The sequence below is a fragment of the Carettochelys insculpta genome, chromosome 2 (assembly GCF_033958435.1).
Source record: "Carettochelys insculpta isolate YL-2023 chromosome 2, ASM3395843v1, whole genome shotgun sequence".
NCBI lineage: Eukaryota > Metazoa > Chordata > Testudines > Carettochelyidae > Carettochelys > Carettochelys insculpta.
Genome location: NC_134138.1, coordinates 280,164,409 through 280,234,124, shown reverse-complemented (window position 1 = coordinate 280,234,124; position 69,716 = coordinate 280,164,409). Strand labels below are relative to the sequence as shown.

The 69,716-nt window shown below is 54.9% G+C and overlaps 3 protein-coding genes across 3 annotated transcripts; all 3 read left to right on the top strand.

The window, feature by feature from the left end:
* Positions 1 to 10,396: 10,396 nt before the first annotated feature.
* LOC142008357 (stonustoxin subunit alpha-like) lies at positions 10,397 to 27,924 on the top strand. Its single transcript, XM_074985537.1, has 7 exons — positions 10,397 to 10,439; positions 11,574 to 11,752; positions 17,055 to 17,191; positions 17,565 to 17,677; positions 18,827 to 18,891; positions 19,047 to 19,170; positions 26,258 to 27,924. Exons 1-7 carry the CDS (start codon positions 10,397 to 10,399, stop codon positions 27,922 to 27,924), a joined length of 2,328 nt encoding a protein of 775 aa, XP_074841638.1.
* A 582-nt stretch (positions 27,925 to 28,506) lies between these two features.
* LOC142008356 (uncharacterized) lies at positions 28,507 to 30,249 on the top strand. Its single transcript, XM_074985536.1, has one exon. It carries the CDS (start codon positions 28,507 to 28,509, stop codon positions 30,064 to 30,066), a length of 1,560 nt encoding a protein of 519 aa, XP_074841637.1. The 3' UTR covers positions 30,067 to 30,249.
* Positions 30,250 to 46,221: 15,972 nt separating this feature from the next.
* LOC142008355 (uncharacterized) lies at positions 46,222 to 58,498 on the top strand. Its single transcript, XM_074985535.1, has 4 exons — positions 46,222 to 46,587; positions 48,617 to 48,737; positions 56,236 to 56,349; positions 57,153 to 58,498. Exons 1-4 carry the CDS (start codon positions 46,222 to 46,224, stop codon positions 58,496 to 58,498), a joined length of 1,947 nt encoding a protein of 648 aa, XP_074841636.1.
* Positions 58,499 to 69,716: the final 11,218 nt, after the last annotated feature.

Genomic DNA, 69,716 nt, shown 5'->3' with positions numbered 1-69,716 from the left:
GCCTGGCTTTAGAGCATTGGCAGCACCAGAGCCCTCGCTGAACCAGACCAGCGCCGTGTAAACGGAGGGAGACCGGGCGCCAGGTGTCTCAAGCTCTGGGGAGGGAGAACGGGAGAAGCAGGGACCAGCTGTATGTGAACTGCTTCCCTGCCGCACAGAGCAGCACCTCATGGCTTCCGCAGGTGTCATGGGCCACGGCGAAAGGGCTTTCCCCCACATCTCCCCCTCACCCCTCCACCTTCCATTGCCGCTGGCCATTGCACCCCCAGCACCTCCTGGGGACCATCTTCACCTCCGTGTTGCATGGATGGCCCCCGCGACGCTGACACTCGATCCTGATGGACATTCCCCTTGAACACCCTTCCAGTCTTCCTGCGGCTCCTGTCCTGTGCAGCCAGCCGGTTCCAGGCCGGCTGGTTCCTGACACAGGGTTTTGCTGCTTGCTGCCAGGGGAGGTCACAACGCTGGCTGAGCCAAGGCATTCTTGGCACGGGGCTTATCCCTGTGACTTCTGAGAAACAGAAGGTGTTCTGCTCAGCACTCAGCATTCACTGCTGCTCCGTCATCCATACCCCTGGGAGGAAACAGGCAGAGAGGGTACCACTGACTGAGCCAGTGTAACGGTATAACCAGTGTGGTTTCTCCAGCCATTTAGAGATGCCTAGAGCTCGTCTGCCGCCAGACTAAAGAGCAGCAGCCAGTAACGGTGAAGCTACAAGTCACATACTCACTTTCCATCTACGTTTCAGCACAACAGTAGCATATCAGGCTGTTAAGAAGAAGATCCCATCCTAGTGCCTCCCACTGCTAAACAGAACTCAAGATGGGTAAAGAAAACTTAATTAACAGCATTTCCTCTGGCAGGCAACGACTTATCAACAGCTGAGGTGGAACCACCGTTCTCTGATGATTGTCTTCACTCTCCTACTGTTTTCTGAATATTCCCTGTCTGGTTTGTAATTGCTCCTGTCTGCTGGATAATTAATTTTGTTAGGTGCAAATCAGTGAAGGTGCTGGGTTATGATTGGTTAGGTAATTCTGTTACTGTAGGCTGTGATTGGTTAGTAAAATTGTACTAAACTAATTGGTCAAGGTATAGCTAAGCAGAACTCAAGTTTCACTACTTAAAAACTGGCGTCCAAGAAGAAGTGGGGAGGAGGAACAGAACATCAAGAGGGGGAGAAAGAAGAACAGAACATAGAATCATAGAACACTAGGACCGGAAGGGGCCTCGAGAGGCCATCGAGTCCAGTCCCCTGCCCTGACGGCAGGACCGACCACTATCTACACCATCCCTGATAGACATCTATCTAATCTGTTCTTAAATATCTCCAGCGAGGGAGATTCCACAACCTCCCTTGGCAACTTATTCCAGTACTTGACCACCCTGACAGTTAGGAACTTTTTCCTAATGTCCAACCTAAACTTCCCTTGCTGCAGCTTAAGTCCATTGCCTCTTGTTCTCTCCTCAGAGGCCAAGAAGAACAAGTTTTCTCCCTCCTCCTGATGACACCCTTTAAGATATCTGAAAACCGCTATCATGTCCCCCCTCAATCTTCTTTTTTCCAAACTAAACAAGCCCAATTCTTTCAGCCTTTCTTCATAAGTCATGTTCTCCAGACCTTTTATCATTCTAGTTGCTCTTCTCTGGACCTTCTCTAATTTCTCCACATCTTTCTTGAATTGGGGTGCCCAGAACTGGACACAATATTCCAGCTGAGGCCTAACCAGCGCAGAGTAGAGCGGTAGAATGATTTCTCGTGTCTTGTTCACCACACACCTGCTAATGCATCCCAGAATCATGTTTGCTTTTTTTGCAACAGCATCACACTGTTGACTCATATTTAACTTGTGATCTACTAGAACCTCTAGATCCCTTTCTGCTGTACTCCTTCCTAGACAGTCTTTTCCCATTCTGTATGTGTGAAACAGATTATTCCTTCCTAAGTGCAGCACCTTACATTTATCTTTATTAAACTTCATCCTGTTTACTTCAGACCATTTCTCCAACTTGTCTAGATCATTCTGAATTATGACCCTATCCTCCAAGGTAGTTGCAACCCCTCCCAGCTTGGTATCATCTGCAAACTTAATAAGTGTACTTTCTATGCCAATATCCAAATCATTAATGAAGATATTGAACAGAACTGGTCCCAAAACAGACCCCTGCGGAACCCCACTTGTTATGCTTTTCCAGCAGGATTGAGCACCATTAACAACTACTCTCTGGGTGCGATTAACCAGCCAGTTATGCACCCACCTTATTGCAGCCCCATTTAAGTTGGACTTGCCTAGTTTGTCGATAAGAATATTATGCGAGACCGTATCAAATGCTTTACTAAAGTCTAGGTATTCCACATCCACTGCTTCTCCCTTATCTACGAGTCTCGTTATCGTGTCAAAAGAAGCTATCAGGTTGGTTTGACATGATTTGTTTTTTACAAAACCATGCTGGCTGTTCCCTATCATTTTACTACCTTCCAAGTGCTTGCAGATGACTTCCTAAACTACCTGCTCCATTACCTGTCCTGGCACAGAAGTTAAGCTGACTGGCCTGTAATTTCCTGGGTTGTTCTTATTCCCCTTTTTGTAGATGGGCACTACATTTGCCCTCTTCCAGTCTTCTGGAATCTCTCCTGTCTCCCATGACTTTCCAAAAATGAGAGCTAACGGCTCAGCTACCTCTTCTATCAGCTCCTTGAGGATTCTAGGATGCATTTCATCAGGCCCTGGTGACTTGCAGACATCTAATTTTTCCAAATGGTTTTTAACTTGTTCTTTTTTTATTTCAAAAACTAACTCTACCCCTTTTCCACCAGCATTCACTATGTCAGGCATTCCTTCAGACTTCTCTGTGAAGACCGAAACAAAGAAGTCATTAAGCATCTCTGCCATTTCCAAGTTCCCCGTTACTGTTTCTCCCTCCTCACTGAGCAATGGCCCTACCCTGTCCTTGGTCTTCCTCTTGTTTCTAATATATTTGTAAAAGGCCTTCTTGTTACCCTTTATGCCTGTAGCTAGTTGGAGCTCATTTTGTGCCTTAGCCTTTCTAATTTTACTCCTGCATTCCTGTGTTATTTGCCTATGTTCATTCTTTGTAATTTGTCCTAGTTTCCATTTTTTATAGGATTCCTTTTTTAGTTTGAGATCATGCAGGATCTCCTTGTTAAGCCAAGGCGGTCTTTGCCCGTATTTACTATCTTTCCTACACAGGGGAATAGCTTGTTTTTGGGCCCTTAATAATGTCTCTTTGAAAAACTGCCAACTCTCCTCAGCCTTTTTTCCCCTCAGTTTTTCCTCCCATGAGATCTTACCTACCAGCTCTCTGAGTTTACCAAATCTGCCTTCCTGAAGTCCATCATCTCTATTTTGCTATTTTCCCTCCTACCAGTCCTTAGAATTGTGAATTCTATGATTTCATGATCACTTTCACCCAAGCAGCCTCCCACATTCAAATTCTCGACCAAGTCCTCCTTATTTGTTAAAATCAAATCCAGAACAGTTTCTCCCCTGGTGGCTTCTTCAACTTTTTGGAATAAAAAATTGTCTCCAATGCAGTCTAAGAACTTATTGGATAGTCTGTGCCCCACTGTATTAGTGTCCCAGCATATATCTGGATAGTTAAAGTCCCCCATCACCACCAAATCCTGGGCTCTGGATGATTTTGTTAGTTGTTTAAAAAAGCATCATCCACCTCTTCCACCTGGTTAGGTGGCCTGTAGTAGACTCCTAACAGGACATCACCCTTGTTTTTTACCCCTCTTAAACTAACCCACAGACTCTCAACACGTCCATCTCCTATGTCCATCTCCACCTCAGTCCAAGTGTGTACATTTTTTATATATAAGGCAACACCTCCCCCCTTTTTTCCCTGTCTATCTTTCCTAACCAGGCTGTAGCCTTCAATGCCAACATTCCAATCATGTGTATTATCCCACCAAGTTTCTGTGATGCCAACGATATCATAGTTGTATTTATTTATTAGCACTTCCAGTTCTTCCTGCTTATTACCCATACTTCTTGCATTGGTATATAGGCATCTTAGATATTGATTTGAACTTTCCCCCCAGTTTTTTCCTGGCCCTCTTTTTACTCTGACATTGTTGCCCATGCTCCCTCCTACTTCCGACCCATCTCCCAGGTTTCCATGTTCTCCACTTACCTGCGGGCTTTGCTCCCCTGTCCCCGGCAAACCTAGTTTAAAGCCCCCCTCACCAGGTTAGCAAGTCTGTGTCCGAATATGGTCTTTCCCCTCCTCGAAAGGTGAACGCCATCTCTGCCTAGCAGTCCTTCCTGAAATAGCACCCCGTGGTCGAGGAAACCAAAGCCTTCCCGGCGACACCATCCACGCAGCCAGGCATTCACCCCTAGGATGCACCTGTCTCTGCCTGGGCCCCTACCTGCAACAGGCAGGATTGAAGAGAATACCACCTGCGCCCCAAACCCCTTCACCCGTGCCCCCAGAGCCCTGTAGTCACTCTTGACCTGCTCAGCATTACACCTCACAGTATCATTAGTGCTCACATGGATGAGAAGCATGGGATAGTAGTCTGAGGGCCGGATAATCCTCGACAACGCCTGCGTAACGTGTCGGATACGGGCCCACGGCAGGCAGCACACCTCCCGAGAGGAAATGTCAGGGCGACAGATGGGTGCCTCTGTCCCCCTCAGAAGAGAGTCTCCAACCACCACTACTCTGCGTTTCCTTCTTGCAGGGGTGGCAGGAGACTTCCCAGCCTCGGGGGTACGAGGCTTCTCCTCTTCTGTACTGGGCGACTCATCTCCTGTATCGAGTGCAGCATAACGGTTTTCCAGTACCACGGTGGGAGGGTTCTGAGCAGGGGTGGGACACTGCCTGCTGCCAGAAGTAACCAGCTGCCAGTGTCCACCCTGGTCCACCTCCTCCAGTGGTTTATCAGCCGTCCTGTGCACTGGGACAGTTACCTCCGCAGTCTCCACCTGAATACTATCCAGGAACCGCTCATGGACTCGGATACTCCTCAACCTGGCCACCTCCTCCTGTAGCTCCCCCACCTGCCGCCTGAGAGCTTCCACCAGCAGGCACCTTCCACACTGAATATTCCCCTCAGCCTGGGTATCTGTAACTGCGACTTGCAAGGCACAGTCCTTGCAGAACCACACCAGGGTCTGGGTAGAGGCATCCATGGTCAGGCAGCCTGTCTGGCTACAGGCAGAGGTGGAGGAGACAGCAGTAGTGGTGGCACAGGTGTTGCAGGTCTTCCTGACCATCGTAGGCCTCCCTTCTGCCAAACTCCCTCTGTCAAACTCCCTCTTAAACTCTCCTGTCAGCAGCTCCCTGTCAGCTACAGGAAAAGAGAGGAACAGAACATCCAGGAGGAGGGAAGAAGGGACACCTAAAAGACTCACGTCCAAGAGCCCCCCAGGACCCTGAGATGCAGCAACCAGCATGCAGAGAGTGACTTTGTCTGTCCCAGCAGTGGAAGTCTGCCTGCCGGCCTTGTCAGGACTAGCGAGCATGATACCGAGCGCTTAGCCTGTGTCCTGCTTTCTGGTAATTATAAATAAATAGAGAATAGGAATATTACTGTGAAAGGCTTTTTCGGTGGCACAGATCCTGCAGCCCCGCAGGGAATTATGCCCTGAGCCCTAGGAATTGGGTAAGGGTGGGAGTTTAAATTTACAGGGTCGCGCCTTGAGCCCTACGGATTGGGTAAAGGTGTGTGTGTCCCTGAGTGTGAAGGGATGAGAAATTTGTGCGGGTAACAAATTTGGTGGAGAAATGCGGGCAGCCTAAGGTTGTTTGGACCGAATTGATCGAGCCTAACACAGCAATAGCAGAAGCAGAATAGTAGTGGCATTGTGACATACGGTAAAATGTTCACCCTGAAGGAACAGGAGCGGAAGGAAACCAAGTAAAGGGACCGGGGGGGTGGGTGTTAGCTGAAGAGCCCCCTCTCCTTGCTAAACGGGTAGCAGAACAGGGCCGATGCCTGGGGGCAAGATTCTTTCCGGGGAGGGATGCCCTTGATGCTGCTTGTAAGGGGTTTGACGCATTCTGTAATGGTATGAAACGGAAACCAAAGCAAAATGCTGTCAAAGCAGCAGCAGCCTGGGCATTGTGAAAAACTGTCACCCACCTCTCCAGCCCGGCAGCGCGCCAGGAAAGGTGACTGAAGGATTTTTATAAATTCGAGCTGACTATAGTGAAGGCCAGTCTGGCTCAATATAAGGCATCAGAGTGTGCCAGTGCAGCTTCAGCATTACCGAATGCAACATTTCTGCAAGCATAGACAGGAGAGTGGGAACCACTGAAGCTCACAGTGGGAAGCCTGAATAGGGAGCTATCCACACTGCAAAGGAAGTTGCAGGATGCACAGGCAGCTGTGAGAGCCGTGCTACAGGAAAGTCAGGATTGGGCCCAGACAGGCACTGACCATTCAGCTTGCAGACAGTGGATAGAGAAGCTAGAAAGTATGTTGGGAACCCAGAGGGGCATAATAGCAGCAGGGGAGGGAGGTGTGAGTGGACCCTGGGGGCACAGACCTGAGAGGAAACTAGGAATAAAAGAGCTGGATGGCTCCGGAACAGAGAGATCCTGAGTGCCCAGATCCCCCCGAGGCTTTTCCCGAGGGGCCCTATGCCCCGTACAAAGGGAACTGCGGGATTTGAAAGCAAAGGCACAAGAGCTCAATCCTGTGGCTCCAGTTCTCGCCAGGGTGGGACCAAGAGCAGAACCTGCCCCACAACAACAAAGGCAGTTCAGGCAAACCACTACGGAGGGCTCTGATTTTACCGCAGCTCAGGTACGAGCATCTGCTCAGCGACTGGGACCCCTGGAACAGAGCACACGTCTGGACTGGCGGGGGAAGGTGGTGTCACCGACTGGGACCCCTGGAACAGGGCACACGTCTGGACTGGCGGGGGAAGGTGGTGTCCCCGACTGGGACCCCTGGAACAGGGCACACGTCTGGACTGGGGGGGGGGAAGGTGGTGTCCCCGACTGGGACCCCTGGAACAGGACACACGTCTGGACTGGGTGGGGGAAGGTGGTGTCCCCGACTGGGACCCCTGGAACAGGACACACATCTGGACTGGGGGGGGGAAGGTGGTGTCCCCAACTGGGACCCCTGGAACAGGGCACACGTCTGGACTGGGGGGGGGAAGGTGGTGTCCCCGACTGGGACCCCTGGAACAGGACACACGTCTGGACTGGGGGGGAAGGTGGTGTCCCCAACTGGGACCCCTGGAACAGGGCACACGTCTGGACTGGGGGGTGGGGAAGTGTTGTCCCCGACTGGGACCCCTGGAACAGGACACACGTCTGGACTGGGGGGGAAGGTGGTGTCCCCGACTGGGACCCCTGGAACAGGACACACGTCTGGACTGGGGGGGGGGGAAGGTGGTGTCACCGAGTGGGACCCCTGGAACAGGGCACATGTCTGGACTGGGGGGTGGGGAAGTGTTGTCCCCGACTGGGACCCCTGGAACAGGGCACACGTCTGGACTGGGGGCGGGGAAGGTGTTGTCCCCGACTGGGACCCCTGGAACAGGGCACACGTCTGGACTGGGGGCGGGGAAGGTGGTGTCCCCGACTGGGACCCCTGGAACAGTACACACATCTGGACGGGGGGGGGAAGGTGTTGTCCCCGACTGGGACCCCTGGAACAGGACACACGTCTGGACTGGGGGCAGGGAAGGTGGTGTCCCCGACTGGGACCCCTGGAATAGGGCACACGTCTGGACTGGGGGGTGGGGAAGTGTTGTCCCCGACTGGGACCCCTGGAACAGGGCACACGTCTGGACTGGGGGGGGAAGGTGGTGTCCCCGACTGGGACCCCTGGAACAGGGCACACGGCTGGACTGGGGGGTGGGGAAGTGTTGTCCCCGACTGGGACCCCTGGAACAGGGCACACGTCTGGACTGGGGGGGGAGGTGGTGTCCCCGACTGGGACCCCTGGAACAGGACACACGTCTGGACTGGGGGGGGAAGGTGGTGTCCCCGACTGGGACCCCTGGAACAGGGCACACGTCTGGACTGGGGCGGGGGGGAAGGTGGTGTCCCCGACTGGGACCCCTGGAACAGGGCACACGTCTGGACTGGGGGCAGGGAAGGTGGTGTCCCCGACTGGGACCCCTGGAACAGGGCACACGTCTGGACTGGGGGGGGAAGGTGGTGTCCCCGACTGGGACCCCTGGAACAGGACACACGTCTGGACTGGGGGGTGGGGAAGTGTTGTCCGCGACTGGGTGGAGGGCAGCAGATTCTGAGGTTTAGGCCCAGGCCTGTACCAGTGCTTCGGACTGGGCAGTAACACACAGCGCTGGGGGGTGCTTAGGTGGCAATGGTGTTGCTGCTACTGGCTGGGCCTGGGTGAAGGAAGTAATGAAGGTTGTGACGTCAGCCAGACAGCTGGGGAAATTGTTCGACGTTAACAGACCAGGGCCCTGGTGGCGCCCCAGAGCTGTATGTTACTGAGAAGGAAACATTGGCCGCGGCTGCTGGGGTTGTGCCAGTGGTACCCGGAACTGCCCTGATTTCAATACACAGGCCTGTAAGGCTGCGTTGCTGGATGGCTTCAATTCATAAGAACATAAGAACATAAGAATGGCCATACTGGGTCAGACCAAAGGTCCATCCAGCCCAGCATCCCATCTGCCGACGGTGGCCAATGCCAGGTGCCCCAGAGAAGGGGAACAGAAGACAAGTGATTTATCTCCTGCCATCCATCTCCTGCCCTTGTTCTGAAGGCTAGGGCACCATACTTTATCCCTGGCTAATAGCCATTTATGGACCTAACCTGCAAAAATTTATCAAGCTCTTTTTTAAACCCTAAGGCTACGTCTACACGTGCACCCAACTTTCGAAATAGTTTATTTCGATGTTGCGACATCGAAATAGGCTATTTCGATGAATAACGTCTACACGTCCTCCAGGGCTGGCAACGTCGATGTTCAACTTCGACGTTGCTCAGCCCAACATCGAAATAGGCACAGCGAGGGAACGTCTACACGCCAAAGTAGCACACATCGAAATAAGGGAGCCAGGCACAGCTGCAGACAGGGTCACGGGGCGGACTCAACAGCAAGTCGCTCCCTTAAAGGGCCCCTCCCAGACACACTTTCATTAAACAGTGCAAGATACACAGAGCCAACAACTAGTTGCAGACCCTGTATATGCAGCACGGACCCCCAGCTGCAGCAGCAGCAGCCAGAAGCCCTGGGCTAAGGGCTGCTGCCCACGGTGACCACAGAGCCCCGCAAGGGCTGGAGAGAGAGTATCTCTCAACCCCCCAGCTGATGGCCGCCATGGAGGACCCCGCTATTTCGATGTTGCGGGACGCGGATCGTCTACACGTCCCTACTTCGATGTTGAACGTCGAAGTAGGGCGCTATTCCCATCCGCTCATGGGGTTAGCGACTTCGACGTCTCGCCGCCTAACGTCGATTTCAACTTCGAAATAGCGCCCAACACGTGTAGACGTGACGGGCGCTATTTCGAAGTTACTACCGCTACTTCGAAGTAGCGTGCACGTGTAGACGCAGCCTAATAGAGTCCTGGCCTTCACAGCCTCCTCGGGCAAGGAGTTCCACAGGTTGACTGTGCGCTGTGTGAAGAAAAATTTCCTTTTATTAGTTTTGAACCTACTACCCATCAATTTCATTTGGTGTCCCCTAGTTCTTGTATTATGGGAAAAGGTAAATAATTTTTCTATATTCACTTTCTCCACACCATTCATGATTTTATATACCTCTATCATATCGCCCCTCAATCGCCTCTTTTCCAAACTGAAAAGTCCCAGTCTCTCTAGCCTCTCCCCATATGGGACCCTTTCCAAGCCCCTAATCATCTTAGTCGCCCTTTTCTGAACCTTTTCTAATGCCAATATATCTTTTTTGAGGTGAGGAGACCACATCTGCACGCAGTACTCGAGATGTGGGCGTACCATAGTTTTATATAGGGGAAGTATGATATCTTTTGTCTTATTATCGATCCCTTTTTTAATAATTCCTAACATCCTATTTGCCTTACTAACTGCCGCTGCACACTGCGTGGATGAAAGTGATTTTAGGACCCACTGACCCCGGGTGGGGATACCCAGAGTTAAAGCAGGATATTTTCCGAGCAGCAGTAGTTTTTCGGGGCACACAGGGACAGGCAGGAAAAGGAAATAAGGACAGGAGAATGGAGCCTGTACAGGCAGTAACTTTTGCCAACAATGGGCCCCCAGACCTTCCAGGGGAGCCAGGAGATAAGGGGTCTGGTGCACAGGGGCCTGGTAGAGGGAGAGGACAGAGCAGTGCAGTGAGCAACAGAGGAGCGAGAGGAAGGAGTGGGTGTGGGATGCAGAACAGAGGCTGATGCCCTGAAGGCACAAGAGATGCTCTGAGAGCACAAGTCTGGAGGAAACTCATGATGGCTGGGGAGCCAAAGGAGAGGTGGGATGGGAAGCCCACAAGTGAGTTACTGCAGAGGGCTGCCCAGTTAGAGACGCAAAGTGAAACGACTGAGGCTCCTGTAACTCCCATAATAGACCCGGAGCCATCAGTGCGACTCCAATAGGGGTGCCCGCCTCCCCGGACTCCCCCTAAGGTAGTGGCTAAACTGCAGTATGACAAATGGGGGCTTCCCACTGTAGGGGCAGTAATGGGGAGAGGGGGAACAAACACGCCCCACTGTGCTAATGGACACTGGAGCATCAGTCTGTGTGCTGGGAGAGAAATGGCTCTCCAGGAATGCTGTAGAGACAGGAAATTCAGCACAGCTGGTATCACATACCGGGGACACAACTAAGCACACGTCCCAAGAGCGATCCTGACCCGTGTGGGGAATCAGGAGTCGTGGATCAAACCCTGTGCTCAGAAACAGGATCAAACTGCTCGTGAGAACAAGGCGGGGGGAACCCTGGGAACGCCTCACCTTAGTCAGGGGAGACTGACAGTGGATTTAGCCAGTGGGCTCCTGTGGGGAAGCAGTGAAAAGCCAGAAGAAACACCCCCCTCGCCCCCGCATTAATGCCATACACAGAAGTGCGGCTGTAAAGGGCCCAGAAGGCGGCAAACAGAGGAAAGGGACCCGGGTGGAGAAGCTTCCTGGTGTGTGGGCCAAGAATAAATTGGAATGTGGAAAAATTGCTGCTCAGGTTTTAATTCAGGGGCCTGACCCCGCCCCCCCTGCCCCCCCAGCATCAGTCCGAGTATCCCCAGGAGGCAGATGAAGGGCTAAAATCCACCACTGAAAGTGTGTTAGAGCAGGTGTTACTGTACGAGTGGCCAGCACTAATAATGCCCCAGTTTGGCCTGTACTGAAGGGGGATGGGAAAACCTGGCGACTGACAGTGGATTTCAGAGCACTGAATGCAGTAACCCCGGCCACTGCTCCCGGCGTGGCTAAGGACCCAGAGGTAGTTGCTGCAGTAGCAGCAGGAGCACAGTGGTTCTCAGTCACAGACTTAGCGAATGCCTTCTGCGCCCTTCCCTGGCACCCCGCAGCTTGGTACAAATTGGGGTTCACTTATGGGGCCAGCAGTTCTGTTTCACAAGAGTCCCGCAGGGTTTTCACAACCCCCCTGCAACGTGTCGCTCTCGTGTAGTGAAGCTGTGGGAAAAACCGACCCCTACAGACCAGAAGGTCATTTCTTGTGTTGGTGATATCCTGGTGCAAGGGGACAATGAGGAGGCAGGTGGGAGGGTAACGGAGAGTGTGTTACAGATCACCCCAGACTCTGGATTCCAGGTTAGCAGAGCCAAGGCACAGGTGGTGCAGCAGGAGGTAAAGTCTTTAGGGGTCGCACTGGGAAAAGAGGGACGAGCCCCAGATGCACAATGGTGGAACTGATTGGAAAGTTTCCTGCCCCCAGCGATGTGGCCTCCTTAAGAGCCCTGCTGGGGACCATGAACTTCTGGAGGGATTTTACTGAAATGTGCACTGACAAGAGTCGCCCGCTGTGTCTTCTCCTGAGGAAAGGGCGGCAATGGGAGTGGGGCCCTGATCAAGCCAAGGCCTTACTGACCCTGAGACAGGATCTGGCCCAGGCCCCAGCCCCAGCGTATCCAAAGCTGGGAGAGCCATTCATCCTGCGATTGGCCAGCACTGACCCAGTGCTGGGAGCAGCGCTGCTACAGAAGCAAAGCCCAGGGAAACGACAGGTTGTGGCCGATGGGTCCAGAACACTGAATTACACGGAACAGAACTTCACCCCTCTGTGCGAGAGAGAGCTTGGCCTTTGTGTGGGCCTGGCAGCATCGGGAGTGTATCATTGGTGGGTCCAGAATCACCATACAGCACACACATTCCCCACTGCAATGCAGCATCTCAGGAGCGGTCCAAGAAGGGCAGGTCTCTAACCCTAGGCTGGCATGATGGACTCTGGCTCTTGTAAACCGAGGGGTAACTGTAGAACAGGAAAAGGTCCTGTCCCCTGTGCCACATGGCCTTGTAGTGCCAGGTCAGGAACATGACTGTCCCCTGCCAGGGTACAAGCAGGGGGACCGGCCAGTGAAATCAGGAGTTACCTTACAGAAGGCTCAGGAGGAAAATGCCCAGGTCTGGTTTGTAAATGGGTCTAGTTTTTTCAGCACTGGGAAAGCTAAAACGAGATTTGGAGCAGTGAAGGTAAATACCAACCAGGAACTGAAGGGACCGGAGAGGCCACACTCAGCGCAAGCTGCAGAAGTGGTGGTGGTATTGAAAGGGTTACAGGACGAGGAGCAGAAAACCAGCCTGGCAATATTTACTGACGGCATCCTTGGCACGGAGCTTGTTCTTGTGATTTCTGAGAAACAGAAAGTGTTCTCAACATTCAATGTCCTCCCCCCCGACTCACACACCTGGGGCGGCCTCTGACCGAGGCTGGGTCTGCACTAGAGTTAGGCCAACGTGGTCACCGTGCGTCGACCCAGCTGTGCATGTGTTTGCACTTCAATTTGTGCCCCACCAAAGGAAGTGCTCATTACAGCCTCGCCCTCATGCTGGGTCCTACAGCCGTAGGGAGCCAGAGAGGTGGGGCAATGGGCAGGTAGACACTAAGGTACCTATGTCCATGGGCAGCGGCTGAACTACGGGCTTGGGAGCCATGGCTCCACTGCTGCCTGGCCTGGCCCTTCTGGCTGCCCCCACCACTTCTCCCTAGCTGGAACAAGAAACTCTGCCCCCGTCGCCAGCCCCAGGTTCCCTGGGCACCTCCAGCCCCAGAGCATGAGTGCCCCCAACCCTGGAGCACTGCGCCGACAGAATGCCCCATGGCCAAGCCCAGGAACACCAATATTCCACATGAAGATGGATTACAAGCCATCGGCAATATCCTCCCTGACGTTAACCTTTGGGTTAAGCTTAGAGGTGGAAGTGCCAGAGGTGATGTTGTAGTTGGTGTCTCTTACAGACCTCCAGATCAGGGAGAGGAGATAGATGAGGTTTTCTTCAGGCAGCTTAGTGAAGCTTCCAAATCACAGGCCCTGGTTCTCATGGGAGACTTTAATCATCCGGACATTTGTTGGGAGACCAATACAGCAGCACACAGACAATCCAGGAAGTTTCTGGAGAATGTTGGGGATAACTTCTTGGTACAAGTGCTGAAGGAGCTGACCAGGGGCCGTGCGCAACTTGACCTGCTGCTCACAAACAGGGAAGAACTAGTAGAAGAAATAGAAGTGGGGGGGAACCTGGGCTGCAGCGACCATGAGATCGTAGATTTCAGGATCTGTGTCCAGAATTTGTTTCCAACACCTACCTTGATAACACTTGTTCTGATCTGTCAACCTTGATAACAATTTTTGGACCTCTGTGCTTTAAATATCGAGTCTGTTCTGGTCTGGCTGTGGGATGCAGAAGTGGGTCTGTCCCACAAAAGCTCATCACCTAATAAATTATTTTGTTAGTCTTTAAAGGGCTACTGGGCTGCTCTTTTGTTTTGCTAGAATACAGACTAACCTGGCTATCCCTCTGTTATACTCCTGTGAAGAGAGAGACTCAAGACATCGAGAGTTGTTTTTATTAATGGTGATGAATTTGGGGCAGTGGATTAAGCCTGGTGCTTCAGGGCATAAACAGAATTCCTAGAGCCCAGGATGAGATGTATCGGCACCAGTGATGGGAGCAGGGAGGAGGAATTGTCCCACATCTGCCCCTTGCGAGGGAGGTTTGTGCACCTTCCTATGAACCGGGAGGGGCTGCCCACGGGCAGAGACAGGCTGCTGAGCAAGGTTGCTGGCAACAGGAGCTGAAAACGGTGGTACCTCAAACTGTCACATGTTCTCCGTAGCCAGTGCCAGACCCAGCGCATTGGTTGGATTTCAGTACATGGGGGAAGAGAGAACCTGTCAGGTGTCTCACACTTGGGGAAAGGGCCAATCATCTCCACTGCAGTGCTGGTGGGAGAGATGGACCAGCACTGCAGCTCCCCGGTTCGCTCACTGCTCCATTTCCGACACAGTGACAGGCTGAGAGCTGCCAGGTTCCCTAGTATTCGTGAAGCACCTCTGGGATTGTTTTCCAGATTAAAGTCACTTGCTAATCAGCTCAAAACTTCCCCCAACTCTACCTATTTCCTCACACAAATTACTTAGTCCAGTAACAAAACTGACATCATTGTTTTGTTCTTTGTCTTTCTGCCAGCACTGAGTTTTGGTTTCACTTTGAATCAGATACACAACAGCAGCAGCCCTATAAATTGGGACCAGTTTGGTCCGAGCCCCAGGAGCTGGCAGGAGAGGGCACAACAGCTGGAAGGAGCATCCGAGGCTGCAGGAGGAGCGTGCATTTTTCTCCAGGCACAGAGGTATTATCTGCTTGTTGCCCAAACTTGGCTTTAATGTCTGACTAGAAATGTACATAGTTGAAAATCTGTCTGTGGAAATGGTCCTGGGTTACAGTAAGAACAAGTACTTGACTAGCAGATTTCTCTCTCTCTCTCTCTCTCTCTCTCTGCCTGCATAAGAACCAGCTGATACCAATTGTCAGGAGAGCTGGAATCACCCCAAAGGTGGTTCTTTAGACCACTGATTGAACTGAGCTCATAATCTCATGGCCGCTGGAGAGCTCCTCCATGCATTTAGCATCGTTAGCATCACGCTGCAGAAGGTGCCCCTTCCAGAACGATACTGCAAACAGGAACTCGGCGTATTCCGAGTGCTCTGGCTGTAGGTCAGCCCCGGGTGTAGGTACAGGAGGGTCAGACAATCGGGTGCCCAGTGAAATTTGCAGGTGTGGTATTTTCCGTCGGTGGCTCTCTCCCGTTGCTGCAGGTGTGTTTGTGACCTGTAAAGGCTTCGCAGTACTCAGGGTGAAATGCTCATGGGCAGCGTAGGCGTTTGCAGAGTTTTACTCTCTGTCTCTCCCTAGAGCTTATTTAGAATCTCACTAGACTCCCTAGGCTGCAGCTGCCACATTGTGGGCGCCTGCAGGAAGGGGTAGGGGGAGAACAGGGCTGGGAGCAGACGAACAGGGGGTGCTCTGCCCGGGGGGACAGAGCTTCCTTACCTATTATCCCCCCTGCCACACCCACCCACCATCCATGACAACAACACAAACGACTAGCAAAGGACTCGGAGAGCTGCTACCTGCTGCAGGCTCCCGGGGGCTCGCCCTGCCGGCTGTTTGATGGGGGAGAGCTCATGACGTGTGTGGCAGATCGACAGGGAACCCCACCTTCGTGTGACACTCTGGCAGGTGAACAGACCCCAGGGCTCTGGAGTACATTGCAGAGTCTCAGGCCCCACAGCGGGGGCGGGAAAGGGGACAGTTGCCCCCAGGCTTGGTGTTTCAAAGGGGCCCTGAGCTCTGCAGTGGCTGTGGCAGGAGATCCTGGCCCCTTGAACGGCTGTGGCTGTGATGGAGGGGGTGCGCCCAGCACCACTGTCCAGGCAGTGCTGAAGGCTGAATGCCCTAGGCCCTGCCCTTCCCCCTCGCAAAGCCCCCCCGGGGGCCCATGGTGCCCCTCTGCACCACTGCAGAGTCTAACAGTCCCTCTCTCCCTGGAGCAAATCCCTGGGGCAGACCTGCTGCTCCCGTAAGCTCACAAGCATCGACCCCGGGGCCAGCGCTGCGACCGGGGAAGAGAAGCCGAGATGAGGCTGTTGGACCCGCACTAATATGCAGTGGGGGGGCCAGTCCCCAGGAGCAAGGGAGAGGGGGAGCACTAGAGGCCGGGTAGGCTAACGGGGGAGCTGGGAGGCTGGGGACAGGATTGCCTGGCTCAGACTGTGGGACTGAGCTAAGGAGAGAGCAGAGCCCGGCCAGCCAGCGAGAGCCAGAGCTGCAGCCTGCGGAGCAGATCCAGGCTGGGAGCAGGGCGGCAGGAACACAGCCCAGTCACACGCCCCAGGAAGGGCTTGTCGAAGTCTGGATTTGCCAGCACTGGGGCCCTGAGCAGAGCCTCCTTCAGCGCGCACCATCTGCTGAAGTGAGTCTGTGCTCACGGAAGCTCATGCTCAACTTTTCTGTTAGTCTATAAGGTGCCACAGGGCCCTTCGTTGCTGCTACAGATCGACTAACATGGCTGCCCCTCCGACACTCTGCAAGTCTTGCGGGGGCTGGTTCATAAAGGTTCTCAAAATCTGCTTCAGGGTCCCATTTAACTGCTCCCCCAGCCCATTGGTCTGCGGGTGGTCGGCTGTGGCCCAGGTGTGCCAGACCCCCCACTTGTCCCACAAGCGTTGGACCCCTGATCCGTAAGGGCCTCCCTGGGGAACCCCACCCTGCTGGAAATGGACAGCCACACATCTGCCACACTGCCAGCCTCAACAGAAGTCAGGGCCACTGCTTCTGGGTGGCGAGCTGCAAAAGTCTATCGCCACCAGGATGTGTTTCTCCCCAGGACGCGTTGCCCACAGTGATAACAGACCAGGTCTTGCTGGGTCCCTCAGGCTGGCTGGCCTGCCCTGGTGTTGGCCGGCTCCCTCAGGGATACAAGGGGTTTACCAGAGTACCCCTGCCAGGGAGCCCCAGGGTGACCTCTCTTCTGCACTGCTGTGCCCCGGTCCTTCTGGCTTTCTCCATCACCCCTGGAACGGCCGTCTGTAAACTCATCAGCCAGCTGCCCGGCGCTTTATGGGCCCATCGGCTTCTGGTCCACCAGCCACCGTCTCAGGTCGCTCAGGCAGAGCTCATACAGCTTCTCCAGCACCAGCAGACCAACCGCTTCCTCTCTAGCCCGGGCCCTGACCCATCTGCCCACTTGCAGGCGTACTGCGCCCGCTGCTGCTCCAGCTCCTGGTACGTCTCCTCAGGGGCTTTCTGTGCACTCTGGGACCTTGTCCAATACCCTTCAGGGCCCCCCTTGGGTAGCACAGCCCCTTGCAGAGCTCAGACTCCCCTGCTTGTAACCCGTCCATCTGGCTGTGCATCTCTCGTGCTTTGGGATCCAGGCAAGGATTGAGATGTGGTGGCCCGTCTGGGGGAGCGACCTCGTGCAGGACACAGGCCTTCTCAAAGGAGGTGAGGAAAGCACCTATGACGTCCCCCCCCTTGAACAGGACCAGGGTGTTCACCCCAAAGCGCCGAGCAGCCTGGGGCCTCCGCCCTCATCTCGACTCACCACTGCAGGGGCTTCTTTAGCCCGCAGTTCTGCCACCGCACGCTCGTGCAGCTGCGCTCGCTCCGCCTCCCCGCTGACGGCCGTTCTCCTTTTCTCGGTGCTCCTGCAATTCCCTCAGCCTGAGCTCAACTTCCAGAGCTTTAACTCCACAGGGGAGGTGCTCAGTGGGGAGGAGCTGCGACCGGCTGGGTGGATTCCAGCTGCTCCGGGGTTCATCTGGCTGCTCCCAGCCCCTTCCTGGGCCTCAGCTGGGCAGGGGCTGGAGTCTCCCCAGAGCCTGCCTGGTGGCTCCCCGTGGGGCCTGGCCCCGTTCTCCTCTAGCTGGGCAATGAGCTAGTGTTGGTGGGTTTGCCGCTGGCGAGCCAATCTCCCTGCACAACTGGACAATGTCCATTTTAAGGAGATGATGGTTCGCCATTGCGGCTGTTCATGGAGGTCTCCTCAGCGTGCCAGCCTCCTTGTAGGTCACACATCCCAGGGGCTAGTCTGTGCCCACCCCCCCACCTTCTGGGGCTGATTGCAACAGACTCCAGGAGTAACCCCTCACTTGGTGTGACAGCCCCTCTTGAGGACCACAGCCACATTCTCTTGGGTTCAGCTCTAGACCACATCTGGGAACCATGACTTACTGCCCTTCAGCATGCCTGGACCTCATTAGCCATCCTTCCTCCTGCACCCCAGTCACTTACTGCCAAATGCCCATCCACAGGGTGCAGTGCATCCCACTGCTGCCACCAGATATAATGGGGTTTGGGGGGTCCCCGAGCAATGCCCCCCGTCCGCAGCCAGGACTGACTCTCACTCAGCAGGGAGAACAGACGGGTTAGTAGGCAACGGGGACACCGGGTGGTGTGGACTTGTCAGCCCAGGAAGCAGTCGTCGTCAGTTCATTCCATACTGGGGGACTGGGATCCTGCCTCCTTTGTTCCTTTCCTCGTTCCATACTAACCCCACCCCCAACTGCCCAGGTCTAATTCAGAAACAGCCAGTCTCCACCCTCTCTTTTGTTGGGTTCCCCCAGAGCAAAGGCCTTACCTGGCTGCCTAGGTTACAAATAGCCAGGACTAGGCTGGGTTTCCACACCCTACATGAGCTACTCAGCAGCCAGAAAACAGCCTGTCGCACAGATGTGCACGGCTCACTTTATCACGCACCCTTCGCCCAGCTGTCCTTCCCAGACATGCTCCCCAGCAAGGGTTCCACGCCGCATGTCCCTGAGCCACTGCCCAGCGCTCAGCGCTCACGCAGGGCAGCAAGATCCCTGAGCGCCCACAGGCACACCAGTAACATCAGCAGTGTTGCCCTTTGGCCAGGCTTCCGCCAGGGCCGGTTACTGCTGGGAATCACCTTCGGCGCCCATGGTACGAAGCCCGACCAGGTGTCGGGAGTGACACGGACCCACGCTCACAAACTCACCCTGCCGATGTGATGAGCCAAACGCAGCTGGTTGCAGAGGTGCGACGCCTGCAGCCAGGGAGCAGCATTTGACTCGGCCCTGGAGGATGTCAGTGTAACGCGAGTTCTTTCTTGCAGACTGACGCAGAGGAAAGCATTTGCACGTTGGCCATGTCAGGTGACACCATTGAGATACCGGCTCTGGGCCGCCCCTTCCAGCTAGGGATGCTGTACGACTGCCGCAAGGACTCCCTTATCCCAGGTAAGCCCCAGCTGTGCCCCTGAGCTCAGCAGCGAGAGGCGGAAAGGGCCACGCTCCTACCCAAGAGGGCTAATGGCATACTAGGGTGCATTAGGGGGAGCATTTCAAGCAGAGTTAGAGAAGGGGTTGTTCCCCTCTATTCGGCACTGGTGAGGCCACATCTGGAATATTGTGTCCAGTTTTGGGCCCTCCAGTATAAAAAGGATGTGGATTTGCTGGAGCAGGTTCAGCGGAGGACAACAAAAATGATTAAGGGGCTGGAGCACAAGACCTATGAGGAGAGGCTGAGGGATTTGGGCTTGTTTAAATTACAGAAGAGAAGACTTAGAGGTGATTTAATAGCAGCCTTCAACTTCCTGAAGGGGAGCTCTAGAGAGGAGGGTGAGAAACTGTTCTCGGGGCGACTGATGGCAGAACAAGGGGCAATGGGTGGAAGTTACAGAGGGAGAGGTGTAGGTTGGATATTAGGAAAAACTCCTGCCCCAGGCAGGTGGTGAAGCACTGGAATGCGTTGCCTAGAGAGGTGGTGGCTTCTCCATCCCTGGAGGTTTCTAAGTCCCAGCAGGACAAGGTCCTGGCTGGGATGACTTACTGAGGGTTGATCCTGCTTTGGGCGGGAGGCTGGACTAGATGACCTCCTGAGGTCCCTTCCAGCCCCATGATTCTGTGATACCCTTTATCCCTGGGACTGAGGCAGCTGGCTGCAAGTGGCCTGGTTACGGGTGCTTTGGGAACTGCCTTACCCACTCCCCCAGTGTCAGAGTCTGCAGTAACGGCTGGGGCAGGAGGTTCGTGCATGGGCTGGGGACATGCCGCCATTCCTTCTGGGTCAGTGGTTCTTCCCTTCTTTGCTTCTGCGTGGTTCACGCCTCCCTCCCACCGCACACGTACCCACACTGGTCAGAGGTAATCCACACGCAGCTCTCAGTCCGTACCACAGACAGGCAGGCCCTGACTGGGACAGACGCAACCTGCAGTTGTGGCTTGATGTACAGATGGCCGTGACTTCATGTAATGCCTCACAAAACACGCCCCACCCCTTGCAGGTCAGGGCACGTGGAACCAGCAAGAGGTGGACTCAAATCTGGGACCGCTGGAGCGTAGGGCAGGATCTGCTAGAGCGCTGAGCTACAAGGCAGCTGGGGCTCAGCAATGGCTGTAGAGCAGAGTCCAGCTTCCTCTGTAAACAGTCTAAGTGCCACCCCATGAGCGAGACAGTGACCCACTTGCAGGCGGTGCAGGGGTTACGCCCTCGCCCTCGCCCAGGAAGGGGCGTCCTGCGCTTCAGAGAGCCAGCTGGAACGCCAGATAAGCCCTCCTTGTCACCGCCGGCAGACAGCCTCCAACCGGGGACCACTACAGCTTTCAGCTGAGAGCCAATGGCCACTCAGCTAAGGCTGCAGAGGACACACACACACGGTCCACGTGCCACGCCATGGGACAGTGACACATGCCCGGGGGGTGTGTGGGTTACACAAGGTGCCATCGAAATCAGTGCTCTTGACCATTTGGGTTGGTTTTTTGAATTTAACATTGACCCAGGATCTAGCCCGTCCATTCCCAGAGGCCCTGCCCCTCCCTCGGCCCCACCCCACTCACTCCCCTCTCCCTACATCCCTCGCTCCTCCCCATCACCCACTTGTACCAGGCCGGGGAGGGGGGCTGGGTGCAGACTCTGGGCTGGGGCAGGGGGGTTTGGCCCATGGGGGGTGGGGCTCCAGGCTCAACTGGGGCCGAGGGGTTTGGCCCATGGGGGGTGGGGCTCCAGACTCAGCTGGGGCAGGGGGGTTTGGCCCATGGGGGGTGGGGCTCCAGGCTCAGCTGGGGCCGAGGGGTTTGGCCCATGGGGGGTGGGGCTCCAGGTTCAGCTGGGGCAGGGGGGTTTGGCCCATGGGGGGTGGGGCTCCAGGTTCAGCTGGGGCAGGGGGGTTTGGCCCGGGGGGGGTGGGGCTCCAGGCTCAGCTGGGGCAGAGGGGTTTGGCCCGTGGGGCGGGGGGGCTCCAGACTCAGCTGGGGCAGGGGGGTTTGGCCCGGGGGGGTGGGGCTCCAGACTCAGCTGGGGCAGGGGGGTTTGGCCCGTGGGGCGGGGGGGCTCCAGACTCAGCTGGGGCAGGGGGGTTTGGCCCGTGGGGCGGGGGGGCTCCAGTCTCAGCTGGGGCAGGGGGGTTTGGCCCGTGGGGGGTGGGGCTCCAGGCTCAGCTGGGGCAGGGGGGTTTGGCCTGGGGGGGTTGGGGCTCCAGGCTCAGCTGGGGCAGAGAGAGGGGTGCAGGAAAGGGGAGCACAGGCTCTGGGAGGTGAGCGTAACTAGCCCAGCTAGTCTGTGTCTGGGAGAACGACGAGAAGCCCTGTGGCGCCTGATGGACTAACAGATGTGCTGGAGCGTGAGCTTCCGAGCTGCTGGTCCCCACGGGCGAGCCCCAGCCCATGGGAGCTGCAGGGACAGTGCTGAGGCTGGGGCAAGTGCCTGGAGCTGCCTCACCTCCTCCACCCCCGCAGGCTGGGCCATGGAGAGGCGCCAGCAGCCAGCTGCTGCTGGGGGAGGTGCAGGGCAGGGGCCAGGGCAGATGGGGCCCACCTGAGTGCCCCCCCTGCATGGGGGACTTTCAGTGCCAGAAATCACAATCAGCTGGCAGGGGCAGCAGGTCAATTGCGATTGACCGGCTGGTGCCCCCGACACAGAGTTAAATGCGCAGCCCTTTGCGACAGCGGGGGGCATTGGTGTTGCTCCTTGTTCATTGCTGTGGGTGAGCTGTGCCCGGTGGGGTTTGTCACGCCCCCACCTTGGGCACTGGGCACGTAGCAGTGAAACGTCCCTGTTCCTGGTTAAATGAACCTCCCCCTGCCCGGTAGGGAAGGTTTACTTTCTCCTGATCCTTCCTTGGAGGGGGGGCTGCCCCCCAATATCCTCACCCACCCACAGCTCCCGAGAGACTCCGAACACCCCTCGCTGCATTAGTGATCTAAGAACATCAGCCCGGCCACGCCGGGTCAGCGCATTGCTGCACCCAGCCGTGTCCTGTCTGCCCACAGTCGTCGGTGCCGGCGCCTCGCAGGGTGACCAGACAGGTCGGTTCCCGAGAGACGCATTCACTCCTGTCAGCCCCAGCTTCCGGCAGCCCGAGGGTCAGGGACACCCGGAGCCTGGGGCCGTGTCTAATCGCCGTGACGGGCCTGTCCTCTGGGAACTTTTAAACTCTCTTTGCCCCCAGTGATAACCTGGCTGGGTTACTCCAAGTGCCCCTCCCCCATCTATCCTCAGGCCACCCCAGCTCCAGCCCCACGACAGCCGCTCTGCGCATGAGGAGGCTCATTGTGGGAGATTACAGGTGTCTTGGGGGTGCAGCTGGAACGAACAAGAATCTGACTTGTTGCACAGACTCAGAGACGTTGGGGCCAGAAGGGACCATCAGCTCCATTGGTATCTCCCAGGCTGTCGCTCTTCCTCCCCTTCCCCAGCCCCGGAACTTGGGTTCACTAAACCCACCTGGGCTGGATGCTGGGGCCAGGCTGCCACTTCCTTCCTCGCTCTTCTCCAGTCCCCCCGTCCCCCGAGGAGCCACGACCGTGGCTGGACAAACACCCAGCGCCCCCCTCTCCCGGGAACGGCAGCCAGTCTGTGCGAGGCTCCCGCTGCACAGGGACCCGAGAGTCGGGCTGGAGACTTAGGGCCATTCCCTCACTACCAGGTTTCACCTGGTGCCCAGAACCAGCCCAGCCAGAGAACAAAGGCCTCTCTTAGGCGCACACAGCATGGGCTCTGCTGCGCATACCAGGTGTCACGAGAGGGGCTCCCCTTGGAACGTCCATGCAAATCTGGTTTCCCTTTCCCGGGAGGCAATTTCTGCTCAGGGTGTCCTGTCCAGCTGCCTGGCTAAGCTCACGTGAAGTGCTGTGGAGAGACCGTCGTGCCAGAGTCCTTTCCCTTACGTCAGCTTCATGCAGGAACCCTCCCAGCGACTCCAGCAGGCGCTGGGGGAGCAAGAGCAGAGCATGCTCAGGAGAGTAGCCAGGGTGAAGCTACTTTCCATTGCCGGGCGATTTTTTACCCTCCTAGCAGCCAGGACCCCACTTCTGCTCCTGCCCCTACTGTGTTGTGCTTAGGCCACACCATCCCAAGGGAGATCAGCAGGCTTAGCCATAGGCCTATAACAACCCGTACTCTGCCGCAAAAAGGGGCTGGGGCACGCTGCTCCCAGCCTGCGATGGCGATGGGCACCCAGGAGGCAAACCACAGTTCCGTACTCAGTGCAGGGCTTGAGCAGTGCGCCACGAATAAAACCTGGGGCCACGTATTCAGTGCACGAGGAAATATTGCTACCATAATCCCCATGAGAACCATTCCAGCTGTGCACTGAACGGGAGGTACGGTCAATCCCCGATTTTACAGACCCCAATTTAGCGGAATTCAGGAAGGTGGGACATCCCCCAGCCTCCCCGCGTGTTGTTCCCCAAGTCCGCTGCATCGGTGCCCGTAAAATACTAAATCCCACCGCACCCCCCAAGAAAAGGTCAGGCGACTGACCAGACCCACCGCTTCCAGTCGCTGGACACTCACCATGGCTTGGCCCACTGTCGGAGGCGCCATGCGCTCCTCCCACCACAGGTGGGGTGCATACGTGGGCAGATGGCACTTGCCTCCCTGCCCCACCACTGCTGGGGAGGAGCACGTTGCGGACCTGGTGGCTCCAGTGGCTCCTCCAGTGTGAGCGGTTCAGTGGCATTTCTTTTGGGGGAGGCGGGGCTGGGGCTGGGGCTGGGGCAGCTTGGCGGGGGGGGGCCCATAAACCCTCATAATTAACAGATTTTCAGGTTTGACGGACACCCCTCCCCACATTAACAGGTGTGTTGTGAACAAGACACGAGAAGTCGTTCTCCCGCTCTACTCTGCGCTGGTTAGGCCTCAGCTGGAGTATTGTGTCCAGTTCTGGGCACCGCAGTTCAAAAAAGATGTGGAGAAACTAGAGAGGGTCCAGAAGAGAGCGGCAAGAATGATTAAAGGCCTAGAGAATGTGACCTATGAAGAAAGGCTGAAAGAATTGGGCTTGTTTAGTTTGGAAAAGAGAAGATTGAGGGGAGACATGATAGCGGTTTTCAGGTATCTAAAAGGGAGTCATAAGGAGGAAGGAGAGAACTTGTTCTTCTTGGCCTCTGAGGATAGAACAAGAGGCAATGGACTGAAATTGCAGCAGGGGAGGTTTAGGTCGGACATTAGGAAAAAGTTCCTAACTGTCAGGGTGATCAAACACTGGAACGAATTGCCAAGGGAGGTGGTAGAATCTCCATCACTGGAGCTATTTAAGAAGAGGTTAGATAGGTGGCTTTCAGGGATGGTCTAGAAAGTGCTTGGTGCTGCCATGAGGGCAGGGGGCTGGACTCAATGGCCTCTCGAGGTCCCTTCCAGTCCTAGTGTTCTATGATTAGGCTATTAAATTGAAGGTTTACTGTGGACCAGGTCATTAAAGTGCATGTCAGGGTGCATAAACACAGGGCAGCTGAATTAAGACTGCCTGGAAACCTCAGTTACGGCCTTGCCTGTGTCTGCTTGGCTCTGCCACCTTCGCTTTCTTCCACATCCAGCTTTCTTTTAAAAACCTGATGTGTGTAGATATTGCACTGGAGAAGCAGCTAGCGCCAGGCGTTACTTCCCTTGGGACCCCCGGGGTGAGAAGCACATGTGTAAGTGCTTGTTAGCCCCGTACCTGTACTCAGTGCTTTGGGGTTTTTAGCCTGGCTAGCCCCAGTACCAAAAGAAAGGGGAGGGGCCATGAGAAATCAGGACCCTGAGACTGACAATGCCCAACAACAATGGGAAGACGTCAATGCCCCAGGTCAGTCTGAATGAGAGGACAAGCAGGCTAACGAGGGAGCCAGGGGAGTCCTGTCCTCTAGAACTGGACTTGCCTGGGTCAGATTGAGTGGGGCAGAGCTAAAGAGACGGCATGTGCCTGCGCTGAGCTGGGCACCAGACAGAGCCAGAGGCACAGCCCAGAAGCAGAGCTTTGCTGGGTGGGAAGCTGCAGCCAGAGCCCCTGAGTCCAGCACAGAGGACAGATCCTGAGACAGAGCCAGAGATCCAGCCTGGAGCCACGGTGGGAGTCGGGTGGCAGCTCCAGAGCCAGAGAGGCCACGGTAGCAGCCCAGGAGCTGATGGCAGCACAGCAGAGTGGAGCTGGAGCAAGCTGGGTGCACGGAGCAGCTGGGGAGAGCAGAAGGTACCAGAGGCAGCGGCCAGGTGGTGGGGTTACACGGACTCTGCTGCACAGGACAGCAGAAGGGGAGCCCTGGAGGTCTGGGAGGAAGTGGGAGTGGGGACTCAGATCCTACCACTAGCCCATTTCCTGGGGTAGTGCAGACGCCAGGAAAGTTCCCCTCAGCAGCAGGCCCATTCCCCTGCTTACACACGTAGGTGTAACACTCTCGCCATCCGCGGCAGAGAGCAGCGCCACAGGCTAGCGTAGAAATGTCATTGTCATCCTCCTGTGGCAGGGTCGGGCTTCGTGTGTCCGTGTTCCGCTTGTACACGCCGCAGCCCATTTTCATCTCACGCACAGACACAAGAAGTGACACGTGTCACCGGTTCAGGATCATTTCGCTCTTATTCTAACTGGAGAGCGCGTCCTGTGTTACAGCAGAGGAAGGGTTGTTACTCCTGCTGCCGTTTACCCGTGTCTCCAAAGAGACTACAGCAGCAGACTCCAAAGGGAGATGTGTGAACTGGGGTTCATACTCAACACTTGGTCTCAATAGAGACAGCAATTACCTCACTCGTTACAAGGCCTGTTTCCCTTCCTTTGGTATTCGTAGTGATCTCAGGCAAGACACTTCGTATCTCTGCCCCTACCCCAACCCCTTCAGTTCCAGGTGTCTGATTTGTCAGTTTTTATTTCAATTTTTTTTTCAACCTCTGTGCTATATAACTGTCAGTCTTTACGGAAAATGCTGTTGATCTGAAGAAGTGGGTCTGCCCCATGGAAGCTCATTACCTAATAGATCATTTTGTTAGTCTTTGAAATGCTACAGGACTGCTTTTGTGTTTTGTTAGAATGCAGATTAACACGGCGACCTCTCTGTTACTGTTCTGCTCTAGGCATCACGTTATGGGATCTGGAGACACTTCGAAATCATGTAGACACAAAACCCCAGTCCAAGACCAAATTTCAGATTATTGCATCTGACACCATTGAAGACAAGACCTCTGCCCTCAGCGTCACAGCAGGGCTGAAGGCCAGTTTCCTGTCTGGTCTGGTTGAAGTGAGCGGCTCTGCAGAATATTTAAGTGATAACAAGACATCAAAACATCAATACCGTGTTTCTTTGCAGTACTCAACTACAACAGAGTTTAAGCAGCTCACTATGAGCCATTTAGGGCGCCACAATATCTCTTACCCTGATGTGTTCGACCAAGGCACGGCCACCCACGTGGTCACAGCCGTGCTGTACGGGGCTCAGGCTTTCTTTGTCTTTGATCAGGAAGTTTCTTCATCTCAGAACACACAAGAGATACAGGGAAAACTCCAGGTGGTAATTAAAAAGATACCTCAGGTCTCCATCGAAGGGGAAGGAGCTCTCAAAATGGATGAAAATGAAAAAGCACTAGCTAATCATCTCAGTTGTAGGTTTTATGGTGATTTTGCTCTTGAGAATAATCCAACCACTTACCAAGATGCCATGAAAATATATTGCAGCCTCCCAGCACTGCTGGGTGACAACGGGGAAAAGGCCGTCCCAGTGAGAGTCTGGCTGTACCCACTGGCCAAGCTGGATTCCCGAGCTGCTCGGCTGGTGCATGAGATCAGCACAAAATGGCTCATTGGTGTTCAGACCACCCTGGAGCAATTGACAGAACTCGACGTGCGTTGTAACGACATGGTAAAGAATCAGATAGCCACAATCTTCCCTGAAATCCAGAGGAAAATCCAGCAGTTCCAAGAGCTGTGTAAGCAGCATAAACAGACCTTCCAGCAACAGCTAGCAGAGCTCCTACCCTCTATCCGTGGAGGGGGAAGAAAGGAAGGGGCCCTGGTGGACATTCTGTCACATGAGAACCAGTCACCATCTGACACCCAGCGACTCAGTGAATTTCTGGACACAAAGGAGCGAGAGATGAATTATGTGAATTCCTACCTTGGTGCTCTGAGCAATGTCAAAGTGGTGTCCTCTGAGAGTGAACTAGATCAAATAATACTTGACCCTCAGCTTGACTTTGTCGTCTCCTTTACGTTCACCTCCCTGCATGAAGAGGAGCCGTATTTAGCTGAGTTAAAACAACGGCTTCAGACCCAGTCTGGAAAGGAAACTCATGATCCTGCCTCAGCCAGTCGTGTCCGTCAGAAACCAAACTCCAAAGTGTGGTTTGAGGAAAGAGAAATATGTAAAAAAGCTCGAATCTCTGCAAAGGCCCTTTCAAAGTTCGTCCGTGTCAACAAAGCTAACGAGAAGACCCGGTTCGTTGTGGCCTCTGTTCCAGACAAGGCCCATCCCGGTGCTTCCATTTACCTGTATGAGGATGGAGACCTGATCAGCACCAACTTCCAGCCCCCAGCGACGCCTCTGCCTCCCCTGTGTGAAGGAATCAGACATGACCATGTGCAGCTCACGCTGAGACCAGCCACCTATGGCAGAGGTGAGATATCCGGCTACCGGGCAGAGTACAGAATTGTCGGGCAGGAGAACTGGATGGCCGTGGATGTAAATAACACACAAGAGACGCTCGCAGTAACAGGGCTATGTCCAAACACCAAGTACCAGTTCTGATACGCTGCAGTGAGCAAACCAGGCCTGAGTGAGAGCAGCAACGTGAGTGATCCTCTGAGCACTCTGCCTACCAGCCCCCCTGGGAAGCCAGTAATAGATGCTGTAGAATCAACTGCCATTGCCCTGACTTGGGACAGGCCGAATATTACTGGAGATGGAGTTGTTATAAAGGAGTATAAGGTGGAATATAAAGAGCAGGCTGATCATAGAAGGTGTAAGGGGAAGGATGACTGGCTGGAACAAAGGACAGGGGAGAGAACTGAGGTCTGTACCATTAACAGGCTAAGGCCTGGGACACCCTACAGATTCCGGGTGTCGGCTGTGTGTGTGGATGGGGCTGTGAGTGCCCCAAGCGAGGAGACACTGATTTCAGCGCTACAGAGGAAGGAATTGAAGAAGCAGCAACACCATTCCCTTAAGAAAGGCCCTGTGACAAGAGACAAACAACCTCCAACACCACCAACTAAGTCACAGGCAACAGCACAACATTTTGTGAACCAAGGGGCTCTGATAACAGCAGGGCCCCCAGCAGTTTACACCCTTCCGGTAGGCAAAACACCATTGGGTCCTACTGCACTTTACATGAAGAACAGTCTGGGAGAAGAGAACCTAATGACCCCTAACAAAGTCATTATGGTGGTGGGAGCAACTGGGTCAGGGAAAACCACCCTCATCAATGGGATGATCAACTACATCCTGGGCGTGCAGTGGGAAGACGGATTCAGGTTCAAACTCATCCATGAAATTACAAACAGAAGCCAAGCCCAGAGTCAAACATCTGAAGTGACAGCCTATCAGATCAACTGGAAAGAAGGCTTCCAAGTCCCCTACTCCCTGACTATAATAGACACCCCGGGATTTGGTGACACCAGAGGAATAGATCATGACAAAGAAATAACAAGACAAATTCAAGAGTTTTTCACCACTCCAGGGGCCATTGATCAGATAGACGCCGTCTGTATCATTGTTCAGGCCTCACTAGCTCGCCTGACACATGCCCAGAGATACGTGTTCGACTCGGTGCTCTCCATTTTTGGCAAGGATATAAAAGACAATATGCAAATCCTGATCACCTTCGCTGATGGTCAGACCCCCCCTGTTCTACAGGCCATTCAAGAGTCTGATGTGCCGTGTTCCAAAGATGCTCAGGGCACACCCATTCATTTCAAATTCAATAATTCTGCACTGTTTGCCAGCAACGCTGGCGCTGACAAGGGCAGTTTTAATTTTGATGCCATGTTCTGGAGGATGGGAATTATGAGCATGGAGACATTTTTTAAGTCTCTGGGGAATTTAAAAACAAAGAGCTTAACACTGACAAAGGAAGTTCTCAGCGAGCGGAGGGCGCTGGAGGCAGCTGTGCAAGGCCTGCAGCCACAAATCAAAGCTGGTCTGGTGAAGTTAGAAGAACTGACGAAGACCGTGAATACTCTGGAGCAGCACAGGGGTGAGATGGAAGCTAATAAAGATTTTGAGTATGAGGTAGAAAAAACAGTGCCAGTGAAACAAGAGGCTCCTAAAGGCTATTTAACAAACTGCCAGCAATGTCATTTCACATGCCACTACCCCTGCGCTTATGCTGACGATAAGGACAAGTATCGGTGTTGTGCTATGGACGAGTCTGGAGTTTGCACTGTTTGCCCAGGGAAATGTCAGTGGAATGTTCACTTCAATCAGAAGTACCGGTGGGATTACATAGTGGTAAAAGAGAAACAGACCTATGCACAACTGAAGCAAAAGTACGAGAAGGCGTCTGGTGAGGTGATGACAACTGAGAAGTTATTTGAGCAGCTTTTTGAGGAATATGCTGAGGTGGAAGAGATTGTCCTAGAGCTTATTGAGAGATCATCTCGCAGCCTCCAGCGCCTGCAGGAAATTGCCTTGAAACCCAACCCGCTGTCCACTCCAGAACACGTTGATCTGCTGATCATGTCAGAAGAACAGGAAGCAAAACCTGGGTACCAGGAACGCATAAAATCACTGTATGAAGTGAGAGAAATGGCTGTGATAATAACCAAGATTGCCAACCGTGAGGAGTTGCTGCCGGCAGATGCTGAATTGTATGAGAAGCGTAGACCAAAGCGATCTGCATTGCGGCGATTGTGTGGTGCAGTAAGAGAGTGGTTCACAAAACCATGGTGAAAGTATTTAGGATTTATTAAACTTTACAGGCCTGGCTCTCCTTTGCCTTGCCCCTTGTGTTCTCACTTTACAGCGCTGCAAAGTGGGCACAACTTGTATGTCAGCTACAACCAGATCAGCCTGGTATCCACTCTGCATTGACTTTGCACGTATGTAAACAACACAAGGTGCAGGGTAAAGGGAGAATCAATGATTTTATCTTTAAGTCGCTACACAGAACAGGAACTTGAAAAACCTACAACCAACACCTTAAATCTGAAATTCAGATCAAATCCTGAAAGCAGATGCTTTTTTTTTTCGGCCAAGTCTTTTGTTAGTCTTTTAAAGTGCTACTTTACTGCTTTTTTTGTTTTGATAGTATATAGACTAGAACGGCTTTCTCTCTCTGTTACAAAATGTCTTTGTGACACTTTCCTTAAAATTTTAGAGACTAGTTCTAAAACCTTTGATAATTATGTACATATTAAATTAAAAAAAATTCTCATACTTGTTTTAAACACTGTTTGTCACTGATTTAAATAACTCTGTAAAAATAATATCGAAAAGCCCCTGTTATCACACAGATGAGGCAGTTGGACTAAATAATCCACCATCTATGTAGTTTACTTTTTGTAATCAGTAAAATTGTTACATGCAAACTAGCTGTAGAATAAGGGTGGTGATTGGTTATGCTGGGGGGAAGGATAGCTCAGTGGTTTGAGCATTGACCTGCTGAGCCCACGATTGTGAGTTCAATCCTTGAGAAGGCTATTTAAGGATTGGGGCAAATAGATGTCAGGGATGGTGTTTTGTCCTGCCAAGAGGACAGGGGCCTGGACTAGATGACCTCCCAAGGTCCCTTCCAGTTCTAGATGTGTGTGTGTAAGGACGCATGACCAAGTTCATCCTTAGCAGAGCTCCACCGAAGTCAGAAACAGATCCATGTGCAATGCTCCATGCACCCCGGCTGTGCTCCAGTGGGTCACGTTCTCTTTGAAAAGTGCAGAGGTTCCAGCACCTCCCACATAAGTCAGTGGGAAAAGCTGCCTCTGCCCACTTGACAGTAAGACCACTTGTTTTGAGACAATAGCCCAGGACCCGGGAGGCTTGGGTTGAATGCCTCATTCCTGCTGGAATGCAGGGCAACTGCCTTCTGGCACCTTTTTGCCAGGATTCCAGGGCTGAGGCTGCTGGCAGGACTTGAGTTCCAGCACCTTTTGCTTTAGGAAAACAAAAAAAAGCTCTGCTTAAGCTCAATCCCCAGCTCAACCACAGACCCACAGTGGGACTTTGGGGAACAGCCTTGGGCTCCAGTCCTCAGAGGTATTTATGCTCCTAACTTCCATTGATTTCATGCCACCCACTGATTTCAAGAGGAGTTGGAACCCCCATACATTTGTTGTGGGCCTGAGCCTTTCTGTGCCTCAGTTCTCCACCTGCATAAAAGATATGAGCACTTCTGTGCCTCACACAGGTGCATTTATCCTGCCCGCGTGAAAGCCTGGATGCTTAAACACTCTCATGCTTAACTGTAGGCACCCACTTTTTTTCCAGAGCTTGACCAATCTCCATAACACACTTAGGGGCCCCACTTCTGATTCTGACAGAGGTTCTTCTGTCCCCTAGAGTCCAATCTTCCCTCTCGGTAGAGAAACAGGTTTTTATTTTCAAAAACTCAATGCTAAGACAGAGGTTTCTAAGCAGAGGAAAAAGATTGTGAACTGTCTTTGATGTAGCAAACCAGAAATATAGTTAGAGAGTTTTTGAGAAACCCAAAATATGCAAAGGTTATTACTATCCAAGGATCTGCGCCACCAAGGCCTTGCTGGTTTCTCACAATAGGTGCTCCCCCCGCTTTTTTTTTTAAAGCTACACATTTGCTCTAATTTGGCTTTTTCTTTGGGATTTCCCTGCAGTGTTGCTCCAAACCTTTCTTTATTTCCTTCTGGTTTCTCTTCTCTCTTTATCCCACGTCCTCTGGCATTTTCCAGGGTGTTCTTTTGCTTTCTCTTTCGCCTTATTCTCACTTGTTTTCAGGTCCTCAATTCCTCCTATCTACCTTCAACTTGGGCCTAGCCCTAAAAGGATTTTGAAAGTCAAGTTCTCTCTTTTTGCTCCTAGCTCTTCCTTTCCATCTACCCCTGCACAACCTTCTCCACTGCCTTTGCTTCTTCAGACCAAGTTTCTCCTCCCATTCACTCCCATACAGCTGTTTTGCCTCTTCCAGTCCCTGTCTCTTCCCTCCCCTCCTGGCTTGGCCAGCCTGAAATTCCTTTCATTGAGGCCTTTCTCATCTGAAGACTTGGACAACTCTGATGCTACTGAACTGCTGCTGTTGCTGGTTCCTGAGTGCCTCTCAGCAGTGCCATGGTAAGGGAAAGCCCCTTCTGCTGGGCTGCACAGAGGATGAGGGGATGAGTTGCTTCTTCCACCTGGTGGCACGAGAAAGGTGCTGCAGCGTTTATAAGCTGGCAGTGCTGGCTGAGAAGGTGAACAAATGTCCAGATCATCTGTGGAAAACATGGAGAGAAAGCTGGGTCCTTAGACACTTCAAACCAGGAAGGGCCTGGTAAGCGAGGGTGAGGCACCAGTCCTTCCTGTGCAGATTAGTGTTTTTAATGTTTGTCCCAAAATAATTCCTGGAGCAGATCTTTTAGGAAAACTTCCACCCTTGATTTAAAATGTGCCTGTGATGGAGAATTCACCACAAGCCTTGGTAAATTGTGCCAGGGGCTAATTACAGGCACCATGAAAAATTTACACTTCATTTCCCGCCTAAATTTGTCTAGCTTCAAATTCCAGCCATCAGATATGTTATCCCAACCTGTCTCAAGAGCATGTCGCCAAATATTGGTTTCCCACATAGTGTTAGTCAAGTCAACCCCTGATCTCCTCTGTGAGTGTTGTCGCAACCCTGCTGATCCCAAGATATCAGAGACAAGGTGGACAAGGTCATGTCATTTATTGGAGCAATTTCTGTCGGTGAGCGTGACCAGCTTTTGAGCTTATACTGAGCTCTTCCTTAGGTCTCTGAAAAGCTTGTTCTTCCCACTAAAGAAGTTTGTCCAACAAATGATATTACCTCATGTGATGTTATTAGATTTTAAAATGAATAGAGGAACCCAGATTGTAACCACAGTCCTACGTTTGCACCAAATCTTGTGCCAAGTGGGCCACGTGAGGTGTCTAAAGGAAGCTGGTGAGTCGCTGAATTTGTTTGTGCCCCTTATATGTTTGTATCATTTTTATCTGTGAAGTTAGAAGGATTTGCTCTGGAATTTAGGAGGTGGGGCAGCCTAGTGTGAAAGAATTCCTGGGCAGGCAAAGCAGAATGGATTCCAATCCACTTCTCAGGAATGTAGCTGGGATGTGATGTCTGATTTGTTGCCAATGGCAGAATGCCCCAAAAAGGGTGGACAGGGGGCCTGGTCCTGTGGTTCTTCACTGCGTCCATGATCCCAGGCAGGGCTTTCCCTCCACATGGGCAAGGCTATAACAGGGACTCTGGCAGTCACCACTGGGTCTCCAGTCTGCATTCTCCAGCTTGTCTGCAGTTTGCAGGAACGTCTCTGCTATGGACTGAGCCTGAATGGACTGGGGAGCCATCCGACAAAGGGTATATTTCCAGAGACCATGAAGATAGGAGCCTATTCCACCTGCTGCAGCCTGCATCAAGGAGCCAGTACCAGCCGAGGGAGCTGCTAGTGACAGGAGCAGCTCAACACGGTGGTGCGAGGACATGGCATGTAAGGGTCCTTTGCCGAAAACCCTCCCCTCCCCCAGCCAGGCTGTGTTCCTGTCACCTGTTCTCCCGTCTCAGCACCACAGGCCTTCGCCATCGTACCTCCTCAGCCCTGCCAGAAAGAGGTGCAGTCAGGGGTCCATTCTGGTTTGGAGCCTGTGTCCGTCCCACCCCACTGGCAGCGGGAGGAGCTCTTGTTGCGTCCGTGGCCTGGCGGAATAGCAGGGCCCTCTCCACACGGCGTATCCTGGGGGTGCAGTAGGGGCATCTGACCCTAAACTGGGGGAAGGAGAGAGACTCATCCCCCAGCTGGGGTCAGTCTCCCAGGACGGGCAGGTTTCACAGGAGTCCCACTGCCCAGCTGGGGGCACTCTCACATAGAAAGGGGCTGATTTCTTCGGGGGTCCCGCTGCCCAGTTTCCAGCAGTGGCAGTCTGCTAATGGGTCCCCTTTCTCAGCTGGCTTTCCTCACCTCTGGTGCAGAAGCAGGGGGTGGAGCTGGTAGCTCCACTCCCTGGGGTGCTGGCTGCTGGCCTTGGCTGGGGCACTGGTGTATGGACCCTGCTGAGCCCCAAGAACCCCCTTCTGGGGTAGATGTGCTGAGTTCTCATGGAAGGCCGAGGAGAGGGGGTTCCATCAGCCTTCTGCTGTCAGCTCCCAGTGTCCCCTGGTCCAGCAGCCTCCCTCCCCCAGCCCTGCCGAGGCCCCTGGCTGGAGATGCTGGGGGAGAGAGGAGCAAGAGCCCCCAGAGAGGCTGGAACAAAGGGATGTGGGCAAGGCCTCCAGTAAGACTGATCCCCCAGGCTCTCCAGCTTGGCAAGAAGGGACCCAAGGCCAGGCACACACCTGGCTAAAGGACAACCCCCTTGAGGGCCCAGGTTCACCACCTAACCAGGAGAAGAACTTGACCCAAGCATGTCTCCTGCCCTGCTCTGGCTCTGCCACTCCAAGGGGAACACCCCTACGCCACAGCCCCTGCAGCAGCAGATCCTGCAGCCCCTCACAGCCTCTCCCCTGCACCTGAAGTCAGGGAGCTGGGGTCAGAGGTCATTTCCCAGGGGTTGCATTCACGGAGAGCCCTATGGGCATACTAAGGACAGGTGGGGCGCTGGGTCAACACAGTCACAAAGCCCCTCCCCCCATCATATTAAAATATGAATGTACACTTACACACCAGAATAGCCAGCTGGTTTATACATCACAGCTGTAGTTGTAATAATTAAGCATGGTAGGAAGCGTTTCAAAGCTCAAAATAACATTGGACATCATTTACAAATGCAATTTCAGATGACCAAACACAAAACAAAAAAACCATCTCAAACCGTGCAGTAAAAGTCGGGCACGATAGACTTCTCTCATACAAGCTAAACACGCATTATTAAGGTGGAAATGCTGAGTGTGGTATCAGCTAAACTCCTAATTGAAAACCTTGCGAAATGTCTGAGTTACTAAAGCCGTTTCACACCACCCACATTAAAGCGCGATTCCTCCCTTTTGTTTCAGCAAAATCATGATGAATGGTATTCGAGTCTATACGGTGTAGCATTCCATGCCCAACTGACAAGAGAATTAGCATATTCAAATGATGTTGGTGCATCACTGACTATAATTTTTCTTAACCTTTGTTCTTAATCAGCCCAAACTTTGTAAAGGAACCTTCTCCAGTAGGGTTCGATGCCACGAGTCAAAGATATAAATGCAAAACTATGTCAGCATTTTGAAACGTACCTTCAAGATCATAAGAGTGATGCACGCTGTACATTTGCATGTCAAATCCCTGGCTCCGCCCTGGGCTGCAAGATGGCCTACCAGAGGCGCAGCCGCCCATGGGGAGGGAAAGGCAGCTTATGCCACCATGAAGATCAACAACATACATACAATATGATAATAGAAGCAGGTAAAGGTGTACCAGGCAAGATGTTCTTGAAAAATCTGTCAGTGCGAAACCCACCCCACGTGGCAGCCACAAATACAGCCCAGCTCGGTCTCACCACCTCAGACGTTTCAAGGAAGTTGGAACCAATGAGCTGTAAGTTAGCTGGTGCTGTTTTGAATATGAGAACATCATTAGTTAGGCATTAAAATATATTATTCATGCTTATTATTACTCATTAGGCCTAATAAAATTGCACTTGTGTTAATTTGAAAGGAAAAATGACAGGGCACGTTTCTTTTGTTCCATTAAAGTGAATTGTTTAAACAAAACTGAATTATGGAGCCTTGGGGCCTCTCACACCTGGGGGGCGTGAGCCAACTGCCCCTTTTGCCCATATGTTAATCCATCACTGGAGAGTGCTGGTGAACGGAGCAGGGCTCTACTGCACCATATGGCCCTGGCTCTGTCCTGGGGTGCTCTGGCCCTGACCCCAAAGCTGCCACGCTGTGGGGGAGGGAGGCAGGGCAGGGGCACTGGGCAGGGGCGTGTGCGGTGCAAATGAGCCCTCCCCATTCACTGGGGGGGAACATGGCGCGCACGGGGACCATCTGACTCAGGGGTCACAGAGCTTTCCACGGGGGGTGGGGCCCCCAGGACAACACGTGTATCCTGCAGTCACAGCTTGTCACTGTCTCCAGCTGGAGCAAATGTTCAGTGTCAGGCTGGTCCCCTCCTCCCTGAACCCCTGATCCACGCACAGCTCTGCAGGAAGGAGACAGACCTGGCCCCCTCCCCACTGGAATACCCTTGGGGGTAAGCAGTGAGGTGGCAAAGTTTGCAGATGACACCAAGTTGTTCAGGACAGTCAAAAGCAAAAGGGATTGTGAAGAACTACAAAAAGATCTCAGCAAACTGAGTGATTGGGCAGCAAAATGGCAAATGAAATTTAATGTGGGTAAGTGTAAGGTAATGCATGTTGGAAAAAATAACCCAAATTACACGTACTACATGATGGGGTCAAATTTAGCTACGACAGATCAGGAAAGGGATCTTGGAGTTATAGTGGATAGTTCTCTGAAGACATCCACGCAGTGTGCAGCGGCAGTTAGTAAGGCAAATAGGATGTTAGGAATTATTAAAAAAGGGATCGATAATAAGACAAAAGATATCATACTTCCCCTATATAAAACTATGGTACGCCCACATCTCGAGTACTGCGTGCAGATGTGGTCTCCTCACCTCAAAAAAGATATATTGGCATTAGAAAAGGTTCAGAAAAGGGCGACTAAGATGATTAGGGGCTTGGAAAGGGTCCCATATGGGGAGAGGCTAGAGAGACTGGGACTTTTCAGTTTGGAAAAGAGGCGATTGAGGGGCGATATGATAGAGGTATATAAAATCATGAATGGTGTCGAGAAAGTGAATATAGAAAAATTATTTACCTTTTCCCATAATACAAGAACTAGGGGACACCAAATGAAATTGATGGGTAGTAGGTTCAAAACTAATAAAAGGAAATTTTTCTTCACACAGCGCACAGTCAACCTGTGGAACTCCTTGCCCGAGGAGGCTGTGAAGGCCAGGACTCTATTAGGGTTTAAAAAAGAGCTTGATAAATTTTTGCAGGTCAGGTCCATAAATGGCTATTAGCCAGGGATAAAGTATGGTGCCCTAGCCTTCATAACAAGGGCAGGAGATGGATGGCAGGAGATAAATCACTTGTCTTCTGTTCTCCTCTCTGGGGCACCTGGCATTGGCCACCGTCGGCAGATGGGATGCTGGGCTTGATGGACCTTTGGTCTGACCCAGTATGGCCATTCTTATGTTCTTATGTTCTTATGTTCTTATGGGGGTGGGAAGCAATGGCTGGGAGGACGCCCCAGGCATCTCTGGGCCCGTGGGCGAGATGGGCTGACTCCCTGGGCAGTCTCCTGTTCGTCCGAAGGTGCCAGTGACTCTTCTCTGGGACCGTTTCTGGCTCTCACGGTGGGGGATGGTTGAGACGCTGTCCCCAGGCCGGCCTGGGGCCCGGTGCTTAGGGCCCAACCGCACCAGGCAGAGCCCTGGCGTGGAATCCAGCTCCCTCTCTGGGCCTGCAGGACGATGGGCCCAACGCTGCTTTGCACTGACTGCCCTGAGCGAGGACGGCCCAGGGGATCCCAGCTGGGAGGACAGATTAGAGAACGGATCTTCCCCTCTCTCCTTTCCAGGCCGTCCCAGTGCCAGGGTAAAACTGCCTCTGACCCTCCTCACCGGGCTCATCCCCACGATGTGCTGGAGTCTGTCTGCGTGTGTGTGTTTGGGGCGGAGGGGGCAGATTCTGCCAGCAGCATCCCCAGCCTGGCATCCAGGAGGTTTGCCATGAGTCTGGGCTGAGCCTACATGGGAAGGGAGAGCCACGGGTCAGGGGCTGCACCAGCTCCAGGACAGTCAGGTGTGTGAGACCCCAAACCCCACTGTGGCCTCTCTCATTCACATCGACTGTGGGATTTGTCCCCCGCCGTGTTGTGTTTCTCTGGACTAGATGGTTTAATGGGTTTCAGACTGGTGCTCAGCACCACGGAACAGCCCCCGTCCTCCCCAAAGTGCTGTAAGGCCATTGTCTCACCCAGACGCACCTCTGCCAGGAGTTACACAAATGTCTCTCTTCCCATTGTGCAGACTGGGTCCTGAGGTACAGAGATGGGAAATGACCCACCCCAGTCACACAGCAAGGGGGTGGCACACAGCAAACCCCCCCCCCTCAAAGGCAGGGCCAGAGCCCAGGAGCTGAGGTGATGGGAATTTTTTCTGGAAACAGTTTTATGGTGGAGAATCTCAAGAACACTACACAAGCTTGATTTCTGAAATCATAAATCAATTTGGATGAAAGTTCTTTTAAAAAATGTACATTTTACAAAACAAAAGCATCTCCTGATTGTCACACACAATTCAGTTGTATCACTGCACACAAAAAGTAGGCAAAACAAAAAAGCCGTCCTGTAGCACCTTAAAAACAAACAATATAATGTATTATATGTCATGGGACAGACCCGCTTCTCCAGATCTGGAAAATAAATGATTAACCGAGAAAAAGAATTTTAAAAAGATAGAAAAGAAATTAAAGAAAAAAGCTGACAAATCAGCTAAAGGAGAAGGAAGCTGGGGAAGGGGAATAAAGCGTCTATAAAGCTGCAAGTGTCTTTCTATTATAATAAAAAGAGACGACCAGTCTCCTGGAAAAAGTCTGCAGTCCAGATGTAGCCAACGTGTCTCCTCTTTACTTAACTTTATCGACACTTGCAAGTGGTCACTGTCGGAAAATCGGACCTGTTCCGCTGACACCCTGGTACACCTTGCGCCATGCGGCAACAGGGGTGTCCTGGCAGAGGGGCTTTTCCCGACATACAGCACCGTGTGGATGGGCCAGCTGTTGGGAAAGACTTTCATTTAGAAACTAGATCGGCTGCTTCAGTCCAGGCTAACGAGTGGCTCCTCTCAGTGATGAAAACATAATAAACCACCCACAGAACTGACTGGTTCAGCCATTCCACAGCAGAGCCCCATTTAACACACAGAACTGGGGCCAGGGCCAGGTCACCCCGTCACACATGGGGCTAATCTGGAGAATGGGCCAGTGCGAGGCTGCAGCGCCTTTGAGTGGGCACAGGAGAACTCGCCTGCTCGTGGCCCTGCGTGTGCCAGTTGGGGAGTGAACATCGGAAGTGCCCAATGGGAGGTTGGAAAACAAGGTTCTGCTGCAGCACCTCATTGTCTGTGATGACCCCACGTGACGGGAGACCTCCTTCGACACCCAGGTGCTGGTAACACTCCATCACAGCTCCCCCCACCCACCTGCCCCTGCCCACGGGGCAGTTAGGAGAGGGTTGTCGGTGTTGAGAAGCAGAACAATGTCCAAAGCAGACGATTGCTTCCAGCTCATTTGCTGACTCTTAAAAGAGAACAACAAAGCCCCGAGTCTCTTCCCGGTCACTGGCCCCCCAGCTCAGCCAATCCGCACTGAGAGTGCGAGGGGGTGGAGGCCGCGGGTTCCCCCAGATGACCCAGGGATGGCTCACGTCATCAGCAGGATCACGCTCAGGGCTCTTTTCTTGCCTTGTCTCTTTGTGAGGCCCCCCACCCACGAAGGGTAGAGAGCGGCCCCCTCCTTGCCAGGGCAGGGGGGAAGCAGGGAAAAGGGAAATTAAAAAAAGACAAATCCCAGTGTTCCCAGTGATTCTCAGGACATTGGCCTTGGGAAAAAATTCTCCCACCTCAAGCTAGTGTTTTCCATACCTTCAATTCAGCCAGCCCCAGGTGCATCAGGCTGCAAAGGCACCAGACTTCTGAGAGGCTCCTACCTTCTCTGCACAGACGTTCCTTCAAGTTCAATTAGTCGTGGGAAAGGGGAAGACTCCAGAGAGGTTCCTTTTTGCACTCGTACATAATCCTGACTTCTCTCCCAGTCCTCAAGCGCACAGCTCAAGAAGGAACCTCCCTGTGGCAAAGCCCTGGGGGGTCTCTGAGATGGCCCCTGTCTTGCAGCCTGTCCCACCTGGCCATTGGCCTGCCTCGCAACCTCCTTTAGCCAACCATCTGAGGTGTTGCAAATGGTCCTTGTGATAAGTATCAGAGAGGTAGCTCTGTTAGTCTGCAGCTTCGAGAACAACAAGAAGTCCTGCGGGGTCTTTGCCCACGAAAGCTCATGCTTCAAAATATCTGTTAGTCTATAAGGTGCCGCAGGACTTCTTGTTGTTCTCGGTCCCTGTGATGTCACTGTCACACCCTCTGTCCCCTGCAGGGCTAAATGTCCTGCCCCCAGCCACTTCCTTTGCGCGGTTGAGCTGCTCTGTAACCGTATAACCAATATGGTTTCTCTAGCTATTTTGAGAGGCCTAGAGCTTGTCTGCAGCCAAACAAAAGAGCAGCTGCCAGTAACGGTGAAGCTACAAGTCACACACTCACATTCCATCTATATTCCAGTACAATCGTGTCACATCAGGCTGTCAAGAAGAAGACCACATCCTAACGCCGCCCGCTGTTAAACGGCTCTCAAGCGATCAAAACAAAAAAGCAGTCCAGGAGCACTTTAAAGGACGACAAAATAATTTATTAGGCGATGAGCTTTCGTGGGACAGACCCACTTCTTCAGACCAGAGCCAGACCAGAACAGACTCAATATTTAAGGCACAGAGAACAAAAACAGTAATCAAGGTGGACAAATCAGAAAACAAATTATCAAGGTGAGCAAATCAGAGAGTAGAGGGGCAGAAGGCGGAGGAGAGCCAAGAATTAGATTGAGCCAAGTATGCAAACGAGCCCCTATAGTGACTCAGAAAATTCCAGTCTTGGTTCAAACCACATATTAATGTGTCGAAAATAAAAGAGAGTTCACAAAGACGGATTACAAGCGATCAGGAACACTATCCCTGATGTCACCACAGCCAGTCTGGTGTCTGACCTCTGTAACTTTGTTCTCACCCACAATTATTTCCGATTTGGGGACAATTTATACCTCCAGATTAGTGGAACTGCTATGGGCACCTGCATGGCCCCATAATGTGCTAATACATTTATGGCTGACCTGGAACAACGATTCCTCAGCTCTCGTCCCCTATTACCACTCCTCTACTTAAGATACATTGATGACATCTTTATGATCTGGACCCATGGTACAGAGGCTCTAGAAGAATTCCACAGAGACTTTAACAATCTGCACCCCACCATCAACTTATGCCTCAATTACTCCATGTGAGAGATGCATTTCCTGGACACAACAGTACCAACCAAGGATCGGCTGATCGGTACCAAACTGTACCGGAAACCCACTGATCGCTGTACTTACCTACACCCTTCTAGCTTCCATCCTGCACACATAACTAGATCCATTGTTTACAGTCAAGCCCTTAGGTACAATTGCATTTGCTCTGATCTTACTGACAGAGACCAAAAACTACAAGATCTTTACGAAATATTCATAAACCTGAATTACCCACCAGGAGAAGTAAAAAAACAAATCGACAGGGCCAGACGAACACCCAGAGACCAGCTACTCCAAGATAGGCCCAAAAAAGCCAAGAACATAACACCACTGGTCATCACCTTCAGCCCACAACTCAAACCACTGCAACAAGTTATTAAAGACCTACAACCTATCCTTAATCAGGATGCCACACTCCAGAAGGCCCTGAGTGACAGGACTGTTCTGTCCTACAGACAGACAACCTCCCAACCTTATAAGGATCCTCACCAACAGCCACAGTCTATACTGTAGGAACACCCATCCTGGGACTTTTCCTTGCAACAAAGCCTGCTGCCAGCTTTGTCTGCTTATCTTTTCTGGAGATACCATCACTGGACCTAACCAGGTTAACCAGGACTAACCAGGTTAGTCACAGAATCACAGGCACATTCTCTTGTTTCTCAGCTAACATCATATATGTCATCATGGGCCAACAATGCCCAGATGTTTTGTATATTTGACAGACTTCAAACTCTCTTAGACAAAGAGTTAATGGGCACAAAACAAACATCAAAAACACTCCAGATCCACAAACCTGTTAGTCAGCCTTTTAATGGAGTGGGCCATTCTGTTCATGACTTAAGAGTTTGTGTGTTAGTGAAGAGGAATTTTCACAACACTCTTGAAAGAGAGGCTGCTGAACTCTCTTTTATATTCAAACTCAGCACATTAACATGTGGTTTGAACCGAGGTGGGAATCTTCTGCGTCACTATGGGGGCTCGTTTGCATACTTGGCTCAATCTAATTCTTGACTCCCACCACCCCCTTTTCTGCCCCTCTATTCTCTGATTTGCTCACCTTGATATTTTTTTTCTGATTTGTCCACCTTGATTACTGTTTTTGTTCTCTGTGCCTTAAATATTGAGTCTGTTCTGGTCTGGCTCTGGTCTGGAGAAGTGGGTCTGTCCCACGAAAGCTCATCACCTAGTAAATTATTTTGTTAGTCTTTAAAGTGCTACTGGACTGCTTTTTTGTTTTGATAGTATATAGATTAGCACGGCTTTCTCTCTGTTACCATTCAATGTGTAAATAAAGTTTGCTCCTCTTTGCTTAGGTGTGTTAGATTTTCAGCAGAGGGAGGGGTGTTTTCCTCATTGTCATCATTTCATCACTTTCCTCAGCTGCATCTGCTGAAGCGGGTCTTTGCCCACGAAAGCTCATGCTCCAAAATATCTGTTAGTCTATAAGGTGCCACAAGACTTCTTGTTGTTGTTCTCGAAGCTACAGACTAACACGACGAGCTCTCTGATAATTTTCATCAATGTAATTTGTGACACAGCTCCGGCTCTGTTTGTATTCACTGCAGGGGCGCCTGAAATCTGGCTACCAACATTTGTAAGTTTGTGGGAATACAAAAAACCAGGACTGCACTGAAGTGGTCCAAAGGGAAGGGCTCAGAGGCAGCAAAAGGAACCCAGCTAAGCAGGGGCTCGATCCTCCAGCGCTCCTAGGGTGGAGAGCCGGTTATTTTGATGAGAGAGAAGGTGAGTCTCTTTTGGGGGGGCTGGTTTGACCAGCTCTCCTCCTCCCCACACTGTTCAAAGAACAGAGCTAAACAGGCACCACTAAGAGCCAATGTTTCTTTTACCTGGCCTGTGAGGAGCTGAAATCACTTGGGACTGACAGGCAGAAGTCACAGCCAAGTGGGGGTCGCAGATGGATGGTGCTGATGGCTGGGCCCTGTGCTGACAAGTCTGTTCTGTGCTGGGTCCCTGTCGCCCCAGAACCTGTCTGTTCCCCTGCTGCATGAGAGTCACCTCTGCCTGCAGGTGGGGCAGGGCCCAGTGACCCCCCCCCCCACACACACACCTTGGTGACACTCACCGTAAATGCCCCTCTGAACGCTGGGTCTGCCCTGACCAAGGGCAGCTGCCTGGCGAGGGGAGCAGAGGGCTGGGCACATGAAGGGGACGTTGGGGTTGCTGGATTTAGACCCCAAGGGGCAGAGGACGCTGCCCAGCCTGCCTGGGGTGGGACCATCACTCCTGGTTTGTGTTTATGAGCCTGTTGTGGGGTTCTGCCAATGAGTGTCACGTTAGTTCCCTGCCTTTCACTGAAACTGTCTTCTCCCCACTCCGACTCTGGGCTGGCGAGTGGCAAGCGTGGCCTCTCCGAGGTGCCCAGGGGTGGGGGGCGCTTTTCCCGGGTTACTGGTGGGGGGGAGCTGGAGCTGGTTCTGTGTCAGACAGATGAAGAGGAACCCCAAGATATGGAACCTGGCCCAGGGACGGGGGGTGCGTTTCCCTGGTTACTGGGTGGGACTGGAGCCAGTTCTGTGTTGGATGGATGCAGAGGAACCCCGAATATGGAACCCGGCCGAGGGGTGTGGGCTGTGTCTCCCAGGTTACGGGGGGAGGAGGAGGCGGAGCCGGTTCCGTGTTGGAGGGATGCAGAGGAACCCCGAGATATGGAACCCGGCCTGCAGTGGGGACTGTGTTTCCCAGGTTACCGGGTGGGGGCTGGAGCTGGTTCTGTGTCGGATGGATGGAGATGAACCGAGAGATGGAACCTGGCCATACCAGGAACGGGCCCGCACTGTGCTTCCTTTCCAAAGTTTCCTGGCACCCACAGCCCCCTGCAGCCCCCCTTCACCCCTAGGCCTTAACCCCCCACTTTGCTGAGGACTTGCGTCCGCACAGCCCCGGGTGGCTGCTCCCCAGAGGCTGGGCTGGCTGCAGATCCACGGCAAGGAGCGGGAGACTGGCTGCTTGACTTGGGTCGGCCTCGGGTCACGTCTGTCTCAGACTCCCCCAAACAGCCCTTGCTGGGAATGAGCTCGGACCTGGGCCCTGGACGGGGGCAGCTTTCCCTGAGCTGCACGTTGCCGGCTACCTGCAGTCATGGACGTGTCACTTCAGAGGGCCGTGACGCACAAAACCAGGCAGGACACATGGCTGCAGGGACGGGCCTGGGCAGGCAGCCTGCAGCTCAGCAACTGACAGCGAGGGGCACTTCTCCCCTGGGCAGCTGGGTGCTGGTGTGGAGAAGAGACGAGAAAGCTGGTGGGGGCTTGTGCCCCAGCAGCCCCGGAGACGCAGGCGGCCGGATACCCCAGCAGGCAGAAAGCCCCTTTCCTGCTCCAGGGCGAGGCCTTTGCTCCTGGGAATGGGCTTTGCTTTGTTTAATGACCAGTTAATTTATTCCCCACACACAGCACAGATTGGCTGATTTGTGCCAGCCCGGCCGGTCACCTGCTGCTGGACAGGGCTGGCTGACAGCCTCCCGGGGGCCAGACTCTGCACGGGGCTGGTAGGCCCCTCGGTGCTTCCAAAACCTCACTAGCTGCAGCCGTGGGTGCCTTAACATCCTTAACCCTGGCGCAGCTGGGCAGGGGTGTTCGTGTTTTATTTAGGCACCAGGGATCTATTTAGGATTCACACCCCAGGGCAATGAGGGGACCACCGACCTGCCAGGGACAGGAACCAAGAGTGGGAGAGGATCCTGTTGGAAGGGGGAGGCTCACACTCCCTGCGAGACGTGGGTATGAGACAGAGACCTTGGGCTGGCCGGTCACAGAGCCCAAGCAGGAGACATCCTGGGTGGTGAGGGTGGGAGGTGGCTGGGTGCTCGGGAGTTGGAGAACACAGTTAATAGACTCAGCTATCATATTGCCAAACCCATAGGCTCACACACCATGATTCGGGCACCCGCAACCCCGAGAGGGGCTTGAAAAGCCTCAGCTACTCAAGCCAGTACATCTGTGGTTCTGCCCACGTGCCTTAAGGCCCACCCCTCCTGGCTTTCCGCTGCGGCCAGCAGCGCTAGCCATTGCTAACAGAGGAAAGCTGAAGATTCAGGTAATCACGGGACTCCAGGAGCTGGGGCTTGTGGGACAAACACAACTAGTGCAGACTGGTGGTAAAATCACAAGAATGGGCCATGTGGTTCCGCGCTCATGTACCACCACAGCTGGCGAGGGGTGGGGCTGGCAGGCCATGGCGGGTGATGGGGACAACACAGGTCTGCTCTTGGTGGCCCCCTCTGGCCCCAGCACATCGAGCTGCCCTGGTGTGAACTCCAGCACCGCCTTGCGTAGGCCTGTGCCCTGCCACCAGGCCAGCTGGGTGTCTGCCCTGTAGAAGGCGCCTCCCGCAGCCAGTCTCGGAGCCGGCTCGGCCACGCTGCAAAGAGCCACGTGGGTGCCCCGCTTGGCCGCCGGGGGGATGGAGGGGTCAGGGCTCGAGTGGGGATTTCTGCGGTTAGCTCAGAGCAGCCGTGCACGCCCTGGCCTGCAGACCTGGGACCGAGACCCAGCCCGCGGGCAGCCTCACCGACAGGCACCCGCAGGGCTGGCGAACCGGCCACCGGAGCCGGTGGCCTCAGGCCCGTGCGTGAGCCGCCGCAGGGACTCGAGCTCGCCCTGGCGCTGCCGGGTCGGGCTGGCGTGAGGCGGGCGCACGCCTGGAGCAGGCAGCGCGGCCAGGATCGGGCCCCGCTCCCTGGGACGGGGGCTCCGACCAGCCCCAGCCGGTGGCCCCGAGCACCTGGCCCGGCTGCCCGCTGAGCCCTGCCCGTGGCCGGGCGGGTGGCGAGCTCAGCCCAGTGCCAGCGGCGCCATGCAGGGCTGCAGGGACACCCGCTGCTCGTCCGGCCACGCCTGGAGCCGGCCCCGGGCTCTGTGCCCTGCGGGCTCCGGGCTTGCGCGGCTCCTGCGCTGCGCGGCTTTTTTGCGCGGCTTTTGCGCGGCCCCGCCCCGCCCCCGCGCAGGGCCTCGGCCGAGTCCGCCGCCGCCACCCGGCGGGACTACAACTCCCACCATGCCCCGGGAGCCGCCCGCCGCTGCGCAGCATCTCGGGCTGCCGGCCGGGTGCTACACGCGGCCCCGATCCCCGCCGCGGCCGGGCGCTACACGCGGCCCCGATCCCCGCCCCGCCCCGGCCGGGCCAGAGGCCAGGGGGATGGCCGCAGAGGGCGCCGCTCAGGTAGGAGGCTGCGCCCGGCCAGCGGCGGTGCTGGGGGCGGCCGCAGGGCTCAGCGGGGCGGGGGGCTCAGCGCCCGGGGGGTCTGCCTCGCCTGTCCGGCACCGGGCACCGGGCTGTGCGGGCCCATGGGGTGCCGGGAGGCGCTGCCGGGTTGGGGCTGCGGGGTAGCCTGGGATGGGGGGGTCTTTGCCCCAGAGTGTGGGGGGGGATTGGCGGCTCTGCCCTGGGGCGCGGGTGTAGGGGGTGGGGGCGGCTCTGCCCTGGGGCGCGGGTGTTGGGGGTGGGGGTGGGGGCGGCTCTGCCCTGGGGCGCGGGTGTAGGGGGTGGGGGCGGCTGTGCCCTGGGGCGCGGTTGGTGGGGGTGGGGGTGGGGGTGGGGGCGGCTCTGCCCTGGGGCGCGGGTGTAGGGGGTGGGGGCGGCTGTGCCCTGGGGCGCGGGTGTTGGGGGTGGGGGCGGCTCTGCCCTGGGGCGTGGGTGTTGGGGGTGGGGGTGGGGGCGGCTGTGCCCTGGGGCGCGGGTGTAGGGGGTGGGGGCGGCTGTGCCCTGGGGCGCGGGTGTTGGGGGTGGGGGCGGCTCTGCCCTGGGGCGCGGGTGTAGGGGGTGGGGGCGGCTGTGCCCTGGGGCGCGGGTGTAGGGGGTGGGGGCGGCTGTGCCCTGGGGCGTGGGTGTTGGGGGTGGGGGCGGCTCTGCCCTGGGGCGTGGGTGTAGGGGGTGGGGGCGGCTCTGCCCTGGGGCGCGGGTGTTGGGGGTGGGGGTGCCTTCACTAACGTGCTTTGCTCCCCAGCAGAGGCCCTGGTGACAGGGCAGTGGGGGCGGCTGCACCCCAAGGAGCAGGCCTGGTGGGTGGGTGCGGGCGCCCCGGTTGCCCTCGCTGGCCCAGCTCAGTGGTGCATGTGGCTCTTCCTTCCCACCCTCGTTCTCGAACCTCCCTCCCGCCCCGCTGGGGCCACGGGGCCCACCCGTCCAGCTGTGCGGCGCCGAGTGAGCTGCATGGCCCGTCCCTGGCACCCCTCGCTGGCCCTTATGCGCCGGCAGTAACAGGTGCCCCTAGAACCGAAGGCCGGGACGGGGGCGGTACCAGGGTGGGCACAGGCGGCTCCGGGGGGTCCTCTGAAAGTGTGACTCACTCTCCCGCGGGACGGGGTCGCCTCGGCCATCGAGAAGGGCCTGGGACCCGTGAGTACAGCCAGCCGGGGCGGCGTGACTGAGCCCAGGGTCACGCAGGGCCAACCAGGGTGTCTCATAGCTCACTGCACAGCTGGGGCACCTCACCTGGGGTTTGCATCCTGCCCTCTGTGTGTGTGTGTGTGTGTGTATGTGTATGTGTATGTGTGTGAGAGAGAGAGAGAGAGAGAGAACCTCTGAGACTCTGGGCAGAGGAGCCACTCCATACGTGTGTGTGTGTGTGTGTGTGTGCATGCATGGGTTCATGCATGTGTGTATGTATGTGAGTGTGTGTGAGTGTGTCAGAGAAACCCCTTCCTGCTCTATCTTTGGGGCTGCACAGTTTGCAGGCGGCTCGCTCCCGTGGTCGTAGCACGATCCCTTCCCCTGCTTCCACTCTTCCGGCATCTCTCCTCCTCCGCTCAGCCTGCCCCTGTCTCCCTGCCCCTCTAACCTGACCTCACCCCAGTGCCCGTTGCGGGCGGGTCTGACGCTGGCCTGTGCCGGGCAGGAAGCAGAGGGCTAGTTACGCTGACTCTGCTGTCTTCCCCCTTCTCGCCCTGCGCCTCCGCGTGCAGGAGTACCAGTCGCTCTGAGTCTCCCCACCCGCCCCAGCCTCGGGGTGAGTTACTGCCCCCGGGCCTGGGCCTTACTGCAGATTCAGAGCCGAGATTTACCAGGTAACCCGCCAGCAGGCTGCTTCTCTGCCTTCCCCAGCAGCCCCTCCGCTGTCACCTCCTCATCGTCAGGGCTCCGGTAACGCCGGCACCTGCAGCTGGGCTGGGGCACTCTGGCTGAAGGGCTTTGCACACGCCTGGCTGCTGTGGCAGGCCCCGGCGCTGAGCCAGGTGGGGTGTCGTTGCAGGTGGCGTTCGAGGAGGTGGCGGTCTATTTCTCCCCAGCGGAGTGGGCGGCGTTAGAGGACTGGCAGCGGGAGCTGTACCGGGACGTGATGAGGGAGAACTACGAGCTGGTGGCCTCGCTGGGTGAGGATCCCTCTCACCCCCTCAGGGGCTGGGCTGGGTCATTCTTACCTTGACGGCTGCATAGGGAGTTGGGCCCCTAATGTCCAGTGCCTAAGCTGGCAGAAGCTGGCCCGTGTGCTGCCCTCTTAGTAAACCCTCCCCGAACACCGTGAGCGCGTGGTGCACTCTGTGGCCATGCGGCCAGTCCCAGGCGTTACAGTCGGACGCCGGGCGGGGGACTGGGGCAGGAGGCCAGTGGAGGGTGGATTCCTCTGTCTTTCTGCGTGAGTGAGGCCAGAGCCTGGTGGCTGGAGCAGAAGGGGTGTGTGGGGGCAGCAGCGCACAAGAGACGAGTGGGTTGGAGTGGGGGATACGTGTGTGTACGTGAGTGGCTCACAGAGGGTGGGGGGCTCCTGCTGGGGGTAACTGAGGGGACCAGGTGACACCTTTGGGCTGCAGACAAAGGGGAGGTGGAGCCTGAGGGGTTTGAATTGGAACTGGGAGTTGGAAGCAGTGAGTCTGGGCTGGGAGAGAGAGAGACAAAGGAGGGGGCCAGGCCCCGGCTCTGGGGCCCCTCAGGGCCTCCTCTCCCCAGCATGGCTGGGACTGGCTGTCTCTGCCGGCTGCACTGACTCCTCTGTACGATGCTGTGTCCTGTTGGCTAATAAACCCGCTGTTCTCCTGCTGAGTGAGAGTCACTCCTGCCTGCAGATGGGTGCAGAGCTTGGGGACCCCTGAACCCCATCACACTCTTGCCTGCGGCCGGGTGCAGAGCTTGGGGACCCCGAACCCCATCACAATGAGTCGGAGAGGGGGCCAGGTAGATGAAGGTGGCACTCAGGAGAGAGGAACAGGAAGCACACACAGCATCACTGAATCCCTGGGCTGGAAGGGACCTCAGGAGGTCATCCAGTCCAGCCCCCTGCCCAAAGCAGGATCAACCCCCACTAAGTCATCCCAGCCAGAACCTTGTCAAGCCGGGACTTACGAACCGCCAGGGATGGAGAATCCACCACCATGGAGTTTGTTTGTTTGGAGCGCTGAGCTGAGTGTGTGTTTGTTTGAAAGGCCGTGTGCTCAGGCAGGCAGGCAGGCAGTTGGAAGCTGATTAGGTTTGAATTGAAACAACCGTGTGCTGATTGGCTGAGCTGTAGGCAGAGGGAGGAGCTATCAGGGAGGCCGAGCACTTAAACCCTGCTAGTAAGCGACCAGGGAGCTTTGCGACCGGGTGCTCGCGACCAGGGTGCGTGCGAACAGGAGGGAGTTTGGAGAGGGGGAGCTTGGAGGGAGCCAGTGACTTCTGTTGCCCTTAAACTAAATCCTTTATAACAACCTCTATCTGAAACATTTAATTAACCCTCATATATAACTAGAGTAGGAAATGGAGGCAGAAGCCCAGCAGCAGAGTGGGGGGCTATCCTGTTTATTGTGTCGAGTGCAGCATGTATGACTACCTCCCCTGTGGGCGGGTGGCGTATGTGTGCGCTCGATGCAAGGAGCTCCTGGCCCTCAGAGACCGAGTGCGTGCTTTGGAGGCCAGGGTGGCTGAACTGGAGGAGCTAAGGAAGGCAGAGGTGTTTGTGGATGAGACTTTCCGGGACATAGTAGGGCTGTCCCACCTCCAATCTGACAGTCCTGATGCTGTTACGGAGGATGAAAGGCTCAGGGAAGGAGAGCAGTCAATGGGAGCAGAGGGAAACCATCCCATAGTTGGGACCCTCCTTCCAGAGGGGGGTGATGTATCCTCTCGTGCCGAGGATACTTCTCCGGGGGAGGGAGCGCCAGCTGTTAGGAAGAAGCAGGTTTTAGTAGTGGGGGATTCGATCATTAGAAATATAGATAGTTGGGTTTGTGATGACCGGGAGAACCGTATGGTGACTTGCCTGCCTGGTGCGAAGGTTGCGGATCTCTCGAGGCATCTAGACAGACTTATGGGCAGTGCTGGGGAGGAGCCGGTCATCGTGGTACATGTTGGTACCAATGACATAGGGAAGGGTAGAAGAGATGTTCTGGAGGCCAAATTTAGGTTACTAGGAAAGAGACTGAAATCCAGAACATCTTTGGTGGCATTCTCTGAAATGCTTCCAGTTCCACGCGCAGGGCCAGATAGACAGGCAGAACTTCAGAATCTCAATGCGTGGATGAGACGATGGTGTAGGGAAGAGGGGTTTAGATTTATTAGGAACTGGGGACACTTTTGGGGTAGGGGGAGCCTATACAGGAATGATGGGCTCCACCTAAATCAAGGTGGATCCAGACTGCTGGCATTAAACATTAAAAAGGTCATAGAGCAGTTTTTAAACTAAGAGGTGGGGGAAAGCCGATTGGTGCGGGGGAGCACCTGGATCGGACGGAGACTTCTCTTACACGAAGCTCCATAGATAGGGATTCCCTAGAAGTTAGTCAGATAGGGAACGTGGGAAATAATATATGGGCAAGATCAGATGTGAAACAATCGTGCATAAAAAAATCCAACGCGTCTGTGAAAGGCGGACATATAAATAGTGGTAGTTTTCTAACATGCTTTTACACTAATGCTAGGAGTCTGTCTAATAAGATGGGTGAACTGGAGTACCTCATATCAAAGGAGGAAGTTGACATAATAGGCATCTCAGAAACATGGTGGAATGAGGACAATCAGTGGGACACTATCATACCGGGATATAAATTATATCGGAAAGACAGAACAGGTCGTGCGGGTGGCGGAGTGGTACTATATGTGAAGGATAGTATAGAATCAAATGAAGCAAAAATCCTAAAGGAATTAAAATGTTCCATAGAATCATTATGGATAACAAATTCATTCCTCTAATATGAATATGGCATTAGGAATATATTACCGACCACCTAACCAGGACAGTGATAGTGATGCTGAAATGATAAGGGAGATTAGAGAGGCTATCAAAATAAAAAACACAGTAATAATAGGAGATTTCAATTATCCCCATATTGATTGGGTGCATGTCACCTCAGGACGGGATTCAGAGATTAAATTTCTTGATGCCTTAAATGACTGCTTCTTGGAGCAGCTAGTACAGGAACCCACAAGGGGAGAGTCGATTCTCGATCTAGTCTTGACTGGAACGCAGGATCTGGTCCAAGAGGTAACTGTTACTGGACCGCTTGGAAATAGTGACCACAATATAATAACTTTTAATATTCCTGTGTTGGGAAGAACACCGCAGCGGTCAAACACTCTGGCATTTAATTTCAAAAAGGGGAATTACACTAAAATGAGGAAGCTAGTTAAACAGAAACTAAAAGGTAGAGTAATTAAACTAAAATCCCTGGAAGCTGCATGGAAACTGTTTAAAGACACCATACTAGAGGCCCAACTAAAATGTATACCCCAAATAAAAAAACACAGTAAGAGACCTAACAAAGAACCACCATGGCTAAACAGCCATGTTAAAAAGGCAGTGAGAGAGAAAAGGGCAGCTTTTAAAAAGTGGAAGTCAAATCCTAGTGAGGAAAATAGAAAGGAACATAAACACTCCCAAATTAAGTGTCATAATGTAGTAAGAAAAGCCAAAAAAGAGTTTGAGGAACAGCTAGCCAAAAATTCAAAAAACGATAGTAAAATGTTTTTTTAAATACATTAGAAGCAGGAAGCCCGCTAAAAAAGCAGTGGGGCCCTTGGACGATAAAGATATAAAAGAACATAAGAACATAAGAATGGCCATACTGGGTCAGACCAAAGGTCCATCAAGCCCAGCATCCCATCTACCGACGGTGGCCAATGCCAGGTGCCCCAGAGAAGGAGAACAGAAGACAAGTGATTTATCTCCTGCCATCCATCTCCTGCCCTTGTTATGAAGGCTAGGGCACCATACTTTATCCCTGGCTAATAGCCATTTATGGACCTGACCTGCAAAAATTTATCAAGCTCTTTTTTAAACCCTAATAGAGTCCTGGCCTTCACAGCCTCCTCGGGCAAGGAGTTCCACAGGTTGACTGTGCGCTGTGTGAAGAAAAATTTCCTTTTATTAGTTTTGAACCTACTACCCATCAATTTCATTTGGTGTCCCCTAGTTCTTGTATTATGGGAAAAGGTAAATAATTTTTCTATATTCACTTTCTCCACACCATTCATGATTTTATATACCTCTATCATATCGCCCCTCAATCGCCTTTTTTCCAAACTGAAAAGTCCCAGTCTCTCTAGCCTCTCCCCATATGGGACCCTTTCCAAGCCCCTAATCATCTTAGTTGCCCTTTTCTGAACCTTTTCTAATGCCAATATATCTTTTTTGAGGTGAGGAGACCACATCTGCACGCAGTACTCGAGATGTGGGCGTACCATAGTTTTATATAGGGGAAGTATGATATCTTTTGTCTTATTATCGATCCCTTTTTTAATAATTCCTAACATCCTATTTGCCTTACTAACTGCCGCTGCACACTGCATGGATGTCTTCAGAGAACTATCCACTATAACTCCAAGATCCCTTTCCTGATCTGTCGTAGCTAAATTTGACCCCATCATGTAGTACGTGTAATTTGGGTTATTTTTTCCAACATGCATTACCTTACACTTACCCACATTAAATTTCATTTGCCATTTTGCTGCCCAATCACTCAGTTTGCTGAGATCTTTTTGTAGTTCTTCACAATCCCTTTTGCTTTTGACTGTCCTGAACAACTTGGTGTCATCTGCAAACTTTGCCACCTCACTGCTTACCTCATTTTCTAGATCATTGATGAACAAGTTGAACAGGATCGGTCCCAGGACTGACCCCTGGGGAACACCACTAGTTACCCTCCTCCATTGTGAAAATTTACCATTTATTCCCACCCTTTGTTTTCTGTCTTTTAACCAATTCCCGATCCATGAAAGGACCTTTCCTCCTATCCCATGACCACCTAATTTACATAAAAGCCTTTGGTGTGGGACCGTGTCAAAGGCTTTCTGGAAATCTAGGTATATTATGTCCACTGGGTGCCCCTTGTCCGCATGTTTATTAACCCCTTCAAAGAATTCTAATAGATTAGTTAGACACGACTTCCCTCTGCAGAAACCATGCTGACTTTTGCCCAACAATTCATGCTCTTCTATGTGCCTTGCAATTTTACTCTTTACTAGTGTTTCTACTAATTTGCCTGGTACTGATGTTAAACTTATCGGTCTATAATTGCCAGGATCTCTTCTAGAGCCTTTTTTAAATATTGGCGTTATATTGGCCATCTTCCAGTCATTTGGTACCAAAGTGGATTTAAAGGATAGGTTACAAACCACTGTTAATAACCCCGCAATTTCACATTTGAGTTCTTTCAGAACCCTTGGGTGAATGCCGTCTGGTCCTGGAGACTTGTTACTATTCAGCTTATCAATTAATTCCAAAACCTCCTCTAATGTCACTTCAGTCTGAGTGAGTTCCTCAGATTTGTCACCTAAAAAGGCTGGCTCAGATTTAGGAACCTCTGTAACATCCTCAGCCGTGAAGACTGAAGCAAAGAAATCATTTAATCGCTCCGCAATGGCACTGTCTTCCTTGATCGCTCCTTTAAAAAAGGCTCTAGAGGAGATCCTGGCAATTATAGACCGATAAGTTTAACATCAGTACCAGGTAAATTAGTAGAAACACTAGTAAAGAGTAAAATTGCAAGGCACATAGAAGAGCACGAATTGTTGGGCAAAAGTCAGCATGGTTTCTGCAGAGGGAAGTCGTGTCTGTCTAATCTATTAGAATTCTTTGAAGGGGTTAATAAACATGCGGACAAGGGGCACCCAGTGGACATAATATACCTAGATTTCCAGAAAGCCTTTGACACGGTCCCACACCAAAGGCTTTTATGTAAATTAGGTGGTCATGGGATAGGAGGAAAGGTCCTTTCATGGATCGGGAATTGGTTAAAAGACAGAAAACAAAGGGTGGGAATAAATGGTAAATTTTCACAATGGAGGAGGGTAACTAGTGGTGTTCCCCAGGGGTCAGTCCTGGGACCGATCCTGTTCAACTTGTTCATCAATGATCTAGAAAATGAGGTAAGCAGTGAGGTGGCAAAGTTTGCAGATGACACCAAGTTGTTCAGGACAGTCAAAAGCAAAAGGGATTGTGAAGAACTACAAAAAGATCTCAGCAAACTGAGTGATTGGGCAGCAAAATGGCAAATGAAATTTAATGTGGGTAAGTGTAAGGTAATGCATGTTGGAAAAAATAACCCAAATTACACGTACTACATGATGGGGTCAAATTTAGCTACGACAGATCAGGAAAGGGATCTTGGAGTTATAGTGGATAGTTCTCTGAAGACATCCATGCAGTGTGCAGCGGCAGTTAGTAAGGCAAATAGGATGTTAGGAATTATTAAAAAAGGGATCGATAATAAGACAAAAGATATCATACTTCCCCTATATAAAACTATGGTACGCCCACATCTCGAGTACTGCGTGCAGATGTGGTCTCCTCACCTCAAAAAAGATATATTGGCATTAGAAAAGGTTCAGAAAAGGGCAACTAAGATGATTAGGGGCTTGGAAAGGGTCCCATATGGGGAGAGGCTAGAGAGACTGGGACTTTTCAGTTTGGAAAAAAGGCGATTGAGGGGCGATATGAAAGAGGTATATAAAATCATGAATGGTGTGGAGAAAGTGAATATAGAAAAATTATTTACCTTTTCCCATAATACAAGAAGTAGGGGACACCAAATGAAATTGATGGGTAGTAGGTTCAAAACTAATAAAAGGAAATTTTTCTTCACACAGCGCACAGTCAACCTGTGGAACTCCTTGCCCGAGGAGGCTGTGAAGGCCAGGACTCTATTAGGGTTTAAAAAAGAGCTTGATAAATTTTTGCAGGTCAGGTCCATAAATGGCTATTAGCCAGGGATAAAGTATGGTGCCCTAGCCTTCAGTACAAGGGCAGGAGATGGATGGCAGGAGATAAATCACTTGATCATTGTCTTCTGTTCTCCTTCTCTGGGGCACCTGGCATTGGCCACCGTCGGCAGATGGGATGCTGGGCTGGATGGACCTTTGGTCTGACCCAGTATGGCCATTCTTATGTTCTCTCTAGGCAACACATTCCAGTGCTTCACCTCCCGCCTGGGGAAGGAGTTTTTTTCCTAATATCTAACCTACACCTCTCCCTCTGTAACTTCAGACCATTGCTCCTTGTTCTGCTGTCTGACACCACTGAGAACAGCCTCTCTCCAGCCTCTTTAGAGCTCCCCTTCAGGAAGTTGAAGGCTGCTGTGAAATCGCCCCTCTCTCTTCCCTTCTGCAAACTAAATAACCCCACATTCCTCAGCCTCTCCTCAGAGGTCATGTGCTCCAGCCCCTTAATCATTTTCATTTCCCTCTGGTGAACCCTCTCCAATGCGCCCACATCCTTTCAATGCTGGGGAGCCCAGAACTGGATGCAACACTCCAGATGTGGCCTCAGCAGTGCTGAGTAAATGGGGGATTTGCAGCAGCCAGAGCTGAGAGCGAGGGCAGTACTCTACCATGTGCATGGAGGAGCCCGTCGAGTCACGTCGAAGTAGGTGTGTGACTCTGTTGTTCTCCCTCCGGGAACAGGGCGGCCTGCTGCCATGCCGGAGATTATACATCAAATGGAGCAGGATGAAGAGCCGTGTGTTGGGGACCCGCCGCACCCCAGCGAGTGGCGAACCCCCCAGCCTGTCTGGCCAGGTGAGCGGGGGGATCCCAGAGGACGGGGGGACAAGCCAGAGAAGGGCTGGACTTCCAAAGGATGACCTCAAGTTTAGGGCCTTGGGCCTAGAGTTACATTCATTAAAGGGCTTCTACGGTGCCGGAGCCTGGGGCAGCCGGAAGGGCGTCCCTCCCTCACTCTGCCAGTGTGCAGCCAGAATCCCTCTGTGGCTTGGGCCCATGGTGACTTCCCACAGAGCTAATTAACTCTGGCCCGAGTCCCTCCCTCAGCCCTCACGGCATCAAGTGGGAGAAATGCAGGCACTCAGAACGCCCCTCCGGGGCTCCTGGGGCTGGCCAGGACCGAGGCTCAATAAAATAGAAACGTGCGAGGCAGGAATCCCCCGCGTACCACCTGACTGCCTCCGCGGGCAGAGCGGTACGGCCAGGACGTGCTCTCTTAGGCCAGAGCAGCTCTGGTGCCATCACAGGGCTGCCCCAATAGGGCTGAGCGCAGACACTGCATCCCACTGAGGCCCCTAGGGCAGGTCGCCGTCGTGGGAGCCAGGGCTGTTAGGCGAATGCCGATGGCCTCCGCGGGCTAGTTCTTGGCCAGCGGAGTCTCTGCCGTGGTGGGAACCTCTCTGTAACGTGTGGCAAGCCAGAGGGTCTCCCAGTCGCTGAGAGACAATCCAAACTGGCCAGCTGATTCATTGACAGGCTTTCAGCAGGACCCCCCGGATTCCCCCTGCCAGGGGGCTGGTTGAACAGGGGTGGAGGGGGGTCCCGTCCTCTATACATAAATGACGTCCAGAATCTCCCCTCTGTCTTCTGTCCAGCAGGTGATGGACTCGGGATTAAGAAGGAGAAGGAGGAGGAGGCCCAGGACCCAGAAACCCCAGAGCCGCCTGGTGGCTTCTCTGGAAAGCGGGAGGAAGAGAGCCGCCCGCCGCGGCGTGTAAGGAGGAGGAGCAGCCTGGCCCCAGGCAGGTCCCCCAGGAAGCCCCGAAGGCGCCGCGTGAAGAGCGCTCAGGATGGCCCCCCGCGGGCGTTGCCCCAGAAGGTCTTGCTGAAGCAGAACCCCCCGACCTGTCCCGAATGCGACAAGAGCTTCAGGAGTAACACGGCCCTGACCATCCACGAGAGGAGCCACACGGGGGAGCGGCCCTTCAAGTGCCCGACGTGTGGGAAGGGCTTCCCCTCCAAGGGGGACCTGAAGAGACACCAGAAAACCCACGTGGGCAAGGCAGACGCCGACCCCCAGAGAGCGGGGGGCCTCCCCCACAAGCTGCTGCTCCCCAGGCCCCAGCAAAGCCCTCGGGCGCCCAAGGGGCCACACTCCTGCGCTCAGTGCGGGAAGAGCTTCCGCCGGAGCAGAGACCTCCGGAAGCACCAGCGCAGCCACACGGCGGCGAGGCCCTTCCCCTGCCTGCAGTGCGGCAGCAGCTTCCGGCTCAAGCAGATCCTGGTGTCCCACCAGAAGGTGCACCAGGGGGTGAAGCCCTTCCAGTGCCCGGACTGTGGGAGGAGCTTCAGCCAGAAGCACCATCTCGTGAGCCACCAGCGCACCCACACCGGGGAGCGGCCCTTCCCCTGCCGCCAGTGCGGGCACAGCTTCACCCAGAAGCACCACCTGCTCAGCCACCAGCGCATCCACACGGGCGAGCGGCCCTTCGCCTGCGCCTGGTGCGGCAAGTGCTTCAAGGACAAGAAAACCCTCGTCATTCACGAGCGCATCCACACGGGCGAGCGGCCCTACCGGTGCAGCCAGTGCGGCAAGACCTGCAGCCAGAAGCAGCACCTGAAGAGCCACCAGCGGGTGCACCGGGGTGGGGGGCCGGGGGGCGAAGGGGAGCAGGGCCTGGGGGAAGGCCTGGCTCTCCCCAGCCAGGGGGGCTCCGTGGCAGAGAAGCTGTTCCAGTGTGCGGAGTGCGAGAAGAGGTTCCGGGACGAGCGCATCATGCGAGCTCACCAGAGAACCCACGCCGAGCAGGCGCAGGGGCAGCGCACTGGGGCGGGCGCCAGCCAGAGCCCACGGCCCCTGCTCCGGCCGGAGCCCTTCGCCAGCAGCCCGCAGCACAGGGCCCAGGTTAGAGCCCGGCAGGCAGCCCCGCCTGGAAAGAGACCGGCGTGCCCGCGGGGGGAGCGTGCGAAGAGGTTCACGCAGAACCAGAGGAGCCGCACGTGAGCGAGACCCGTTTCCCTGGGTGGAAGGTGGCCAGCGCGGCCTGCGCGCCAGGATCGGGCGAGGCGCGTGAGTGAAGCGCAGGGGGAGCTCGGACAGGCTCTCCTGGGAGACGCGTAGCTGCAGAGGCCGGCCCAGCAGCCCCCGTGGGACCGCCCCTCCAGCTGGGGCGTGCAGAAGTGATGTTCCTGACACCCGCTCCACTCCCCGGGCCCCTCCTTGTTGTGGGACCTGGCCTGGAAGCAGCTCACCTGTCTCCTCGCCAGAGTGGGAATTTCCTACAAGCCACTGGATCGGCCTCCTAGATGTGTAGTGTTTGGCTGCCAAGTGAATACACTCAAATAGCTTAACCAAAAGATGCGTAAGTGCCCGTTAGGTCCATTCGCTCTCTAGGGCTCAGAGCCCTGGGCTGCTCTGCGCTGTGTCTGTGACGGTTGCTGATGCTTGCGAACGAGACCCTCGGCCTGCACTTCAGGAGCCAGGAGCCTGCCTGCTGAGGAGGGTTGCTCGTTAAGCTGAGCAGGTGGTTCGGGTGATTGCTGCTGTCCCGGCGCTTTGCTTGGTGAGCGTGTGAGCGGCTGAGTGATGGGAGAACTCACAGTGCCTGGCCAGGCGCTGGGGGTGGCGTAGTGGCAAAGCTGCCTCTGTCTTTGTTAGTTTACCGAAGTGGTTGTTAGCAACATGCTGCTGTGGCTGATGTCTGCCCAGGTGTCTCCGGTATAAAATCCTGGCCGGTTTCGGTTCGCAGTCGTTAGCACTGAGATGCTCCTGCTCGGCGCAGGAAGCCCCCTGGCCTGCCGCAGGGCGCGGCTGGGTGAAACCAGGTGAATGCAGATGGGGGAGGGTTTCTCCAGTCAGAAAGAGGCAGACCAAAGCGTGGCAGCTGCTCTGTGAGGTGCATCACCTCCTTGGCAGCCCTGTGCATTCTCCCTTTGCCTGATGCTTGCTGTGATGGGGTTCAGGGGTCCCCCTGCACTGCACCCCGTCCGCTGGCAGTAGTGAGTCTCACTCAGCAGGTACAACAGAAGGTTTATTAGGCAACAGATGCCCAGTTTCTCACAGAAGCGACAGCACAGCAGCCAGAGACAGTCCTTCCAACCTGTTCTGGGGGGAAGACCCCGAGGGGTGCCTCTCTGGGGTGTAGCTTCCCCCTCCTCCCGCTGGCTGCCTTCCAGCTCTCCCTTTCCCTAGCCTCCAACTGCCACCCCCGATTCAAAACCCCCCTCAGCTCCTCCCTGCTCTTTGTTCAGGCAGAGGTGTTACCTGCCAGTTGTAGCCCCAGGGTCATCCTTAGCCACTGGGAGCTGCTGCTTGCCTCAGACATCCAGCCTGACTCACACATGCACCCCCCCCCCCACTCCATCACATCTCTCCCCACTTCCAGACCGAACTGAGCGGGGTCACTTAGCCAGTGACCTGGGGAAGTTCGGGGCCCTCCCTGCGTGACAGGGCATCGGCTATGGTGTTGTTGTTCCCCTTGACGTGGACCACCTCCATGTCGTAGTCCTGCAGGAGCAGACTCCACCGCAGGAGCTTGGCGTTGGCCCCTTTCATGTGATGCAGCCAGGTCAGGGGTGAGTGATCGGTGTACATGGTGAAACGCCGTCCAAACAGGTACGGCTGCAGCTTCCCCAGCGCCCACACCATGGCCAGACATTCCTTCTCTATGGCTGCGTAGTTCTGCTCCCGGGGCAGCAGCTTCTTACTCAGGTACACAGTGGGGTGTTTCTCCCCTTTGTCATTCACCTGCATTAGCACCGCCCCCAGCCCCACGTCTGAGGCATCGGTGAACACCAGGAAGGGCTTGTTGAAGTCTGGATTTGCCAGCACTGGGGCCCTGACCAGAGCCTCCTTCAGCACGCAGAGGGCCTCTTGGCACTGCTCGGTCCAGACCAGCTTGTCAGGCTTTCCCTTTTTACACAGCTCCGTGAGGGGGGCTGCGATGGAGCTAAAGTGGGGCACAAACCTCCGGTAGTACCCCGCCATCCCAATGAAGGCCTGGACCTGTTTCTTAGTCTGGGGTGTTGGCCCATCTCTGACAGCCTCCACTTTAGCTGGCTCTGGCTTTAAGCAGCCGCTGCCCACCTTGTGGCCCAGGTAGGTCACCTCAGCCATTCCCACCTTGCACTTCCCTGCCTTGATAGTCAGCCCGGCCTTCTGGAGTCGGTCCAGCACCTGCTTGACTTGGGACACATGGTTCTCCCACGTCTGGCTGAAGATGCAAATGTCGTCCATGTAAGCCAGGGCAAAGCTCTCCATCCCTTTCAGTAGCTGGTCCACCAGACGCTGGAAGGTAGCGGGTGCCCCTCTGAGGCCAAAGGGCAGGACCAGGAACTTGTAGAGCCCCACAGGGGTGATGAAAGCCGACTTGAGCCAGGCATCTTGGTCTAATGGCACTTGCCAGTACCTCTTGGTGAGGACTATGGTGGTGAGGTAACGGGCTCCCCCCAGCTTGTCTAAGAGGTCATCAGGCCTGGGCATGGGGTAGGCGTCCGAGACAGTGATGGCGTTAAGCTTGCGATAGTCCACACAAAACTGAACAGACCCATCTTTTTTAGGGACTAACACCATGGGAGAGGCCCAGGGGCTGGACGAGGGTTGGATCACCCCCAGAGCCAGCATGTCTTCAACCTCCCGCTCTATGTCCTGAGCCGTCCTCCCTGTGGCTCTGAATGGCACACACTTGATAGGGGCGTGGGTGCCTGTCTCTATTCGGTGGACAGCCAGGTCAGTGGGTCCGGGTCTGTCCGAGAACAGCTGTTGTTCGAATGCAGCACCTCCTTGATCTCCGTCTGCTGGGCAGGGGTCAGCTGGTCTGAGAGGGGAATAGACTCCAGCAAGGAGCCGGCTCCAGTCCCTGTGAGTAAATCCACCAAGGGATCATCCCCCTGCCCCTCCCAGTGTCTGCACACAGCCAGCACCAAGTTCTGTCTGTCCCAGTAAAGTTTCATCATGTTCACATGATAGACCCGGTGGCTGTGGGCCCGGTTCGACAGTTCCACCACATAATTCACGTAATTTAGCTGTTTGACAACCTTGAAGGGCCCATCCCAGGCCGCTTGCAGCTTGTTCCGCCGCACAGGTATAAGGACCATCACTTGGTCCCCGGTGGCATCGGCTCGGGCCCTGGTGTTACGCTCATACCAGACCTTTTGCTTCCTTTGGGCCATGGAGAGGTTCTCCCTGGACAGCCCATGAGCTCGGTGAGTTTTTCCCGGAAGGTCAGTACATACTGTACCACTGACTCCCCTTCAGGAGAGGCCGTCCCCTCCCACTCTTCTCTGAGCAAGCCCAAGGGTCCCCGTACCCTCCTTCCGTACAGCAGCTCAAACGGGGAGAACCCCGTGGATTCCTGGGGCACCTCCCTGTATGCAAACAGCAGGTGGGGTAAGTACTTGTCCCAGCCGTGGGGGTGCTGATTCATGAAGGTTCTCAGCATCTGCTTCAGAGTCCCATTGAACCTCTCCACCAGCCCATTGGTCTGCGGGTGGTAGGCTGTGGCCCAGGTGTGTCGGACCCCACACTTGTCCCACAAGCTTTGCAGTAGGGCCGACATGAAGTTGGACCCCTGATCTGTGAGGACCTCCTTGGGGAACCCCACTCTGCTGAAAATGGACAGCAGTGCATCTGCCACGGTGTCAGCGTCGATAGAGGTCAAGGCCACTGCTTCTGGGTATCCCGTGGCAAAATCTACCACTACCAAAATATATTTCTTCCCCGAATGCGTTGCCTTGCTGAAGGGGCCCACTATGTCTATAGCCACTTTCTGGAAAGGCTCCTCTATGATGGGCAGCGGCCTCAGGGCAGCTCTCCCCTTGTCCCAGGTCTTCCCCACCCTCTGGCAGGGATCGCAGGACAGGCAATACAGACGGACAGCTGCAAAGATCCCTGGCCAGAAAAAGTTCTGTAACAACCTTCTCCTGGTGCGGTGGATCCCCTGGTGTCCTGCGAGCGGGACATCATGGGCTAGGTACAGCAGCCTGCGCCGGTACTTTTGGGGAACCACCAGTTGCCTCTGGACCTTCCATGCCTCCGCTTTGCGTCTGGGAGCCCATTCCCGGTACAGGAATCCCTTTTCCCACAGGAATCTCTCCCTGCAGCCCTCCCCCATCTGTGGAGCTGGGCTGAGACTGGCCAGTTCCCTAAGCTTCTGCAAGGAGGGGTCTCTCTGCTGCTCTGCCTGGAACTCTTCCGCTCGGGCAGGAGCGGATGCTACTTCCCCATCCCTGCTTGGCTCCAGCACCCCTGGCCTGTGAGACCTGGTTTTTGGGGGCCCCCTTTCTCTCAGGGTTGGCCCCTGTGGCTCCTGTGACTTTGGCTGGGCCTGTACCCCTGAATCTGGGGAGCGCACCCCTCATTTTCTTTGGCTACGGGTCAGGACCAGGGCCGGAGGACGTTCACCTGGCCAGTTCTCCAGGTCAGCCCCCATCAGTACATCCGCCGGCAAATGGCTGTGCACGCCCACTTCCTTGGGGCCTTCCTTCTTCCCCCATTTCAGGTGCACCCTCACCATGGGCACCTTGAAAGGGGTCCCATCAATTCCTGTTATCGTCAGGTGGGAATCGGGTATCATGCAGCTCGGTGCCACCACCCCGGGTCGGGCCAGCGTCACGTCAGCGCCTGTGTCCCAGAACCCCGTGACCTTTTCCCCGTCTACCTCGAGGTGTTTGAGACACTTGCTCCACAGAGGTAGTGCCGCCCCTACTCTGTAAACTGACCTCTGAGCATTTGGTCCCCCTGAGGAGCTGGTCTGTGGGGCGGACTCGGCCCAGTCCAAGTGCCCATTGTCAGCACCACCCGCCTTGGCCGCCAGCCCCTCTGGCTTCTGGGACCCCACCCAGTTGACTCCATGACCCCCCGGCCTGCTCAACCTGTCTGGGAGCCTGGGGCACTGGGCTGCTCTATGCCCCTTTCACCCACAGCGGTAACAGCCTGGGTCTTGTTGTGTCCCTCGGGCCGGCTGCTCTGCCCAGGCTCTGTTTGGCTCTCTCGGGGGTGGGTGGCTGGCCCCTCTTTCCTGGGCTTGCCCAAGAGGTGGTCCCCTCTGTCGTACAGTTAGGGACCGGTCTCTCTGAGATTCTCGGTTTCTCCAGGACTCCCTCTCCCTCCGGGACTCCCTCTCTTTGTGGGGCTCACTTTCAAACCTGGCCCGGCTGTTTGTGAAGTCATCTGCCAGTTTCCCTGCATCATGTGAATCCCCTGGCTTCCGGTCCACGAGCCACACCCTCAGGTCAGGTGCGCACATCTCGTAGAATCGCTCCACGACCGCCAGCTCGATCAGGTCCTCTACGGACTGGACTCCCATTCCGAACGCCCACTTCTGGTAGTATTGCTTCAGGCGGGCGGTTGTATCTACATGGGTTTCCTCTGGCCTCTTCTGCGCCTCCTGGAACTTCTTCTTGTACATCTCCGGAGTTAGCCCGAACTTATGCAGCAGGGCCTGTTTGAACCGTTCATAGTCCCCAGGCTGCAGCCCCACCAGCTGGCTGAGCACCGCTGCGGCCTTCTGGCCCAGCAAGGGGGTGAGGTGCCGGAGCCACTCATCTGGGGGAACTTCATGCAACTCACAGGCTCGCTCAAAGGCGGTAAGGAACTCGTCCATGTCCCCTGGGTCCTGACACTGGGCCAGCACACGCGTTTCCAAGTGACTGGCCACCCCGAGCCGTCTGGCCCTCTCCCCGCTTACCGCAGCTGGGGCCTCTTGGCGTCTCGCCTCTGCCATGGTTCGCTCATGCTCCCGCTCTCACTCTCTCTCCTTCCGCTCTCGCTCTCTCTCCTCACGCTGTCTCTCTTGTAGCTGGCGCTCCTGCTCACGCTCTCTTTCTCGTTCCTGGTGCTCCAGTTCCTTTAATTTCACCTCGAGTTCCAGCCGTCGCAGCTCTGCGGCGGGGGACTCTGCCCGCGATGGACCACCGCTAGCTGAGCGCGACCTGGCGGGCACCGCGTCTGTCTGATGGCGTCGAGCCCCTGCTCCTGTCGGAGAATCCGAAACGCTTCCTGAGGCTGACCAGCCACTTTCTGCCGGGACAGGCTTTGCCCCCCCGGATCGGTCATTCTCTTCCAGCTGGGCAATCAGCTGGGCCTTGGTCGCCTTCCCCACGGTCAGGCCCCTCTCCCTGCACAGCCCCGCTAGCTCTGCCTTCAGGAGTCGGGTATAATCCATCTCCCCGCTATCTCCCGGGGTATCCACTCACCAGCAGCAGCTGCAGGAATGGCTTTGTTCCCCCTCTGGCTCTTCTGAGACTCCTTCCTTCTCTTGCGCTCAGTCAGCCACTGCTGGGAGCTCATCCGTGGGTGCAGTGCATCCCACTTCTGACACCAGTGTGATGGGGTTCAGGGGTCCCCCTGCACTGCACCCCGTCCGCTGGCAGGAGAGACTCTCACTCAGCAGGTACAACAGCAGGTTTATGAGGCAACAGATGCCCAGTTTCTCACAGAAGCGACAGTACAGCAGCCAGAGACAGTCCTTCCAACCCGTCCTGGGGAGAAGACCCCGAGGGGTGCCCCTCTGGGGCGTAGCTTCCCCCTCAGGCTGGCTGCCTTCCAGCTCTCCCTTTTCCTCCCTCTAACTGCCGCCCCCGATTCAAAACCCAGCTCGGCTCCTCCCTGCTCTTTGTTCAGGCAGAGGTGTTATCTGCCAGTTGTAGCCCCAGGGTCATCCTTAGCCACTGGGAGCTGCTGCTTGCCTCGGACATCCAGCCTGACTCACACATGCCCTCCCCCCCCTCCATCACACCTGCTCCTCCCTGGCCACGTTGCTCCTGTGCCCTGAACTTGTGCCCCAGCGTCCTGCCTCCGGCCAGTGGAACGAGCAAAGCAGGGAGGCATCCGGTGGCCCCTCTCCACTGCCCATTCCGGGCTTCTAGCAAACTCAGGTGTCTGGTGTCTGGGTTTCCTGCCCTTGCAGCTGTGCCTCCTGCCAGGTTCCTGGCGGTGCTGCTCAGGGTTGCGCTGCCTCAGAGCCGGACCCCGTGGGGATAATGCCATGCCGCTGATTTGACTTTAATAGGAGTCAGGTGTGGCCTGCTGGGCGTGGGGCAGAGCGTGGCCCCCAACTCTGAGCTGGGGAGGGGCTACCTGGGCTGGCCTGCCAGCGGATGCCGCTGCCTCTCCGGTGCTGCCAGTGGGAGATGAACCTGTAGTTTACCCACGGCGCCCCTAGCCCAGAGCCGTGCGGCTTAGACCGTGGCTCTCAATGTATCTCCTGCAGCACCTGATGTTGAAACACTGACTGACCCATTGTAATAGGACGGGGTTTCTGGGCACAGCTGGAGGAATCAATCCAGGCACCTTAGCTTAAAATCCGGGCAACTCACAGCCCCAGGCTGGGATTTCCTTCTCACTAGGGCAAATCCAACCAGCCCCCACAGCACCTCTGCCAGCCCCACTGGCCAGCCAGAAGCCACACAAGCAAACCCAGTACAGGCTGCCCAGCTGCTGTACCAGCCCAGACCAACAACTCCCAACTTAAGGTTAGAGGCTCTTAAGCCTGTTTCACCCAACACTGCACAGATTGTCCCAGACCCCAAAGGGCCCAGCCCCAGATCCCAGTCTACATATACTTGGATCTCACCCACACAACACGCCCATCCATCCTTTAGAGCTAATATCTAAAGATTTATGAATACAAAAGAAAGACCAGGGTTAGAGAGAAGGATTCTTACAGCACTACTTTACATGCATCAATTACAGCTATTGATGCAGCCAGTGACGTTATTTGCTGATTCTTGTAAGTCTCTGAAAGTTCATTTCCGGTTACCTAGATTCACTTGTCAAAGCGTTGGAGATCCGGCCTCCTGGGGTCCACATGCTGGACATGGACCCATGGAGACCACAAGACAAAGGATCCAGGATGGACCCTGCTGAGTCTACAGCCTGGCTCTTGATGGTGTCCTTGTGTTCTCTCATTCTGGAACAAAAACCCTTCTTTTTCCCAGAGTCCCTTCAGGGTCCGCCCCCACCTGACTCTGGGGGGCTCTTGTGGGAAACGGCCATTGGCTGAATCCCAGGAGACCATCTCACATTTCTGAGCTGGATCTGTTCCTTTGTCTCAGCCCGGGTCAGTTGACCTTTGGGCTCCATCCTGTTGACATGTCCCAAGCATCTGGGATATGGAGTTGGCATCTGAGTACCTGGTTTCCACCCTGTTGTTCAGCCCAATTTCCTGGCTGGGGCTGACTTCACACCTGCTGCTGTGAAACTCAGCACTCAAGACATTGTCTGACGCAGCAACACAGATAAAATCTATACCATTACCTACATACATGATAGAGACACACAAGTAGCACCCTTAGATTCAGGGCATCACCAGCTTTCATCTGACACCTCACGCGGCTCCCCCAGCACAGTATTTGGGGCCGATAGCCACACTGGGCATATAAATGGTTTCCAGACCCAATATAAAAGTCCAGCCACCTGCCACTTACTAACGAATCAGGTGCTTTAGCTGTTAGGAACCTGTTCAGTTACCCTCCTGCACTAAGTAACTTATTAGCCGTGAGAATAATTGCAGGTAGGTGAGAGTAGGTCTGTCCCCTGTCAGTCACACGCCTGCAGTGCTCCTGGGTCATGTTACTGGCTGATTTGGCTCCTGCAGCACTGAGGTCGGGATATCACTGATGAGAGCAGGGGTCAGCCCCCTGCCGAGGCAGAGCGCCGAAATCTGATCTCTATGTGCGGTCCAGCCATAGTTGTTAAAGTCACCAATGGGCCTACTTACACCAGCTTCGTTAATAAATAAATCGAGGCAGAGCTTTCCCGGTTAGCTGGCGGTTGGCAGCATTAGCTGGTCTTTGGTTAGTCCACAGGCGGCCTGGCCTTGAGCAAGCTCTGGCTGAATGGGGAGGAGGGGCGGGGCTGAGTTCCCACCTTGTGTGCCGATGAAAATGGCCTCGCGTGCCGCTTTTGGCACCAGTGCCGGGGGTGGCTGTCCCCTGACTTCAGCCCACCGGTGGTGGGGATTTGTGATGGCCGCTGTTGGAGGTGGCTTCATGCCCCGGCCCTTGTGGGTTTGATCGTCCTGTACGGAGGAGGAGGAGGAGGTACGAAATGTGGGTCCAGTGAAGGTTTTGTAAAACCGGGCAGGAGCCAGCCTGCTCCCCTGCTGCTGGCACAGCCCCTGTGGGGTGTAGGCAATCCCTGGCAGCGTTGAATGCCAGACCCCGGCGGCCCCGTACTAACCCGGGCACAGGACGAGACGCAGGAGCCAACCCAAGCAGTCCAGCTCCATGTCCCACACAGCCGGCAGTGCACAAGGCGACCAAGCCCCGACCGCGCCCCCGAGAAACCGAAGGAGAAGGGTTCCGGTTTTCTGCCTTAGTTCTAGGCCAGAGCCATTGATCGTGCAGCTGAGTTGTGTGACGCTCTCCGGGGCCACCAGCGTGGCCATCCCAGCCCAGCATCCCTAACCCAGGAGTCCAACAGCCACGGCCCAGCGGCGGCAGAGCCCAGGCAGGTGCGACCTCGCTGGTGTGGAGGGAGGTCGGGCGGCCGAGGGCGGGCGTCAGGGAATGCAGAGGAGGGCGGAAGCCGGACTGAGGGGGGCAGGGAGTGCAGCAGTGGGGCCGAGGAACGGACCTGGCCGCGGCTCGTCTGCTGGCTCCGTCCCAGCCGGTGCTTGTGGGCGGGGGTAAGTCCTGGAGTGTGGCTGTGACAGGCGAGCGGGGTCATCGCTGCCCTTCGTCTCCAAGCGAACAGCTCAAATACCACACGTGAAGAGGCGGCGTCGCTGCGGGGACGTCGCTCTTCCTCCGGCTCTTTTCCTTCTCGCCGTGCGCAGAGCTACAGTCCAGAGTGGAAAACCTGTCGTGCACCCGTCGAGTCTCTGGCCGATGCCCCACCCGGCCTCCTCACCCCGACCAGCGCAGCCTGCTCTGCTCTTGCCCCGGTACGGCCACGTCCGATGGCTTAGCGCCACGCCACGCCGCTGCCGGGACGCCTGCTCTGCCCTTCCCCCGGTACGGCCACGTCCGATGGCTTAGCGCCACGTCACGCCGCTGCCGGGACGCCTGCTCTGCTCTTGCCCCGGTACGGCCACGTCCGATGGCTTAGCGCCACGCCACACCGCTGCCGGGACGCCTGTTCTGCCCTTACCCCGGTACGGCCACGTCCGATGGCTTAGCGCCACGCCACGCCGCTGCCGGGACACCTGCTCTGCCCTTACCCCGGTACGGCCACGTCCGATGGCTTAGCGCCACGTCACGCCGCTGCCGGGACGCCTGCTCTGCTCTTGCCCCGGTACGGCCACGTCCGATGGCTTAGCGCCACGCCACACCGCTGCCGGGACGCCTGTTCTGCCCTTACCCCGGTACGGCCACGTCCGATGGCTTAGCGCCACGCCGCGCCGCTGCCGGGACGCCTGCTCTGCTCTTGCCCCGGTACGGCCACGTCCGATGGCTTAGCGCCACGTCACGCCGCTGCCGGGACGCCTGCTCTGCTCTTGCCCCGGTACGGCCACGTCCGATGGCTTAGCGCCACGCCACACCGCTGCCGGGACGCCTGTTCTGCCCTTACCCCGGTACGGCCACGTCCGATGGCTTAGCGCCACGCCACGCCGCTGCCGGGACGCCTGCTCTGCCCTTACCCCGGTACGGCCACGTCCGATGGCTTAGCGCCACGTCACGCCGCTGCCGGGACGCCTGCTCTGCTCTTGCCCCGGTACGGCCACGTCCGATGGCTTAGCGCCACGCCACACCGCTGCCGGGACGCCTGTTCTGCCCTTACCCCGGTACGGCCACGTCCGATGGCTTAGCGCCACGCCGCGCCGCTGCCGGGACGCCTGCTCTGCTCTTGCCCCGGTACGGCCACGTCCGATGGCTTAGCGCCACGTCACGCCGCTGCCGGGACGCCTGCTCTGCCCTTGCCCCGGTACGGCCATGTCCGATAGCTTAGCGCCACGTCACGCCGCTGCCGGGACGCCTGCTCTGCTCTTGCCCCGGTACGGCCACGTCCGATGGCTTAGCGCCACGCCACGCCGCTGCCGGGACGCCTGTTCTGCCCTTACCCCGGTACGGCCACGTCCGATGGCTTAGCACCACGCCACACCGCTGCCGGGACGCCTGCTCTGCCCTTCCCCCGGTACGGCCACGTCCGATGGCTTAGCACCACGCCACACCGCTGCCGGGACGCCTGCTCTGCCCTTACCCCGGTACGGCCACGTCTGATGGCTTAGCGCCACGCCGCGCCGCTGCCGGGACGCCTGCTCTGCTCTTGCCCCGGTACG

Bases quoted from the DNA above. Each gene is read 5' to 3' on its own strand.
- LOC142008357 (XM_074985537.1), top strand. From the start codon at position 10,397: ATGGCTGGGGAGCCAAAGGAGAGGTGGGATGGGAAGCCCACAA. The intron at 11,753-17,054 runs GTAAAGTCTTTA...CTGGTCCACCAG, and splicing joins CACAGGTGGTGCAGCAGGAG to CCACCGTCTCAGGTCGCTCA. The intron at 18,892-19,046 runs GTGTCGGGAGTG...TCTTTCTTGCAG, and splicing joins ATGGTACGAAGCCCGACCAG to ACTGACGCAGAGGAAAGCAT.
- LOC142008356 (XM_074985536.1), top strand. From the start codon at position 28,507: ATGAAGAACAGTCTGGGAGAAGAGAACCTAATGACCCCTAACAAAGTC.
- LOC142008355 (XM_074985535.1), top strand. From the start codon at position 46,222: ATGCAGGGCTGCAGGGACACCCGCTGCTCGTCCGGCCACGCCTGGAGC. The intron at 48,738-56,235 runs GTGAGGATCCCT...CTCCGGGAACAG, and splicing joins CGAGCTGGTGGCCTCGCTGG to GGCGGCCTGCTGCCATGCCG. The intron at 56,350-57,152 runs GTGAGCGGGGGG...TCTGTCCAGCAG, and splicing joins CCCCCAGCCTGTCTGGCCAG to GTGATGGACTCGGGATTAAG.